Source organism: Monodon monoceros, unplaced genomic scaffold, assembly GCF_005190385.1.
Source record: "Monodon monoceros isolate NGI ecotype Baffin Bay Population unplaced genomic scaffold, NGI_Narwhal_1 Super_Scaffold_1, whole genome shotgun sequence".
Classification (NCBI taxonomy): domain Eukaryota; kingdom Metazoa; phylum Chordata; class Mammalia; order Artiodactyla; family Monodontidae; genus Monodon; species Monodon monoceros.
In genome coordinates, this window is record NW_021703765.1 from 68,771,340 (window position 1) to 68,842,707 (window position 71,368).

Below are 71,368 nucleotides of genomic sequence, written 5' to 3' on the forward strand. Positions count from 1 at the left end.
ATTAGGATCCAGTATACACGCACACAACTAAAGCAAAAGGTTCACAAAATCATACTCCTTACTGCATGTGAGTCAGGAATGATTCACTCTGTTCATTCCCTTCCATCCCATTCCTTCCCCTCCCTCCTTCCTTCTTCTCTGTTCTCTGCCACCTCCTGTAGGTCTGCCCCTGTAGGTAAACATTCTGCCTGGAACCAGTAGAGTCATCCATTATCTCCCCCAGACAATTAGCAGCCTATTAAGGACCTCTATGCAAATGTGCACTAATTGACCCACAAGACAGCATCTCCTGGAGGAGGAGGACTCCAGATGACTTAATGATAGGGATTTAGGGCCTTTCTTTAGAAGTCCCTGTTGGGGAGGAAAGTGATCTGGGCTCAGAGAAGGGCTGCCAGCTGCCTGACAGGGAAGACCAGTGGATCGGGTGACCCTTTCATCAAACCACTGGACAAGGGGAACTGTCATTTTATCATGACCTTTATCCCCTGCCCCACCCCTGTTCCTTCCTGCAACTCTTTCCCTTCTCCCCAGCTCAGAGTTTAGATGGCTCACTGACATCTACTCCAATGGGTCCATGCCTTTTCAAGTATATAATTGCCTCCCCTTTTTAAAAATTGACTTTACTTTTTAGAGCAGTTTTATGTTCACAGCAAAATTGATCAGCAAGTACAGAAATTTCCCGGACATCCTGCTGCCCCCCACCACAGACAGCCTCCCCCGCTATCAGCGTCCCCCAGCAGAGGGGACATTTGTTACAATTGATGAACCTACACTGACACATCATTATCACACAAAGTTGATAGTTTACATTAGGGTTCATTCTTGGTGTTGTACATTCTATAGATTTTGACAAATATATAATATGTATCTACCATTGTAGTATCATATAGAAGAGTTTCCCGACCCTAAAGATCATCTGTGCTCCACCCATTCACCCCTCCCCTCCTAACTCCCGGCGACCACTGATCTTTTCGCTGTCTCCATAGTTTTGCCTTTTCCAGTATGTCATATATTTGGAATCACACAGCATATAGCCTCTTCAGATTGGCTTCTTTCACTTAGGAATATGCATTGAAGTTTCCTTCATGTATTTTCATGGCTTGATAGCTCATTTCCTTCTAAAACTGAATAATATTCCATTGTCTGGATATACCACAGTTTATTTATCCATTCACCTACTGAAGGACATCTTTGTTGCTTGCAGGTTTTGTCAATTATGAGTAAAGCTGCTATAAACAGCTATGTGCAGATTTCTGTGTGGGCATAAGTTTTCGACTCCCTTGGATAAATACCAAGGAGCATGATTGCTGGATCATCTGGTTAGACGATGTCTAGTTTTTGTGTAGTGTACCTTTGAGGACTAACTGTAGCCAACTCTTATTGAGTCCCCTTGGTTAAGAGTGCAGGTTCTGGAGCCACATTGCCTGGGTTTGAACTCTGCTCCACCATTCCTAGCTGTGTGACCTTGCACAGGTGACTTAACCTCTCTGAACCTCAGTTTTCTCATCTGCAAAATGAGGCTAACCAATGAGACCTTTCGTATAGGATTGTTCTAAGGATTAAACAACGTAATATGTAGAACAGTGCCTGTCACATAGTAGGTGCTCAATAAATATTAGCACGTGCTATGTATTTTAAACACATTAGCTCATTTAACCCTTATACATTCCCAATGAGGCAGAGTAGATTGGTCCTGTTTTACAAGCGAGGAAACTGAGTCTCAGAGAGGCCACTTGCTGAAGATCACACAGCCACCATGTGGCTGAGGCAGGTTCAAGCCAGAAACGTCTGACACTAGATATGACCTCTTTCCATGTTTCTCACTATGGCTCAGCCTGATTTCCTGTAACAAGTGATGATGGCCATAAAGTTTGCCCATGGAGCAAGAGGCACTGAAGTCATTACCCAGGGAAACAAAATTTTAATACTTATTTATAATGGGCACCATATGTTCCCTCTGATTTTTTTATTTAATTACATCATGGCAGATGGCTGGTTGTTAAAGGACTTTAAGCTAATGGCACTTTGCCTTCTTATTTATTTTCTCGAGTTTTGGGAAAGACAGATGAAAATGGACATGGATGGTGAGCTGTGAGTGCTGGGTGGTGGCAGGTGAGTCTCTGCCCAGGAAACCAAGGGAAGGGAGTGTAGGGGTTCTGGAGACTCTTCCTGGGAGATAGGTGAGGATGCAGGAGGCAACACGTCCTGTGATCAGGAGCCCGGAGCAAGGTTCCCCCTGTGTGCACACACAAATATGTGGAATCTTGGATGAAAGCAATCCCCTTTTTTTTACCCAGGAAGTAAGTCTATACGTACAGAAGTGCCCATTGCAGCTTTGCACAGAGTGGCCAAAAACTGGAGAAAAGAACACAATATGTCCATCCTGGGCACGATGGGCTCTTTACACTATAGTGCACCCATGAGTGGGAGGGTGTGTCCTGGAGGGGGTTCACACACCAGGTAGGGGTGCGAAATTCTTCCCCAGCGTTTGTTGGGGTAATTAATTTCTGGATTCCTAAAGACCGTGAGTGAAAGCCACAAGACTCGCAATTATAATGGTATTTCTCAGACTATTTCATTACCTCTTTCACTGGCCAAGTGACTGGTCCAGGAGCAAGAAGGATGGGAAGGAACTTTGATTTAAAGGAGTGGGGGGTTCATTTACCTGGAGAAGAAGTGTTTGAGGGATGTCTCCAAGCTCAGGAAGCTTCCTTCCTTTGAGGCTGGGCTTCAACTGAGAGATGCAGAGTGTAAGAGAAAGGGCTAGCTCTCTTGGTGGTCTGCTCCATGCGTGCCATTACATCATGACGTTGAGACTTAGTTCTGCACTTGAATTCATGCCCCACTTCTTGCTCTCCGTATGTGTGGGCAAGTAACTTAATCTCTGTGAGCCTTAGCTTCCTCATCTGTAAGATGGGTATAATTATGCCTACACTTCACATTCATGAGAGGTCCTATATTGCCTTCCAGGAGTCTGGTTAAGATCTACATTTGGGAGGTTTAGCATAGCACGACTTATTTACAAGGAATGAAAACTGGAAATATTTTACACATCTAATGATAAGGAAAAGATTGGATAACTCAAGATATATTCCAAGTAATGGATTGCATGAGTAAGTAGTTTATTTAGGTGAAGAGCACGCTAACCCCTTTCCTTCCCTGAGTGGGCAAGGAAGACAGGGAAGGGAAAACACCAAATAGAGTGTGGTGCTGTCAACTCAGTTACCACTCAGGGTGACTGAGGCTGGGGAAACTCAAGGAGCCTGTGCAAACACAGCCTCAGAGTTATTCTATCAGTGGGGTTAGGGAGCTGGGGCATTTATACACCAACTCCCATCAGTCATTCATTGAGGCTGCTTCCAAATGGCATTTGGAAGTCAACTCTATAGGAAGGGCACATACAGTATCTATTACAGATCTACCAGACTGGCAGAAGTGAAAAAGGGTGACAACGTTAAGTGCTGACGGGAATTGTAGCCATAGGCATGTTCATACACTACTGGGGGGAGTTGTCACTACAGCCACCTTAGAAAACAAATCAGCATTTCTCAGGGTAGTCATAAGATGCTCTCACAGTAGGACCCAGCAATTTCACTCCTAGGTATATACACACCCTACATTAATTCTTGTACACATGTATCAGGAGATAAGGATGAGAGTGTTTGCAGCAACCAGGGAGGGGATTCCATTCTGCCCAAGCCATATGAGCTGAGAATTAATGATGAGGAAGCCCTGTGAAGGAAAATGGGATCCTTATACCAGGAAAAAAGGGGCATTGGGAGGCAAAACCACATATATTCTCTACAAATCATAATAAGAGGTAACAGGTGACACTTTTACCTAATAATTCAATTTAATATTTAGTCCTCACACCAACACTATGAGATAAGTACTATTATTTCCCTCATTTTATGGATGGGGAAAGTGAGATTAATAACCGTCTCAAAGGGTTCTAGTGAGGATCAAGTGGTGCAATGGAAATAAGATACTCAGCACAGTGCCTGGCACATAGTAAATGCTTAACAAATACCAGTGATTTCTGATATTGTTATTATTTGGCCTGGGCTCTCAGTTTCTTGGAGAAAAACTGAAGAAACTGAACTGTCACAAACCTGGTTTCTCAGCAGCTATTTCTTGGCAAGTTTGGATGGTCAAGGGGTCAGTTGGTGCCTGGGCTTATGCCCTCAAGTCAAGTTCAGGGAGTTGTGGAGGGAGAGCCGGCTCCTGCCCAGCCTCCTGGGCTTCTAGCCAGACTAACCTGCTCCCCAGAATCTACGGCCCCTCCCAGGGAGGGAGCCACGGGGCAGGTTGCACCTCCTGGTCTCCCTTCCCACAGGGCAGCTCTGCCCTGTCCATCATTCTCTTGGCAGCTCAGCACCCGAGGTTCATTCTGGTGCTAAAAATAGGCTGTGTTTAGACACTCCAGGGCTCCGGCTGGAAACACGAACTACAGTAACCAAATACTGTCATGGCCGCAAAAGGGGGCCTCTCAGCCTCACCCTCGTGGCAGCTCACACTACCCTGGAGGCAGGGTAGGGGGCATCCATCACTTTCAACAGATGGGGAAACTGAGGCTCAGAGGGCGGTCTCACGTAAAACACAGAGATATGAAGCAATGACAGCCAGCTTTTAGCGAGTGTCAACTCCGCCCCTATGGGTTATCTCCTCAAGGCCTCCCTAAACCCCGGGAGGGAGAGTCTATGGGCCGCCCACTCTGCAGAGAGAAATCGGCAGCTCAGAGAGGTGAAGACACCTTCCCGACTCTCACACCCATAGGTGACGGGAGAGGATGTTAATGTGATTCTGGCTTCCAGCATGTAATGAACAAACAGAAACTGAGAGGTGAAGGGGCTTTCTGGAGGCCAAGCCACGCCCCCTGCCCAGGGTTGGACAGACACAAGCTGTGGAGTACGGGGAACCATCACACCTGCCTTGCAGGTTGCCAGGAGGGAGGAGTTTGTGAGAAGATGTTTGTAAAACCTTTAAACACAGTGTTCAGCCTATGGTAGGTTTTCAGCCAATGGCAGTCAGCTTCATTCCCCAGTTCTGTCTGGACAGACAGAGGCAAAGAGAGATTGAGAGAGACTTGGAGAGAGAGAGAGAGAGGGAGAGACAGGAGAGAAAGGATGATGGATGGGCATGAGAGAGAAAGTTCCCTGGGGGAAGTGGGACTGTGGCTCAGTGGGGGCCCCTGCACCCCAGGACCACACAGAGCTGCCTCCACAGCGCCCTGAATTTACGGCTCCCTTAGGCTGTCACGCGGGGCGTTTGGCACATGGCATGGACCCATTGGTGTAGGTTTAAGCCACAGGGAGAGGTCAGTCCTCTGAGTCTTCTCACTCATTTTCTGCACTAGTGTTTCTTGGGGACCTACTGTGTCCCAGAGGCTGGGGCTGACACTGTGAGAGCACAGGTCGGGTCCCACTTACATAGGGCTCAGATTCCAGAGTGTTCTCCGTCCAGGTGACCCCCCCCCACCTCCTGGCACTGGCAGAATGGTGTGGGTGACTCGTCAGAACTCCCCTTCCCCCGCTCGCTCTTCCCACCACTGCTGCCTCAGTCTCTTTCTGTTCCCTGCCAGCTTCTAATGAGCTCATTATCCTCTTAAAACCCATTTGGCACCCACTTAGAGGAAAGATGTGTTGAAATATAAAAGAATGAGAAGGGAACAACAAAAAAGAACTACACCCAGAAATATCCTCAGAAAGACAAAAAGCCACAGGGAACAGAACAGCTGAAATCTTTGCTGTCTTCATGCCCGCAGCAAATGTGCTGCTGTAGCAAGTGGCTCTGATGGCAGCTCACATGTGCTCACGAGAGGGACAGTGGCCGGAGGCTTTTCTTGAGCACCTACTATGTGCCAGGCAGTCTTCCTACAATTTTTAATGCAATCCTGCCGGCAGTATTTGCGGGGCGGGGGTGGTGTCAAGCTTCTTACTGTCCACTCCCCAGGAAAGGAGCCTCAGTCAGTGAGAAGAGGTGTCTTGCCCCAATCACATAGGTGGCGGGCGGAAGAGGGAGGGTTTGACCCCAGGTCGGTCTGCCTCCAGAGTCCATGCTCTTGCTTGCCTGTCTCTGGAAGGGCTGGTGTCCCCTGCCCATTCCCTTGAGGGCTGCTGGCCTTTTTTCATCCTGTCCCAGCTGCAGAAATCTCTGCCATGTGTGTGATCTACACGAAATACCGTGGGGCACAACCCACTGCCTGGAGGTTTTCTAGCTGATAGGAGACTGGTGAAACTTCAGTTAGAGCACAGTCCAGACTTCTGAGCTTGGCATTCAAGGCTCCCCAGGGTCTGACCCCACCCAGCGCTTCCCTGCATTCTCACCATGCCCTAAGCTCCTTGGCTGCCTCCACCCCAGTGCCCTGCGGGCCGCGTGTGCTCTTCCTCCTCCCTAAGGTGTCCTTCTGCTGTTCCTTCACACAGAAAGCTGACTCCCCTTGCAAGACCTGCCAGCTTAAAGACCCCTCCTGGGAGAAGCCCTTCAGGGCAGCTACAGTCCCTCACTTCTCTGGGCTCCTGTATTCCAGGGCTTCTTACCCCGGGGTCCAGAAACCCCTTGACATTGTAAGCCAAAATCTAGGAGCTTATGTGCAAGGGCTCTTTTCTGGGCATATGTCTGTAGTTTTCGCCATATTCTCAAAGGGATATAAGTCCGGAATAGGCATGTGGTTAGGAATACAAGCTGTGAAATCAGATGGGCCTCGGTTCACAATCCAGCTGCAACTTCACAGCTGTGTGGCCCTGGACAAGTTGCTTAATAATTCTGAGCCTCATTCCTCGCCTCTGTAAAGTAGATACAGATCTCCCTTATTGAATTGTTATGAGGATTAAATCAGAGTATGTAAGCATTTAGAGCAGTATCTGGCACATAATAAGTGCTTGGTAAACATTAGCTGTTAATATTAATTGCTGCTCTATATCACATATACATCTACTATGGGATTTATCATTGTCTATGTAGTATAGTGATTTAGTATAGTGATTGTTTAAATTGCTGGCTCCCTCAGTAGATTCTGAATTCTCTGAAAGCAGCAACTCTGAATTATTTATTTCTGCATTCCAAGCACACATACAGTAGGCAAGTAACACATGTTGTTAAATGAATGGAAGAATGGGTGGATGAATGGATGGGTGGAGAGTTGGATGGATGAGTGGGCTGCTACAGTTCAGATGAATGGATAGATGGATGGATGGGTGGATGGATTAATGAATAGATTAATGATGAATGGATGGAGGGGTAGGTGAATTGATGGGTAGATTAAAGAATGGATGATGGATGGGTGAATAGATTGTGACTTGACAGATGGGTAGGTGGACTGCTGGATAGATTAAAGGATGATGGATGGATGGATGGATGGATGGATGGATGGATGAACACATAGTTTGACCCCGCGAGAGCATGGATTTGGGGCTGTTTTGTTCATTTAATTATTCCAAGTTCCTGCAACAGTAGCTGGTGCATGTAGGTGCTCAGTACTTAGTTCCTGAATTAATAGGATGGCATATGGAGGGACACTGGACTCTACCTTGAACCACAGTTAAACTCCCATGCTGCTGTCTGGATTGGTAGGGGCCGTTACCATTCAAATCACCCGCTGGCTGACAGCTGAATTCTTTGCACTGGCCAAGATTGTCATGAGGCCCCCTGCTGGTGGTAAAATGAAACAACATAGGCCAAGTGGAGTCTTCTATTTTCTAATTTAGATTCTATTTTCCTCCTGGCTGATGATTCTGAATGTTGACTCATAAAGCCGTGGTTCTCAAACCTTTGTGCTCATTACCATCACCTGAGGGCACCTTGTTACACCTGCAGGTGTCCTCTTCAGCCAGAGATTCTGGTTGGAGAGGTCAGGAAACTTCATGTTTAACCAGGCTGCCAAGTGTTTCTGAATCAGATGCTCCTCAGACCACACTCTGAGGGACCCTCAAAGGATGAGCCACTGCTGGTCATTGGGAGGCAGTGGAGATGGGCTGCTGCTTCAGGGGCTGTCTCTGGATTCCCAAGTGATGCCCAGACCATCACTTGGAGAAAGAGTGTCAAAAAGGCAGGGGTTCAGAGCTGCGGTTTTGTGTTTGGACCATCCTGGGTTCAAATCCCACCTCCACCACTCACCAGCTGTGTGTCCTCAGTTCCCTCATCTGTAAAATGGGAAATAGTTACTTCCCACAGGAACATGGGGAAGAATCATTAATACACATAAAAGGCTTGGCACAAAGCAGGGCATACCAGAGACACTCAATAAATACTGAGTGAATGCGTATGTTGCTAAATAATTCTGCTTTCCTTCCTTCTTTTCTTCCTTGGATAGAAGAGAGGGGCTATGGATTTGATCTCTCCCATTACAATGTGAGCCCTGTGAGGGATGGGACTGTGTCTCTCTGGTTTACAGCTTTATTTCCAGCACCTAGGACAGTGCCTGCTACACAGTAGGTGCTCACTAAACATTTGTTGGGAAAAAAAATGAATGAATTTGATCTGGTTCAGTACCAGCCAGGTCCAGCAGACAGTTCAGCAAGGACCTAGGAAGTACTTTTTGGCCTTGAAGTAACCCACGAATCAGTGTATATTTGACAAATATGCAGACGTGTGGGGCATAAGAACCTGTGCTTGTCCAAGATAAAGCTTGCCCTCAAACCAGGACCCAGTAGGATTCGCTTCTACCCAGCACTGCTGGGTGCTTTGAGCCGCTGGTTTCCTCCCCTCTCTGACTCTGCATCCCCCCTTGAGAATGTTCAAGAACGCTTCGAGTTCTGGCCTTTATGAGGAGATTTCTTATGCCTGTACCTGTGCTGTTTTGCAGGTGATGGCCCTGAGCCCGAATGCTTAACCGATGAAAGCCCGCTAGCTTCTGTTTCTGCCAGGTGGGCACACAGAGCGTGGTCCCCAGCTGGGGAAGAGGCCAGACACGGCCCTCAGTGAAATAATCCAGCCCCTACAGGCCTGAGCAACTGAGAAAGGGCAAGAAGCGAACTCCAGCTGCTGGTGAAGCCTCACAAAATCCTCCTCCGATTGCTATTTTCAAAGTTCTTTGGGAACGCTGAGGCAAAGAACAAGATGTAGAAAAATGGGACCAACTCCTGCGTGTCCCAAGCCTCAGAACCCCTTTCATGGCCCAAAGAAGCTCACCTTGGCTCCGGGAGGGCTGGTGAACTCTGTCCTCTATTCTCTTGGCTTCAGCCAGGCATTGGACTTGCCCTCCCGCTCTGATCTTGGCAGTCACCTTCGCAGACGGATTAAGACTGAAGACCCCCAGGGACTGCATCCCTAAGGGAAGCTTGAGAAGCAGAGCACTGCCTCCATTCCCTCCCTGGATCACACCCCCCAGCCCCCAGCGGAGCCGAAACGATCCAGTCCGGAATGATCCCGCTATGGCCAAGCTCTGGTTCAAATTCCAGCGGTACTTCCGCAGGAAACCTGTACGTTTCTTTACCTTCCTGGTGCTCTACCTGACAGCTGGGAGCCTCGTCTTCCTTCACTCTGGTTTTGTGGGTCAGCCTGCTGTCTCCCAGAACCAGGCCAACCCCGCTGCGGGGGCCCCAGCGGAGGGCGCTGAGCTGCCCTTTTTGGGTGACTTAAATCTGGGCAGAGCCTTCCGGGATACAGGTGAAACCTCGAACATCGCCCGCAGGTATGGGCCCTGGTTCAAGGGCAAGGACGGGAATGAGAGAGCCAAGCTGGTGGACTACGGGGGAGCCTGGAGCCGGGCCCTCAAGGGGAGGGTCATTCGGGAGAAGGAGGAGGAGCGAGGTAAGAGGGGTGAGCATCTGGGCTTGGAAGGTGGCTGAGGAGAAGGGAAGGGGGATGATGATGATAATAACGTAATAACAGCTGCCAGTGTTCAGTGTTTAAGAGGAACCAGTCATCATACATGCAAGAGGTTTCACAGAGGAGAAAATTGAAGCTCAGAGACATTAAGTAGCTTGCCCAAGGTCACACAGCTTGTAAACAGCCAAGCTTAGATTTGAACCCTGAATCTGTCAGAGTCCAAAGTCTGACCCTCCCCTGCAGGCTTTTTTAGCCCTTGTTACATACACTTGAAAATCAAAACACCTAGCATCTACTGAGCACTTACTAAGGGCCAAGTACTTTTCTAAGCACTTGACATGCATTGAATTATCACCACAATTCTATGTGATAGGTGCTGTTATTCCCATTTTAAAGGTGAGGAAACTGAGGCACCGGAGCCCAAGTTTACATAGCTAGCTAGTGACAGAGCTTCTGCTCCACTGCATTGCTTCTCAGTTCACTTTGCTGGATCTCTCAGTGATGGCACCTGGTGAACCTCATCGCCCTGGGCATATTTCGTTGCATTTTCTTAGCCTGTCACAGTCCAAAAGGGCTTTTCTTGGGCTTCCCTGGTGGCGCAGTGGTTGAGAGTCCGCCTGCCCGATGCAGGGGACACGGGTTCATGCCCCGGTCCGGGAAGATCCCACATGCCGCGGAGCGGCTGGGCCCGTGAGCCATGGCCGCTGAGCCTGCACGTCTGGAGCCTGTGCTCCGCAACGGGAGAGGCCACAACAGTGAGAGGCCCGCGTACTGCAAAAAAAAGAAAAAAAAAAGGGCTTTTCTTCGTAAGTGCATTACCTCATTTGATTTTTACTACACTCCACGGACTTAAACAAGGAATATGGACTTATGCCCAGTTAACAGACGTGGAAACAGGCTTGAAGAAGTGAAGACTCTTCTCCAGGGCCACATAACTGGTAAGTGGTAAGTTCAAATCAGACCCATCTGACCTGGATGCTGGCTCTATGACTACCTCCCAGAGCAGCCGACGTCTCCCCATCTAACTTGCATTCTGGGGAGGACCCCACAACCCCTGCAGTTCATGAGATTAACATGAATGGATGTTTCCAGAATCTGGGACAGATGGTTTGGGAGGATCTACGACCAATCAGGACAGAAGGAAAACCTCCCTAGCCCTTGTGTTCCCTGCCACGTGTCACGCTTCTGCTGTGATTCAACCTATGAAAAACCCCTTCTCCCACCGCGGAAAGAAGCAGGACTAATGGAGGGGACTCATCCCGGGGAGCACATTTCCCTGCTTCAGTCCCACCCTGCACCTGGCTCAGGAGCATCCAGAAGACCCTACCGTCTCACCCTCAGGAATTTCCTAGAATTCTGCCTCTTCGAAAACTTCACAGGGAGGTGAAGGGGATTGTGGGAGGTGGCAGAATGGATTGGAGGACTTGGATTCATAGTCCAGGTCCACTCCAACCAGCCGTGTGGTCCAGGCAAGTGACTTTACCTTCTCATGCCTCAGTCTTATCATCTGTAAAATGGGAATAATGACCCCCTCCCCGCCAGGTTTCTCCGGAGAGTTCAATGAGACATGGTTATGGAAACACTTAGCACACTGCCTGCACACAGTAAATTCTTAGGGATGATCAGGAAATTCTTGTGAATCTACCTGGGTAAGGGACCCCATCTTGTAGGCACAGTTGAGGTGTGAGGTGCTACACTGATGGAGAAATCATGATGTGGGTTCCCTCTCTACCTTCTCCAATCAGTAAGCTTCGTCTCACCCCAGCCACACCAAACTCCTTCTGCTACTTTGCAAACCCCAAAGTTTGCCACAAGCCTGTGCCTTAGGATATGCTCCCATCATACTTAGGATAAATTCCAGAGTCCCCACCGTGGCCCACCAATCCAGCCTCATGTTATAACGTTTCCTACCCCTCCTCACCACACACTCCTCCCCGTTGTCCTTCTTGCTGGTCATTGAACACACCAAGTCTTATCCTACCTCGGAATCTTTGTATAGATAGTCCTGTGCATCTGGGGTGTTCTTCCCCGTATCTTTGCATGGCTCCCTTCCTCCCTTCCTCCTGGACCTCAGTCAAACCTGGCCACCCTGTAGAGGCCTTCCTGGACTGTCCTAAAGCAGCCCCACTTTGTGCCTGGTCAGGACCAGATTCCCCAGCTCTATTTTTGTCACAGTACTTACCGCTATCTGAAAGTATCTCGTTTTTACTCAATTTCTTGTTTATAGTCTGTCTCTACTACTAGACCGTCAGCTCCAAGAAGGCAGGGATAGTGCCTGTCCTGTCACCTCATTCTATCAGCACCTGGGACAGCACCAGGAACAAAGATGGCGCTCAGTACCTACTGGTTGAATGAATGAGTGATTGGATGGACAAATGAATGAATGACCAGCCCTCTGCCTGGAGTGTCTCCACAGGCTTAGCTCTACTCTTCCTCCAGATCTCAGCTTAGCTCACCTCCAGGAAATTGTCCCTGACCCCACCTCCAGGCTTGATCGAAGGTTCCTCTTCTCTACTCCCTGTCATGGCCCTTATGTGAATGGTAATCGCCTGTGTTTATCGAGGTCCTTTGGTAGAATATGATTCCCTAGTGGCACGGTTGATTTATCCACCGACAATAACAACATCCCCCCATTTGTTATGAGAATGAAATCCCGCTGCCACGAGTAATTACTACCATTTCTTGAGCACCTGCTTCATGCCAGTCACTGTCCCACTTGCTTTTCATATGTTATTTGCGTGGAATGATATATGTAAAATGCTTATGACACCTCCTGGTTTATAATAATAGGTCACTTAATAGTTTCTGCTGTTGGTAGTAGAAGTAATAGCTAAACATCTATCGAATGGTCATTATTGGCTAGACCATGTTATAAGTGCTTCATTGCCTTATGTAATTATCACAACAACTCAAAAAGTTAGAGACTATTATCCTATTTTACAAATGGAAACATTTTAAACTCAGGGAGAGGTCACTTACCCCAGGTTACACAGGTAGTGAGTGGAAGAACTGAGGTTTGAAACAAGGTCCATTTAACTCCAAAGCTTGTGAGCCTTCTTCTCTACCACGCTATCCCCGCTGCCTCTGGAAATCTTATGTATTTTATAAAATATAAAGAGAGAAGGAAGAGAAAATAAGAAAGAAGCCTGGACCCCAGAGCTCTCATCAGGCAGCTTTAGAATCAGGTGGTCTTAGTAAGAAAACACAAATTCAGACTGTCCTTGATTAACTTATTCCGAGTTCAGCAAGGAAATACAACATATTAGATTAACGCTAATAAAAACGAGACGCTTCTTTGACCTGATGGTACACCCATTTGGCTTTTCTCTGAAGCTGGCAAGGGCTCTGCTTGATGCAGTGATGCAAGACTTAAGCTGTAAAGGATTCGGAGCCCATCACGGCGCAGTTGGTGAGGGTGGAGCTGCTCCCAGGCTGGGCTGGGGCTGGGCAGGAAGTCTGACTTCCTGGGTGGAGCTGGCGCCTACAATGTGCCAGTCACCTTGCTAGGCTTGCGAAATCCTGTGCTCTGAGCAGCCAAATGAGGGTTCAAATCCCAGTTCTGCAGCTTGCTGGCTGTGCACCTTTGGGCAGGTCACTTCACCTCTCTGAGCCTCAGTTTCCTTTGGGAGATAAAAAGTAATTAACATCAGATGACTGATGTGATGATTATATAAAATAAATCAATAGCATGCTCTCTGAATGCCAGGCACTGTTCTAAACCCTTTGCATCTATTCATGTAATCTTCGTAGCAACTCAATTAAGTAGACACTGTTATTAACTCCCGCATACAGGGAAGAAACTAAGGCACAGAGAGGCTAGGTAACCTGCCCAAGGTTATCCAGCTGGAGGAGGGGGTAAACCAGGATTTGAACCCAGGTGGTTTGAATCTTACACCTGAACCTTAAGCACTACATCGTCTCGCTTCTCAACACGTAAGTACTCAGCACACAGTAAGCAGTTAGTATGTGCCGGCTATTATTATTAATATTGTAATTCTGTAGGAGAAAACAGAGATGATTTGACTTACGTTAGGTGACCCAGTTGTTGGGACCAGAGCCAGGAGCCAAATCCAGTTTGATTTCAAAGTCTGTGCTGTTTCTGTTCCCCGCAGATTACAGAGCGGGTGGGCTGGGTGTAAAGAAGGACACGGGGATATTTAGTCAGCATTTTTGGAAGGGACAGCAGGGCACCCACTCCCCATCTCCTCCAGCCGAAGATGTGATCTCTGCAGATTATGGAGGGTCTGCTCTGTGTCGGAGACTGTGTGCTCATAGTCAGCCTCACATCAGGTAGGAAGTATTAAACTCTTTTCATACATTAAGAAACAGAGGCTCAGAGAGAGTAAATGACTTGCCCCCCCATGTCACACAGCTGCTAAGAGGCAGAGCAGACTCCAACCCGATTCTGTCTGAATCCAAAGCTCTTATTCTTAACCGCTGAGCTATAGACTCCCCAACGGCAATCATTCATTCATTCATTCATTCATTCCATATTTACTGCACGTCTGTATGCCCCGCCCTGTGCTGGGAGGTGGAGACACAAGAATGATTCAAGCAGTGGTTTTTTTTTTTCCTCTGAGGAATATTCACACCCTCCTGGGGGAAGACAGGCAAGTAAAAGGTAAATTATGTTTTCAAAAATAACTTTTTTCTTGATTATCAAAGTAGAAAAATTAGAATACATAGCAAAAAAGAGATGAAAATAAAAATAGCCCAGAGTCCCACCATCCAGCAACAGTCCCAGTCAACACTGTTGGTGTATCACCTTTACCTTCCTGTCTTTTTCCTCTATGTGTGTATTTCTAAAGAATAGAATGTTGTATATATAGCATCATATCCTGCTTTCCCCTACGATAGCACTTTTTCACTTTGTTAAAAATTCTTCCCCAATGGGCCTAAATTATTTCTAATTTGAAAAAATAATGGACAATACTTGGAAAATTGTTTCAGAAAAGTGTTAAGGTGGGGTAAGCCAGGGGACTCTGGGATCCCAAAGGAGGGATCCCATTCGGTCATGGGGCTGTATCATGGCTGCCTTCCTGGGGGAGGTGATAGTTGAGCTGAGCCTTCGAGATCCATGGACCTTGACCAAAGTGAAAGATGCATCCCTTCTACCCCAGGGAAGCCTAGATATGGGCAGGAAATTCCATTCTCTCTGCAAGGAAACCCAGACAGCACTGGAGTGATCCTCTTGAAGGACAACTTTCCAAGATGGCGGAGAATCCTCGGCAGGAATATACAGTTTCTCTTCTCCATGAAGAGATCAATCTTACAATCAATCTTAAAATTACCCCTGTATTAGAGTCTGAGGGCTGCTATAGCAAAATACCATGAACTGGGTGTCTTGAACAATGGAAATGTATTACCTTGAAGTTCTGGAGGCCAGAAGTCCAAAATGAAGATGGGCTCTCAAAGGCTCTAAGAGGAAATCTGTTCCAAGCCTTTCTCCAAGCTTCTAGCATCAGCAGGCGCCCTTGGCTTTCCTTGCAGCTGTATAACGCCAGTCATTACCTCTGTTTTCCCATGGCCTTCTCCTTGTGTCTCTGGGTCTTCAGAGAGCCACTTTCTTACAGGGACACCATTCACATTAGATTGGGACCCACCTGCTCCAGTATCACCTCATAGATTACATCACCAATGACCTTATTTCCAAATAAGGTCACATTCTGAGGTACTGGGCTTAGGACTTCAACCTATCTTTTTTCTTTTTTTTGATGAGGGGCACAATTCAACCCATAAATATTCCCACTTTTCAGGCAGGAGCTTGAGTAATACTACAAGGCTACTGCAGTGTCAGGATTAGAACCCCGATCTGGTGGACTCCAAAACTGTTCTTGCAGGACACTGTAGTGCCTCCTGTCTGTGAATCTACTCACAGACAGTAAATAAGAGGAATACAAATTAGCATATGTGTAGCTATCTTTTTAACAAACTACTTTCATTGAAGAGAGCAAAATTTCTTGAAAAGGAAGATTAATTGAAGCAAAAGAAAAAAAAAAGTAAAGGAAAGGGGAAGAAACACAGTCAGGAGAGCTCCTTTCCGGATGCCTGTGCTCTCCTGGGCTCACCCCTCACTGGTTTCTGTGCTTGAGATAAATAGGCAGACTGGGACAGGACTTGGCCATTTCAGCAATATTTAGATGGCTGCAGAGATAAACTGATAGATTATGTGAACTCGGCCATTAATTCACCCTCGAGTGACCTGTGATTTTTGTCCCTGTGTTACATACTCGATCTCCACCTCATCTCCGGGAGATTCTGCCACCACAGCAGAGCTTGAGGCGGGCCTTTGGAAAATGGTGGAAGTGGGTTGGACAGTACCCTTGCTGGTGAGCTCATTGCTAGCAGGGTGATAGAACTCCAGGGACAGGGTCACCGGTTACGTTGGCCACAGCCTGCACTGAAGGGTCAGTGGGGAAAGAGTCACCAGCACTTGCCCAGGACAAGGAGGAAACAGATTCAATATCCATTGCCTGACCCAAAGAGCTCAGCCCGTCCATCAGGTCACAGTATGTAACACGCCCATTCTTCTCCAGAGCATCAGTGAAGGTACCATGTATCTCTTTTTTCCTCCTGTTGACAGATGAGGAAATGGAAGGTCATCTGTTCACCCAACAAGTCTTTGAGCACCTATTAGGTAGGACATCTCAGTCTGTTGCCTGGCCTGTGGGAGGGTTAGGGAAGGGGTGGTATGACATTTAAAAGCCCAGGCTTAGGGGCAGTTGGACCTATGGTCAAATCTCAACTCTTCTCCCAAAAGACCCTCCCTCTCCCATCATCCCTCCAGGAAGGCCTCTCTTGGAGAATGGAGAAGCCCTTCTCCCAAGCTGAGACTGAATGTGGTACATGGGAAAAAGCAGCCTAGACATGGTGTAGTCTAGACTCTCCAAGCTGGGTGGACTTAAGCAACTTAGCTTGACAATCAGCATATTAGTCAGTGCACCTTTGGTGGCAAGGGACAAAAACCCATCTTGAATCAGCTTAAGCTAAAGAAGAAAATGTATTGTGTCTTGTCTCCAAACTACCAAAGGGGCTAGATTTTCAAATGAGTGATTTGTGCCCTTCTCTTCCTAACTCTCGTCTCTGCTCACCTCTGACTTAGTTTGGTTCTTCTCCTGTACAGACTGACTTTGATGCCAGGGATTGTGGCTGTCGGTAGCTCTGGGCTTAGAGGATGCCAGTGTCATAACCCAAGGGAAACAGATTTCTTTCTCGCAGCTTTAATCTATAAAAATCCAAAGAATGGGTCATGTGCCCTTCCCTGTAGCCATCAATCACTGGCTGGTGGCAGGTGCAACATGATTGGCTCTTTCAAGGTCAGTGCCTCCTCATGGTCAGGGCAGCTAAGATCTGTTAACAGAAAAATAGGAAGAGGGGGTGCTTTGAAGGTACAAACAGTACCATTACAGTCTATCCCTTAACCCCGCAGAGGACGTGTGTGTACATACACTCGCACTCCTATTAATCTGATTATAAAAATCTCATCTAACACAATCCACTATCCCATATATGGCCAAATGCACCTACCCTCACCCTAAGGTGAGACCACCCATGGTCATAGTACACCCAACTCCAAGCCTGGCATTTCTGGGCCACGAGTGTTACTCTCCATCAGAACTCAGTGTGGTGCCTTGTGATCCTGAAGTCTGTGGGCCAAATGGAAGTGAAGCCCCCCACCCCCAAATGTAAAATGGATGGAGGACAGATCAGGGCTTAAATTTTAAGTGAGACACTTCCAAACTGTAGTAACATAGGCAGACTACATAGTTTCGAATTCTACATAAAAACGAGTAACATGGAGTAACATGAGTGGTTACCAGTCAGAACATATACCATATGCCAAAAGGAAGGTTTGCATCTAAGACAGAGAGATGTAATAGTCATTAGGATCAGCCTCTTCACCTATAAAATGGGTTAATAAGAAGCGTGTGAGGACTGAATTTTTTTAAATAAGGCATGGCACTTAGTAAAGTAGATAGCACATAGTAGATACTCAATACATATTCTCTCCTCTCTCTCTCTCTCTCTCTCTCTCTCACTCTCACTCTCTCTCTCTCTCTCACACACACACACACACACACACACACACACACACACAGTTTTTGATCTGATGACAGTGACCTCATGCTGACAAAGTAAAACAACCATTTCCCCCCTTCCCCTCTCCCTCCCTCTCCTTCCTCCTTTTTTTCCTCCTCCTGCCCATCCTTGGACACTCTGTCCTCTAGTGACCTATTGAGCTAAAGTTGGTGTGAAGCTGTCACCACCATGGCCCGTGGAAGTCCTCACTCCCAGCCCAGATGTAAACAAGCATCCATGCCCCAGGGCCGTGGTTCCCTCTGTGACACAGGAGGGACATACATTGTTGAACAAGCACAGTGACAAGATGTAGGCTTTTCCAGAGCTGTCACCATCTGATGTGCCCGCTCCAGGGAGGCAATGTTTCTTTTAAAGATGGACGGACTGTTCTTAGTTGACCAAATCACCTCTGTCTTATGAAAGAAATTCAGGGTGATCAGGGGTGAGACGCATCTCCAGCGAGGCTAACAAATTCTGCACTTACCAGGGTGGTGTTGAGGGAAACAATTGCTCCATAATGAGCCTGTATCCTCTGCTAGACCCTGCTCTCCACCATGAGTGAGGGGGACAAGAAGCCCACAGTTTAAATAGACAGCAGCCCACCCATGAACGAGATCAAGTGGCATGTAATATTTCCCTCAGTCGTTCCCTATGAGGGCCGTTTAATTCCAAGGGCTGGCTGGGTCCTCGGTCTAACCTTCAGTTATTTCCAAGTGCAAGGGTGGAAAGAGCACTGGTTTGGGGTCCCATAGATCTAGATTTAAGTCTTTGTTCTACCATCAATTAGTTTCAGGTCTCAGACAGCTCACTTCACCTTTCTGGGCCTCTGTTCAATCATCTAAGAAAACAGTTTAAGCATGCCAAGGGTCCATTGCACCTGGGTCATTGCAAAGATCCTCGGATTCAAAGAGAAACAAGCAGTAGTTCAGCACATGGGCTCTGCAGCCAGATTGCTTGGGTCCAAACCTAACTCCACAGGTATAAGCTGTGTTTCCTTGGGCAGGTGACTTAGCCTCTCTGGGCCTCAGTTTCCTCTTCTACATTGAGTGGGAATATTAATACTTACCTCATAGGGTCATTCTAAGGATTCACTGAGACAATATGTGTAAAGCAGTTAGCAAAGTGCATGTCCAAATTAATGATTATAAGAACCTATGGGGAAAGTCTTTATAAACTGTAAAGTACCATCTTTGTGTACTATTTACCAGGAAGTACAGGAACACGTGTACTACTTTAAGAAAACTAAGTGAATGGTTTGTACTTAGATAGCTGTTTTACATTATTTAAAATTTTCCTTTCGGATGAAAGCATTCACCTTGGCCCACAAGGTGGGCAAACTATAAAGTACTTATACAGCACTGTGACTAGCTGGTTTTTTATTCCACTCACCTTAACTTTGTGCCTGTTATATTCAAGACACTGTGGTAGAGACGTTTACACAAATAAGTCCATGTTAACCTCATTGGGCTGATATTTTCATCCCCACAATGAAGAAAACTAGGCCTCAGGGAGGTAACTGGCCTAAATGCACTAGGTCAGCACGAGAATGTAACCAAAGTGATACGACAACCTAGATCTTGAGATATCCCAGGCCAGTGTTCCTTCCAAGGGAAAATAACACCTTAAGCCATCTTGCAGAAATGATAACAGGCTGTCAACTTATCAAGCTCTTCAGAGCTGTCCTAATACAGGTCTCACCTGCCTGGTGCTTAGGGAATGATGTTGGCTTGGGTTACTGGGTGCCCAGTTGTCACCAGTAGAGCCCAGGGGCATGACCTTAACCCTGGCCTTGGAAAGGTCCCTCCCTCCTCTCTGTTGACCTCCAGGGCCCACAGCCTCACCCATGGGACACCACTGCCCTTATAGATCATGTCCTGCCAATGCACATGAGTTTCAGTCTCTCTTGTTTCTACTTTACTGCTCAGAGGAAGGAATTGGTACCAAAAGGTCAACAAGGCCACATAGCCAGAGGCACACTGGGTACTCCTGAAACCCTTTCAGCTTTGTCCCCCCTGCCAAATCTGACTTTTCTCATCTCCCCAAAGCTAAGTACATCGGCTGCTACCTGGATGACACCCAGAGCCGGGCCCTTCGAGGCGTGTCCTTTTTCGACTACAAAAAGATGACCGTCTTCCGTTGCCAGGACAACTGTGCAGAACGGTAGGGCCCCACCAGTGTCCCAGGCATTCAGACCCCTTCCTTCTCAGATTCCTACCTGTGGTGGTCTTTCTTTTTCCGTGGGAGGGCATGATGGAGGATGAACATGTGGCTACAAGGAAAGGGTGATGGGTGTGTGTGTGTGCGCGCATGCGTGCGTGCGTGCATATGCATACGTGCGTGCAACTGAGCAGGGAGTTGGTCTGTGGGAATTTGTGAGGCTCTGCCTAGGAGTGAGTTTGCAGTGTACAGTGTGCAGGGTCATATGTCTGTAAGCTTAGTGCCAATACCTAACTGTCTTTAAATAACAGCAGCTGTGAGTGCAGGAGCCTCTGTGGATATGTTTGCAAGGGTCCCGAATTGTGGGGAAAGCACAAGTGGGTGTTTACACGCAGGCAGGTGTGAGTCTGTGAGCATGAGGCTTGTGTGATGCCCGTGGGAAGGGTGAGGTGGGAGCCCGGGATCAGGGCTATTTAATGGTTTACCAGCCAAGAAACTATTTGTTTCTCTACCAGGGAGAAACACTCACCTGTCCAGACAGTGTTTTCCAATCTAAGAATAAAATGATGTTCTTGATTAGAACATGCACTGGGGGGAGGGAGCTGACTTTCCAAGAGTGGATGAGGCCCCAGAGGACTGGCGAGTTGGCACCCTCAGTCCAGGCCTGGGAACCAGCACTGCTGCCCTAGAGGCACTGTGGAGTGAGCTGACCTTCTTCTCCCCTGTGCCCTGGGTCCCCTGACATGTGATGGCTTGTGAGAGGCCTCTAACATGCTCATCTTCAGGCTCTAGCCTGATCACAAGCTCTGAAGGAGCTCCACTGCATGGCTGGAGTGGAAATGGGCAAGTGGGTGGCCAAGGGACTCTTCCCTCAGTTCCTGACTAGGACACACTGTCCCCTTTATAATCAGCTTTCATAACAGTTCACCATTGAAATCCTGAGCCCAGGACCATCTCCAGCTTGGGAAAGACTCCAAGCTCTTGAGGATATTGATTCTTACATTTATTTATTGAACGGTGGGGAGACAGAAGTGAATTTCAGAGTCCATGCCCTTAGAGAGGTCTTGTGGGAGTTGAAGAGTTAATATTTGCAAAGCAAATATTTGAGTGCCTGGAAGAGAGCAAGTGTAAGCTATTGGCATTCTGTGGCCCAAACCTGTTCTTGCTTCTGCCTCCCCAAGTAGCTGGGGAGCCCCTTGGGGGCATGGCTGCAGCTGACTCATCTCTGCATCCATCTGGAAACCCATGTGGGCAGCCACAAGTATGCGCTGAACCAGAGTGAATTACGCGAGTTGATCTGACTCATCTTCTGAAGCTCCACCTTGGCTGTCACCTCCTCTGAGAAGTCTCTCCTGACACTCCAGGCAGGTTGGGGGCCTCTTCTGCATTTCCACAATCTGGGACTTACTCCATCTCAACCCTCATCTCACTACGCCGGCGTTTTCTGGTTAAGCGCTTGTCACTCCATCTAGGCTGTGAGCTCCAGGACGCACACGTCAGCATCACCTGGAATCTCTCAAGATTGCCGGGCCCCACCCGCAGCTTTTGATTTGGTGGGTTTGAGGTAGGGCCCAAGAATCTGCATTTTTAACAAGTTCCCAGGTGACACTGGATGCTGTTGGTCCTGGAACTATGGTTGGAGCACCACTGCTCTGATTTTCACACCAGCTGGGAAATTTTAGAAACTCCTGCTGTCCACTGTTCCTTCTATCAGTGGGTCCATTTATGTGAGACGGGCCCCAAGGGCACCTGAGAACCAAGGCTTGAGAGAGACAGCGACAGACAGGTGGAAGAAGGAGGCTGACCCAGCTCCAAGATGCCCAGATAGTTTAAGCTGCTCTTACTGCATCTGCCCAGGTGACCGTGTGACCACACGCTACCCGAGTAGTAGGGGTGTTTGGAGACATGAGTCTGGGTGGGTCTGTCCCTCCAGCCAGCCCCCAAAAGTCCCGAGTGTTGGCGTGAGCTGACACCTCCCATAGGTCCAGCCTCGCATGACCAGTGTTTTGCAGGCTGCTCCCCCAAGGAGCTTTCACGATTCTGGAAAGTGCCTCAGAGGCCACAGTGGGCAAGAGGACTGAGCAGGGGCCGTCCTACTCCCCTCTCCCCCACCACTTCATACCTACCCTGTGAGGCAGAGCAAGCACTTCCCTTTTCATCTGTTTACAGAACAGGTCCTCACTAAAAGTCCCTTTTAGGAAATGATTCCAGAGCTATGAAAAAAAATTGACAATCTTGCAGTGCCTGGATATTTTTTTTTTTGTTTTAAGGAAAGGAATTTTTTACTTGGCTGGATACGTGACCTTGGTTTTGCCACCTTCCAAAGACATACGAGAGTCCCTGCCCCCTCCCCTGGGTCCAGCTCCTCTCAGGGGACATAGAGGCATCATTCCTGGGGGATGTTTCCTGGAATAAAGAGGCTGGACTTTGCAGATATGATTGGCTTGTGGCTCTAGACAGGGAAGAGCAAGAGAGTGGATGGGGCAGAGGGACCACAGGACCAGAGGGGTGTGTGTGTCAAGTGTCCTGTGTGTTGAAGGTATATGTAGATGGGTGTGAATATGATGTTGTGTGTCTATGTGGGTAAGTGTATGGGGGTGTGAGACATGAGGCAGGGATGGAAGCAGGTGGTCCCTGGGGTGTTGTCCCTTCCAGAGTCTCCCTGTCCCCCAGGGACCTCTTTGTATTCCTTCTTGGCTTCCTGCCCATCCCACCTCCAAGACTTTCTAACCCCTTAGCCTCCCTGACCCTCTCAGGGTCTCCTTATTCTCAGTCCAGATCCCCCTGTCCCTTGGAGTATCCCTGTACCTCAGATCTCCTTGGGTCTCCCTGATGCCCAAAGTCTTCCTTGTTTCCCCTCTTCCAGGGAGATAGGGAGACCCCCACCCCAGTCTCCTTATTCCTCTGGGATCTCCCTGTCTCCTGGAAGCCTCTGTCTCCTGTCCCGTGAGGTCTCCCCTGTCCCCCTTCCATCGTCTGTCTCTCCATTTCCCCTGGGACCTCCTGGTCCCCGGAGCCCTCCCGTCCCCCAGGCCTCCTCACTAGGTGAGTCACCCTGTCCCTGGGGTCTCCATGGTGGCAGTTACCCTGGCCTGACAGCAGCCTCCCCCAGGGGTTACCTGTATGCTGGGCTGGAGTTCGGCGCCGAGTGCTACTGTGGCCACAAGATCCAGGCGACAAACGTGAGCGAGGCGGAGTGTGACATGGACTGCAAGGGCGAGCGGGGCAGCGTGTGCGGTGGCGCCAACCGCCTCTCCGTCTACCGGCTGCAGCTGGCCCAGGAGTCAGCCCGCAGGTGTACGTGAGTCAGCCCCTCCCCTCTCTGCCCTCACCCACCTGAGCGCTCACCTGTACCTTCCACGGCTCCCACTGCTCCTAAGCCCTCGGCTGCCCTCCAAGGCTGCCACCATCCTGCCCCAGCCTCACCTCCAGCCACGCCCCTCTTCCTCCTTAACAAACAGATAGAGCCCGAGCTGGCCTGTCCTTCCTCATTTTCTGAAAGCAGATTGTGTCTAACGATGGTGACAATGACAATGACAACAGCAAACACTTCATCGTTTTCCAAGTGCCTTCTATGGGAGAGCACATCTAATCCTCACGATGACCCTTGAAATCGCACTGTTATTCACCCACTCCCATTTTACAGATGAAGAGACAGAGGCTCAATGTCACACAAACAGCAGAGGATTTAAACCAACTCCAGAGCTTATGTCTTTAATGCTCCTGTAGAGAGAATTTATCCCTCGCCTGCCAGTGCTTCAGTCTTGTTGGAAAAACTCTCCAGTTTCCAAACTGAGGGAGGGAAGGGGATGAATAGCCGAGGACAAGAGCCACCCCTTCTTCTGTGGATATTGTCCCGTTGTCCCCTCTCTGGGTGTTTAATAGCAGTTAATGTCTATTTATCAAGCATCTTCCGTGTGCCAGGCACGTGCTGAGCCCACTGCAAGCCTGATTTTGTTTCCCTTCCCTACAGACTTTTCAGGCAGTTACCATGGTTAATTATCTCCATTTTACAGTGAGGAAACCGAGGCTTGATGAATTTAAGTAAGCCTGCCCAAGGTCACACAGTCTTGTGACCTCAAAGGTGACCTTCAGACCTATACGAAGAGCTAATGGCCTTGACGAAAGACAGAGGGCTGAGGTTTGTCCTGGTTACTCTTCTGATGCAGTCCTGAGGTAGGAATAGGAATCCAGAACTAAGAATCCCAAATTTGAATGCTCCAATGAACCCTAGGGAGATCTTGTTAAAATGCAGATTCTGATTCAGCCGGTGAGATTCTGCATTTCTAAGGAGTTCCCAGGTGATGCTAGGTTGCTGGTCCATGGACCACACCTTGAAAAATAAGGCCTTAGACCTCCATGGAGCTGACAAGTTCCACCCAGAATGTCAGCCTGCCCACCCAGGTGGATTTGGCAGAACCTTAATGCCTGTCTGCATGCAGAGAAAGGCCTCTTCCGTATGAATGTCATTGTTTATAAGAATTCATTGCTGGTGTGCTTGACACTGTGTTCTGTTTTCCAAACCCCGTGTTTCTGAAGCCCTGTTCAAGCTTTGCTTTACAACGGGGTCCCGCATGCCGCCAGTTTACAAAGTGGCTGATTTCTAGAAACAGAGGCACCATCTGCCTCCCCATCATTGCCTCAGTTCCTCCAGCTCTGCAGGTCTGGCTGGCAGAGGGCGGGGAGGGTGTGTGAAATCCAGGCTGGATGATGTCCATACAGCAAGTCTCTGGTTTGGCCATTAGTGTAATGAGGTTTTAATTTGATAGCAGATTTATCATCCCCAATACTGATTTCTTTATGCCAATGTTTACATTATTTTGATGGTGATGTTGACCATATGAAGAGATGGCCTTAAAGTTGTGTGTATTTAGAGGGAAAGCTGATGCCACTAGAACATTCTAGTGGATGATGCTGAGCTAGATAAATTGGGAGAATTGGGCTGTGTATGTCATCAGCCAGTATCAGCTACACCTCCTTTTGGTTAATGTTCAGATTGGCTGGGTAATACGAACATTCTCCTGTCTTTCTGTCTCTGTCTCTGTCTCTGTCTCTCTCTGTCTCTCTCTCTCTGTCTCTCTCTCTCTCTCTCTCTCTCACACACACACACACACACACACACACACACACACACACACACACACACTATTGAGATCACCTGGTATAATAACACTCTCATGGACCAACAAAGATTTTTCAGTCATCAGGTGAAATATATAAACCTCAACACACCGAGACCACTAGATCCCGCTACAATTGGGTGTGTTTTGCCCTGGTAGCAGTGGGAGGGCTGTCTGGGTGGTGGCTGGTGAGAAACCCCTGAGGCTGATGGGAATGCTGCTGTGGCCCTCAGCTTGCCCACCTCTGCAGTGGTGTTTTGTTCCATCTGAGAAAGGAATCTTTGTATTTATGTCGAAGACGGGGAACCCATTCATTTCTACTGAGAGGGGAGTCCTGGATTCTCTAAGTCCACCCCAGTTGTTCTGAATCGTCACTGTACAAGGTTGGAAGCTTGGGCACCTTCAGCTGGAAACTCCAGAAGGAAAGCTAAGCCTTACTAATCTCAAGGCTACTGTAGCTGAGATGAGAATGGAAGTGGCTTGGATAAGGAGACAGATGGTTTGTCAAATTGGGACTCCTGGTGGGCTCCCAGTTGGCAACATGGTATTTGGAGAGAGCATGGGGACTGTTCATTAAACACTTGATTGCTCCCATGTGTATTAGGCATGGAGAGGACAATGGGGAATAAAGCACAGTCCCTGCCCTCAAGGAGACCACTGTCTAGTGGAGAGACAGACCCAAGACGAGTGGGATCTGTTCAAGCATGGCAGGTATATATAGGAGCCACGGGAGCAACATTTGAGCTGAATCTCATTCTAAGATTTCCAGGTGAAAGGGAGAGTCGTGTATTCAGCCATGAACAAAAGGATCATCAAAGGTGATGTTTTGAATGACCTGTTGGAAGCACCTTCCTCACTGATGCTTCATTTTACGGCTTTAGAAACTGAGGCCCAGACAGCACAAGTGGCTAAATTGAACAGCCCTGCGGGAGGCTCCACAGAAGAGGGCTGACTGACTAAGGCCTTGAAAGATGCATAGGATTTTGCCTGGTGTAAAAGAGGAGGATATCCAGACTCAAGAAATTGCCAAAGGGTGGGGGAGAGATCTAGGCAGAGGGAATAGAGTGTGCAAAAGCTGAGAGGTAATTTCTAGACATGATGGGCAGGCATGATTTTTCCAAGGCCACAGCACTTCTTAGGGACTGAGCATAGGCTGGAACCCAGGTCTCTGACTCCTAGTTTGAGTGCTAACTCTATATAGTGCTGTAGACACCTTGACCTCTTGTATTGGATTTTGGACCCCATTGCCTCTCTTTTGGGAGTGTTCCTTGGATTTAACTTACCTCCTTTCTTCCTTGACCCCTGACCTCTCCTTCTGCCCTGCGTCCTGACTCTACACCATACAGAATATCCAGTGCCTTTGTTCTGACTCAGTGGCTTCCCATTCCTGAGATCTGATTTATACACAAATAAGTCAGAAAGGGAGGCCTTCCACTGGCACACGACACTAGCATGTATTACATTAGGGAGGGCAATGAGCAAACACTCCAGGAAACAGATATGGTGGAAACCAGATTCCATTTGTAGAGTCATTAGTTTGTATTAACACCGTGTCCTAATTGTGTTTCCCTGAGCAGTGGCACAGAACTCTTCATGATTGTGAAGATCCAAAGGAGGCTTATTATCGCCCAAGCATCACTCTGGTGGGGTGTCCACCTTGCGTGGGGAGCCAGCCTGCGTGTTTCCGAGGTGATGGAATGCTCCTATAGTAGTGAGAGCATTAAAAGGTTGGCAGAGCAAATGTCTGCAGGCATCCTGCTATTCTTTCTTGCCACAGACACTCGGGCACACGGACTCTTTGCCCTTGTTAGAAAAGAACTGAGAAATGGACTTCCTTCTTGGTTGGATTACATTTTTTCACAGCAGTTTGCTAAATGTGTCAGTAAGTGTAGCTTCTCCTCCCAGGGGCAGAGACCTGCTGGTGATTTGAGAGTATTATGGCTTTATAGGGTGTTGCAAGAGATTTCATTTGCCTGAAAGATCCTTGCAAGATTCGCATTGCAAGGTTCATTAGAATTACACAAAATATACAATATGTATGTGGGTCCCGTGGGTGGCTGTCCGTGGTGCTGACAATCCTTTAGTGCTGCCTAAAACCCCCATGACTGCAGACCAGCCTCTCCCAGGACTCGGCACTTTTCCCTCTTGTTTTTTCTTTTCTCTCTTGGTGAAAGTATTATGAAGCTCATGTTATCACTGAAACAGTAGATCTTGACTCGTGGGTCACACTGTACCTGGTGGCTCTTGTGTACTGTTGCTAGTTCTGGCGATTTTTTGTCTTTGAAGGTTCGAAGGGAAACGTTGTGCAATGCTTGTATTTTTTGTTCACTGATACTCCATTTTAACCAGTTCTGCTGAGAGGAGCCTCAGATGACCATGGAAAGTCATATTGGATGGATGGGCTATGTCTAGCTCCTTCTTTGCCGGGCCTGGAGGCCTCTCCTTTCCCTTGATATATGCCTGGGACCCCTGAATTTTATAATTCATATGGGTCTTCATGTGTTCTGCTGTGTAGGGCCAAGGAGATGTTAGCTAGAAAATTTTTTCTCCTTCTGCATCATGATGGGGGAGAATTGGTTTGCTCTTCTCCATGAACCGTAATCCAGGAAGGCTATGGGAGCAATGATTGTAGATTTTGAAATCAGGCAGACATTGTTTCTATCCCAACTCCTTCACTTACTTGCTGTGTTGATTTTGGTCAAGCCACTCATTCTGTCTGAGCCTCAAATGCCTCATCTGTAAAATGGAGACAATTCCAACCTTGAAAGATTGCTCTGGCCACCAAGTGAGATAAAATTGAGGAAGCACATAGCACAGTGCCTGTTATGAAGTAGTGGTGATGCACCCTCCTTCCTGAAATGAAAATTCCTCAACTCACTCCGAGTAGCACCCAACTCAAGCTATTTGAATTTCCAACAGCTCACAGGAGCCTCTGGTGATGCCTACAAATAGCTGGTTTGAATTCTCCTCGGACAGTTAGGCTCTTTGTGCAATTCAATCTCTCTCTGATTATAGGTAGCCATTAACAGCTCCCAGCTCACTGCCTTTCCCCCTCACCAGCATCTTTAATGCAGTAGAGCTTGGCCTAATTACCCAGGGGGTGATGGCCTCTTTCAAACCAAGGAGAACTCTTCCACGCCTGCCTTTAAGCTGATGCCTGGTGGGATTTACCTCATCTTTGTGAAGCCCCAGAACAAAGAGATGATGGACTTCAGAGATACTTGCAGCTGGTTCCAGGATGTTCTTCATCTGCCCCCAGTAAAGGGAGTTGATGAACAGTTGCTCTGCTCGCCTCTTGCTAGTAGAAACTCCAAGCTTCCGAGGTCATGCACCATCCCAGTTGGCCTGGCGACGAAGAGCTGACATTATCAGAATGTGGGGCATGGGCTTTTGTGATCCTTGGACCCCTACTGTGGAGCCTCAGAGGGTTTCTGGGAAATTCAGGTGGCTGGCATGGGGTCTCTGGAGCCCAACCATGTTGGAATTCAGCAGGCCTCCTGCAGAATAGCAGAGAGGTGGGAACCTAGGATGTGATGTCAAATAGGATCAGGGTCAAATCCCTACTCTGCTCCCCACTAGCTGTATGAGCTGGAAAAGTGACCAAATCTTATTACATCTCGGGGTCTCCACCTGCAAAACAGGATAATAGCATCCTCTACCTCTTAAGTTGTTGTGAGGATTAATTGAGGTGTGATATGTGTAACATACTTAGCACTAACGACATACAGTAAACAGCTGTTATTATTACCTTTGTTGCTATTCTTCAGCAAGGGTTGGTCGTTAGGAAGACACTACTCAGGGTTGCTGCTACTGCCCACGGACTCTGTACTGCACAACTCCAGGGAGTGCCATTCTCACAGGCTACAGGCTGTGAAGAGCAGTGGCTCTGAACTCTGTGCAGGATTTCCCTTGTGAATTAAGAATGCTCAAAGATCCAAGATATTTTAAGTTGGGTTCTCCCAGAGACAAGGATGTGAGCTCTGGTTTACTTGAATCATGACCCCAGGATGCACCTCCAGGGGAGTGGAGACGTGAGAAAGGGAAGGGAAGGAGCCAGTACTTGCCCTTTACAAAGCAGGTCATTGCTGAGGACAGCTGAGACTTAATCCCACCGGGGAGCTGTGGGAGGTGGTGGAGAGCGTGCTTCAGAGATGTCCCATTGGAGGAGCAGGAAGCTGCAGTATTTATCCTCCAACGTTCACCCATCATCGGCTGAGGGTGGCTCCCAGGGAGATTAACTCCCTGGCAAGTGCAGTCTGTCCCTCACATACCCTAGGTGTTTACAGTAGGTCACTGTCAGCCTGTACTGGGATGGTGAGTGCCAGGAGTGTATTAATGGGGCACTGATAGTGTCTCCTACCTGCGATCTAGCCACCCTTCACATATCATGAACGAGCAATGAAGAAGGAGCAGGAAGACACATTGACTGAATCCTGGTAGGTCTCAGGCACTGTGAATGTCACTGCGTCGCCTTCTGTCCCACCTGTGCAGGGTAGAGATACTCATCCCCATATACAGATGAGGAAACCGAGGCTCAGTCCAAGGACACACAGCTAAGTAAGTTGCTGACCCAGGTCTGTCTGAATTAAAAACCAAGGCCCTTTCTGCTGGGCACGAGAGCTTTTTTGCAAACAGGAAGGCATCTACCTACTGCTGTGGAAGTCCAAAATTCTTTGTATCACAGGAAGAGTGTTAGGAAGGTCAAGGGACCCAGGCTGGCCACTTCTCTTTTGTTTTCAGACGTAAGAGAAAAGAAAACCTCTCACCACTGGTGTGGAGAACCGGTGACGCAACCCATTTTACAGATGGAGGAAATGAGGGTAGCAGGAGGATTCAACGTGTTGGCCACTGTGCATGTTCTCAGTGTTCCAATCACCAAGCCATAATGGAGAGCAACCTGCAGAGAGAGGTGGCCTCCAAAGTGTTCCCCAGATCCCTGGGAGTCCGACCTTCCCGTTAGACATCACAGAATTCTCTGTGAATCCATGTGGTTTCCCTCCAAAAGCAGAATGGGCAAGACTGTAGGAAGACCCCACATCCAGCAGGTTTACTGCTCCTAGAACTAACTTCCCAAACCTGTTCCCCTCCCCCCACCACTCCAGTGCACACCTTGACCAAAGAGAGACTCACAGCAGCAGCTTCTGACCCCTCTCTGGCCCTTTAAGGCCTCTGGAAACGTCACCTTACTTGGTATTCAGGGCATTCAGCTCAGCTCTGCTTTCTAAGCTGGGAGGGTCAGGGACTCATTAGCGGATGCTTAAATGTCAAAGGGAGACCTGTCTCAGCAGAGCTGGGCTTACAGAGTCTTCCTTCCTCTTCCCACACTTGCAATCTGGCCTCCTGGCATCCAGGAAGGCAGGAGAAAATCATCTGGGGAGAAGCCAGGGTAGGAATTCTACTTCCTATAAGGAGACAGATTCACAGCCCTTTGCCTGTCCCTTCCACTGTACTGACAAATCTCATTCATGTCCGGCTCTGAATGATCCACCCAGTGTTTATGCCTCCATTTTAGAGATGAGAATACTGAGCCTCCAAAAGGAGAGGAAACATGCCAAGGTCAGTGAAGAAGGGTGGAGCTGCCTGTGTGCACTGTGTGGAGGAGAGCTGCCCGTTTGACAGGTGAAGATGCCACCTTTCAGGGACGAGAAGCAAAGTCAGGATTAGAACTCGTGTCTCTGAGCCACTGGTCTTCTGCTCCTTGGCCAGGGCAGCTCATCCAGAAAAGTACCATGGTCCTGGGAAGTACCATGGCCTTCTGGTGTGGTGCCAGGCCGGATGGCCTCTTCTGGAGCCCCTGGGTCAGAGTTGGGCCCTCGGGGCCATCTGGAGATGCGTGCTGATCTGGCCCAAGAGACAGGCATCCAGCTGGGGGTGATAGGAGGGCAGAACATTTGGCCAGAGGCCTAGATGAAGAGCCTGTGGGCTCACAGGGCCCTGAGTGATACCCCAGTGCCCTCAGTTACTCAAGGTCACATCTGCAAGAGGATCCAAGGGTGAGCCCCTAATAGTAGGTGACTCCAAAGACTACCATGGGTGGACTCCTGCTCTCACATGCCTACGGTCAGACACACACACTCCTGTACAGAGACCCATGTGCAAGTTGTTCTGTGATATGCAGGAACTGGACCGATACCAACAGTGCACCTGTCTGTGGGCTCCAGGTGGAAGGGTCTCTGTGGTCTTGACACCCTGGGGAGAGACTCAGTCTGGGCTGGACTCCAGCAGAGGGGCCCACCCTCCTGTTCTGCTCTCTCGTGTGGCTCAAGCATGAAGTGGCCTTGCACTGAGGAGACGAAAGTTTTTGTTCGAATCTGGGTGCTGGCTGTTCAGGGGTTGTTGGGAAATGCCCAACCCTGGTGGCATTGGGCCAGTCCAGTGGGAGGCTGGCTGAGGCTCAGCCAGGCCTTCTGGTAGAATAGGGGGAGCTCTTCTCTCTGGTACATGGTTGCCAGGCAACCCAGAGAGAGCCTCCAAGATTATGTCTCCTCCCCTCGATAAGACTCATCCCATAGAGGTCCAGTGCACAACCATACAGTCACAGCCCGAAGCACACAGCCACAGCCCAGTGCCCACTGTCAAGAGACCAGGCAGGCAGGTGGACATACACCTGCTCACACAGGGTCCTAGACTCCCACGTGGACAGACCCAAATGCGCTCAGATGAACCAGGTCCACGGGGGCACATTTGTAGTCTCAGAGCTCAGTATCCACGCACCCAAATAGGTAGATCTCTACTCACACCATCACAAACCCAGTCACACACACACGCACGCACACACACACAAGATGCACACACTGCCTCCCTGTCACACACACTGTGCACAAGTGTCCCACCTCCCAGACACACCCTCACTACAACCAGGCCCAAGCTACCCTCATGGTCTGCATCTCCTGCCCCATTGGTTCCCTCACACCCACACATACCCCCAAACCCCCAATGCCTTCTGATACAACTCTGTCTTCCCCTGCACAGTCCTGGGTTGGGGAGGGTCTCAGACCCCCCAGGGTGGTGGAAGAGGGCTCCAGGAAGGATCCACCCTATAGGATAAAAGGTGGTGGGCTTTGCACCCCTACAGGGTACCCAGGACCACACCAGTGCTGAAGGGGCCTCCCTTGGCCTCAACCCCAAAACCATTGCCCCAGCTGGGGCCCAGGAGGATTATAAGGTGGTCCCTTGAATAGGGTCCTGGTGGGGAAGGGGCAGGTTAACAACTTGAATATGGTTCTAGAGACTCAGTGTCAAGTTCTAGGCATTTTTAGGTGCTTAAAGAGAATCCAACTCCAGAGTTGAGAGACCCCAGAGTGACAGCCTTTGTGAATGATTAGTGGTCAAAGGGGAGTGAATAGATGTCACAGTGTTTTGAAAATGCTCAAACAGGGCCTGGGGGTGGTTCCTTAAAGAGGGACAGCCCAGAGTGTGAGGACTCTGAGCTCAGATGTTCCCAGGTTAGAATCCAGATGCTGCTAATTGTCAGCTGTGTGACCCTTAGGCAAGCCACTTACCCCCTGAGCCTCTGTTTCCCCTTCTGTATAATGGAGAGAGTGAGACTTTCTTTATAGGAATTAGGAGGATAAAGTATATCAAGTGCTTACACAGTGCCTGGTACGGCGAGAGCATTCGATAAGATCGTCAAGAATGGAAGCATCTCAGACTTAGACTCCAGTCTCAGCTCTGCCTCTTATAAGCTGGGTGACTTGTGTCAAGCGGTTTCAGTCCTCTGAGGCTTGAGTTTCTCCATCTGTAAAAATGGGGATCCTTATACCACCAGAATGATGCAAGGGTTCAACGGGGCCACATGTGTGAACAGTTGAACCTAGTTCCTGGCTGATAGCACGTGACCCATATACAGTGGCTGTGATGATAACAATGATATTATGATATGACTATAAGCATCTAATCATCATAGTAGCATTATTATTATTGGAAGAGGCATAGACTTGGGAGACAGAGCAACTTGGCTTTGATCTCACTCTGTCCTTAGACAGCTTTGTGACCCTGGAAGCCAGAGTGCCTCCTTGAGCCAGCCGTGGCAGCTACTGCTCGTGGCTGCTGCGAAGATTCAGTGGAGCCAAAGCACCCAGCTTGGAGCCTGGCATCCGTGCGGGCTCAGTAAACACTGGTGGAGTCTAAAGAGAAAAGGCGAGTCCCTTTATTTCTGAGAGTAAGGCCAGCGTCTCTGCCCTGGGACCTGATTGGCGTCCAGCTAACTAAGTTTTCTGGTTACGTGAGGTTTCGTCCACACTGCTTCCGGCTTCTCATCTCATTGCTGTAAATCTTTAGCTTAAACGCCTGACTCCCCTCCACATCCTCACCTCGTACGGCACATTCTCTGAGCATCGTTAACTCTTCCTCAGGGTGACCGATGAAATGGCGCGTCCCTCGGTGCATCCTGGGCCACGGGATGGGAGACTGTCCCGTGTTCCCCCACGGGACACTAGTGCCATTTGGGGTCTAGCAGTTCCTCATTTGGGGGATGGAGGGCTGTCCTGTACAGAAGAGACTGCATAGTCTAACCCCTTCCCTATCTTTTACATGTGGGGAAACTGAGGCCTGGACCACAGCGTCCACCACCATCACTTCTCACCAGCCTCTCGCAGCAGCCTAGAGTGAGAGGTGGGGAATGGAGGAGATGGTGCTGGGTGGCGGGAGCCTGCAGCATGCTCCGGAAATCAGTCATTTAACCCAATTCCAGATGTCTTCTCAGCTTGCTAGATTTGCCTCCACGATGAGCAGTTTCAGGCTACATGGTGCCAGGTGGTAGAGGTAATCACTAGGGTGCCTTTGACAGCTGAGATTTAAAATTTTCATTCCTAGACTCCCTCCCCCCTCCTCCACCATCCTTCTGCCCGGGGAGTAATTTCATATCCTTTTCTCTGCACTTAAATATAGATATATACGTATATGCTAAAAAAAAAAAAGAGGGCTCCTTCCTGGAGCCCTCTGCCACCACCCTGGGGGATCTGAGACCCTCCCCAACCCAGGACTGTGCAGGGGAAGACAGAGTTGTATCAGAGTTGTTGATTTTTGTAGCTTGCTTCACTTTTCCCCAAGGATTAGCATTGTCTTTCTTAGATAATCCTTAGCACGTTTTCGCTAACAGTGCGTCCCTGGTATTGTCACATAACCTCCCCTCTCTAAGCCCTGTGTCTCTCATCCGTAAAATGAGAGTTTACTATGGACCCTGCAGAGTTCCCAGGAAGGTAAAATGAGATGGCATTCACAAAGTTCTCAGAAGAGTGGATCACACATAGTAGGTGTTCAGTAAATGGCACCTACTTTTGTGCTCCTGATTTTGATTCACTGCATCAACAGTGTCCTTTATTTTATGTGAAAGCTGTGCTTCTAGAAAAGTGTATACAGCTCAGATTTGAGAACAGTGGAACCCAATTGAAAATGGGCACCATGAGTCTTTAGATAAATTTGACAGGGGCCACTTATAATTTTTTAAATTTGTCTTTATTACATTAAAAAATAACTATGCACTGTCGAAAAAGTTAGAAAAGAGTTTTACAAAAAGGTGGAAATAAAAATTGCCTATATCCTATCAGAGTTCTCCAGAGAAACAGAACCAGTAAGATATATGCAAATATATAAATCAAGAGATTGATTTAAGGAATTGGCTCATGCAGCTGTGGAGGCTGGCAAGCCTGACACCCAGAGGCTGAATTCCTTCTTCTCTGGGAAACCTCGTTTTTTTCCCCTCATCCCTTCAACTGATTGGATGTGGCCCACCGACGTTTTAGAGGGAAATCTCTGTTAAGTCTCCTTAAAGTCAACGAACTGTAGATATTAATCCTATCTTCAAAAAACCTTCACAGCAACACCTAGACCAGTGTCTGACCAAACAACTGGGCACCATAGCCTCACCAGGTTGACACAAAACTTAACCATCACGTCTGCTATTAAGAGATAACCGTGGTTGTTAACGTATTAGTCTATGTCCCTCCAGAGATTTACACTGAGAGAGAATTTGCGGACACAATTGATATTTTATAATATGTGGAGTTTCATGGTCTCAGTTTTTATTTAACATTCTATCTTGAACACATCTTCATCTCTTTAAAGTAACTTTTAACATCATTATTTTTGATGGGGCATAGAATCCCATTGTGTTGTCATTCCCTACTTTATTTGTCCAGTACTTCATTGTTGGACAGCAAGGTTGCTGCCAGTCTTTCACCTGTTAATTTAAATAAATGCTGCAATGAGCATCCTTATTGATGTCTTTGTGTACACCTGTAATGGATGCAAAGGGTACCCACCCAAATCCTCTTTACCACTAATGGCTCACATCTGCCCCCTTGTCTGAAAAATGACCCTTGCCCCAGCAGCCTTCCAAATGACAGACGTTGGGGAGGGGGGCACATAGGGCCAAGGTCGGCCCCTTTCCTTAAAGTGGGACCAACTCTGTGGTACAGTTTACCCTCCGGGCTGGAGGTGGGACCCAGCCAAGATCACATGCTTACTTAGCTCCTCCCCTGCCCTGTCCTGCTTCTCCTGAGAAGCCATAAAACATTGTCTCAGGTTCGGCTTCAAGTAAACCCAGCTGAAGACAACATCTCTGAGTATTGTTTTGAGGATGACTTCTATTAAAGAGATAGCAACGTCTTCTGAATTTTCTGTTGCGTAGCTGGGATGTTTCCAGATTAGGTTATCTGAAGGGGAATCTCTCCAACAAATCAGTCCCTTAGAGCACTGAGTGGGGCAGAGACTCCCGAGGCCCCGGTTTTTCCCCTAAAGCCCAGGACAATGGGAGGGAGAGGGGGCACCCCAGTGCTGGAAGGAGGGGCAGGAGAGCTCTGGACCCTTTTCTTCCCTCCGTCCTCAAATGCCCAACCCTCTCCTGATGAGATCACGAAAATCCTCCATGGCATCTGTCATTTCCCTAAATGAAAAGTTGCCACCACCAAGAATGAGAAAGCGAGACATAGGAGTGGTGACAAAGAAAAGGGGATTATAAGGCCCAGCAAGAACATCTCAGTGACCTGTGTTGTTGACAGAGATGCCAGGGTTGAGGACATTCTTTGAATTTTCTAGCTCATGAGTCTCCACTGTGGCTCACTGCGTGACCTTGGGCGAGACTCTTGCCTAGAAGGTGGCTCTCCCAGCCTACATCTGACTAGTTCTTTTCCCTCTGTCTCTCCAGATGGAAGTGCAGTCTTCCGAGGCTGCTTCCGCAGGCCCGACAACCTCTCCCTGGCCTTGCCCGTGACGGCTGCCATGCCCAACATGTCTGTGGACAAGTGTGTGGACCTTTGCACAGAGAAGGTAAGCCTGGTTCTGTGCACGGAGCTCTGGGGAGGGTGGTGTGGAGCAGCTGGAGGAACGGGATGCTTGTCTGGAGGAGCAGCAGCCCAGCTGGGATGAGAGAGGTCATTACTGTGATCTGTGACATGGGGGGAATTTGACTGTTTCATGTGGATCCAAAGGGTAGGAGTTACATGGGGCCCATTTCTTTCCCTCCAAAGAAGTGTGTTTGTTCTAATAGTGAGGACTGCTCAGGAATGAGGGCCACATGTGAACTGGGCCGAGAAGCGTGTGTAGAAGATTGCCAGGTAAAGGCAAGGACAATCCCACCTTGGGACAGAGTGAGTTCCCCATCACTGGAGGTATGCAAGCAGAGGCAGAGCAGCTGTGGCATACGGAACTTTGGACATTGGATATCAGTTGGACTGGATGATCCAACTGGCTGATCCTTTCTCAGCCTGAGATCCTTGATGGGTGACTGTTTATCCTTCCTCCCAAGCCAGACAGGGAACGCCACAAGAGCAGAGACTGTGGCCTAAAACATTTTGTGACCACTCCCAATACCCAGCACGGAGCTAGGCTCATCGCTGGCATTCAGTGATGTCTGAGGACCTCCCTCCTTCACTCAAGGTGAGCTAATTACACGAGGGTCCAAAGGAGAACCACCCTTCCCCAACCACAAGAAGGTGGTTGCCCATTTCATTCATTCACTCAGCTAATATTTGATGAGAACCTGCTTTGTGCCAGGCCCCTGTGCTCAGTGCTGGGGGTGCAAAGTCAACAAGATATGGTCTTTATCCTCCATGACGCTGACATTTGCTGGGGGCCAACTTTGTGGCTCTTGCTGGGTGCTCAGCGTGCGCCCCAACTGCTGAATGCCCCCACCTGCTCTGACTCATCCTGCTTGGCTTTTCTTTCATCAAGGCTCCTAATTCACAAAGCATGTCTCAGGAAGACTGAAAGGATCATCATAGAAACTGCCACTTACCGAGCACCTCCTCCATGCAGCCCTCTGCCCCACGGGTCACACAGTTTACCTCTCACAACAAAGCTAGGTGTTGGGAATTTTCATCCCCATTTCACAGATGACAAAACCAAGGCTCAGACAGATGAAGTCACTTGCCCAAGCTCACAGCGCAAGCAAGTGGCAGAACTGGGACTGACACCAAATCTATTCTCTTGACTTCTGAGCTACCCTAGAGACCCCGCAGAGAGGCTTCCAGGAACCATTCAAGGGCAGCCAGGCCACTTCAAGTCACCAAACATTTCCTGAGTGCTTGCTTTGCTCCCAAGAGGCATCCTGGAAGGTCAGGGGCGATGTTCATAAGAATGAAGAAGGTTCGACCATCTTTTTGTCCAGCTTTCTCTCTTGGGCAGGAATCCCCCTCCCATGGCATCCCCTCCAGGTGGACATTCCTCTGTCCTGAGGGCTCTGGAGGAACCTACAGATCAGCCAGAGGTGGAGGACAAACACAAGACAGTGAGGTCACAGGGCAAACCAGTATGGAAGAGGGTCCAGCTGCACATAGGACTGGAGGGAAGCAAAGGTGTGGGCAGGTTGCGTGGGCGGGGTGGGGGGCGACAGGAAGACCCCACTGCAAACCTCCCTCTTCTAGTTTCTTCTAATCTCCTTAGGGCGTCACAGGAGGAAAATTGAGGGGATTAAGTGGACAGGGGTCCAGAGCTGCTTGTGTCAAGTGGTGGAGGGTCTGAAAGACTTAGGGTGTCAGAGGAGGCTTCAACATGGGTCACCGGCTAGAAAATACCATCAGTCCCAGCCCAGGTCCACCCACCTGTATCAGCATCTCTCTGATCTTTGGCTACGTGCTGTAGCTCATATTTAACACCTGTGAGAAATAAACCAAACCTACCTACCATGGCAAAGCTCACCGGAACCAGCCACGGCGGTATGACCTTGGTTTGTTACCACATTATGCCTGGACCAGCTGCCAGGGAGAATTCAGCTTCATGCGTCTGAGCAGAAGCAAGTTGGACCAAGGACAGTCCATTGCCCTCCAGATCTCAGGCCCAGCCTGCTCCCACTTAGCTCTTTCATAGAACAAATAAAACAATTCGGAGCAGCTCTCCCAGCAAAGACTGTGGCTACAGGTAGGTATCAACATCCTCTTTGGCTTAAAAGAAAGAATTCAGACAGCTTTTCCCAAAGCATGGGCTTCATATCACTGTCAGACACAGAGGATTTACTCTGGCATAATGCATGGCCATAAGAAAAACTTTTCTTTTTCAGTTTTCTTTCAAGACCTCCAGGAGAAAGCTGCTTTTCAGTGCTAAAGTATCTTTAACACCTCTCTCCCCTCAACTAATCTCCCTTTTGCAGGAAAAACAGAGTCGACCCCAGGCTCAAGTTCTTGGCAGGCAGAGTGCCTAGTTAGAATTTAATCACGTGGTTTTGTTTCTGTAGTATTGGGGTTTACAGTATGGAAATGTATGGAAATGATACTTCTCAACCAGTGCTACTTTCAGGAGTAATAAATAGTTCCTTTGGATAGAGAAAGCCCGTGTGCAGCAACCCAACACAGCCAAAAATTATATATATATATATAAATTAATTTTAAAAAGTGACTTGACACATAAAGGAAACAAATAAATGAATAATAGTACAGGAAAGTAAAAAAGAAAATGGTAACTATGTGAGGTGACGGGTGTGTTGACTAGCTTGATTGTGGTGATTATTTTGCAATGTATACATACATTGAAACGTCAAGTCGCACATCTTAAATAGATGCAATTTTTTACTTAATTATACCTCAAAAAAGCTGGAAAATATAATAGTACAGGAGGTACGCAGATAGGCAAAATCTTGCTGCTGAAGCTTGGGGACCCTTGAGCTGGGGAGAGTGATGGAGAAGGGGACGATTGGAACGCAAATCCTGTTCTGCATCCAGAGTCCGGGCTGTCCAGGGATTTGGTGACTTTCTTCCCTTTCCTCTCCTGCTTCAACCCCAGGAGTACCCACTGGCAGCCCTTGCAGGCACCGCCTGCCACTGTGGCTTCCCCACTACGCGATTTCCCCTCCACGAGAGAGAGGACGAACAGCTCTGTGCCCAGAAGTGCAGCGCGGAGGAGTTTGAGAGCTGCGGGACACCCAGTTACTTCATTGTGTATCAGACGCAGGTCCAAGGTAAGCCAGGTCTGCCCCGACCCAGCAGACCCCCAGAAGCTCTCCCAGCGGCCTCCCTCCCAGAGATGCTCCAGCCAGTCCATTCCAGCCAGTCTTTCAGCAAGAGAACTGTGCAGGCCAGAGAGCAGAGGGCAGAGGGCAGAGGCAGGGCTGGTGAGCATAGCCAGGCTTAGAGATCCTGCATGGGCAATGGAGGGAGGGCCCCTGGCAAGGGGGATGGCTCTGAAAACCTTCATCTCTATCCCTTATACTGAAGACCCCCTTGGTGGCTCTTCCTGTAATGGGGGCTGTGAGATTGAATGGGAAAACATCTGATCTGGGAGTAGGAGACTTGGGTCTTCAACACAGACCCACTGCATGATCCTGGGCGAGTCGTGTCCCCTTTCTGAGCCTCAGTTTCTCCATCTGTAAAATGAAGCTGTAGATTGTTAGCCTTCCAATTCTAGGATTCTGCAGATTTACCTATAACTTTTTCTTCTCTTTCTCTGTCTCACTCATCCTTTCCACTTTTATCCTTCTTCCTTTGCTAGTGGAACCCACACTCAATGTTTATCTCCTCTTTCATCTATTGGGGTACCAGACTGTGGTGACGATGGTGGTGGTGGTGGTGATGGTGGCACTTAGGGACTTTCTTTGTGCCAGACTCAGTCTTGAGTCCTTCGTATGCATTTTCTCACTGATTCCCCTCAGCTTTCCTGTGAGGCAGGAATAGTCATTATGCCTACCTTATAGGTAGGGAAACTGAGACTCAGCACAGGTGAAGGACTTGCCTGAGGTCATGGTGTTTGTAATATTACTAGATGAAAATCTTTTCTCCTGATGGAGGCATCATGAAGGGTGGTGGCACTTGGAAAGGTGCCTTGCTGGGATGCTCAGCCCAAAGGAAACCCGTGAAGGATTACCCCAATATCTGAAAAAACTGTCCACCTGCGATGTGCAGTCCTATGCCAAGCTTCATCTCATTTAATGATGGGAAGCCCACAGTAAGCCTGTGATCAGGATGATACCATCCCCATTTTACAGATGGGAGAACCAAGACTCAGAGAGATTGAGAACTGGCCATAATCAGACATCTACAAGAGTGATTTGCTTTCAGGTCTCTGACTCCAAAGTCCCTGCTAGAAACCTCTGCCCACAGTGCCAAGGACACTCCCCGCACCCTCTGAAGCCTGGAGAGCTAACAAAACACCACTGGGCTAGACCTCCTCTTCATCTCCCAGGAACTAGGCTGCCATATATGGTCGGGCAGGTTGAGCACTGCACAGGCATAACCTAGAAGAAAAGTAATGCCTGAAAGCCAGCCTGCGCTCTGCCTGTCATGCCGTGCTCTCTGGATGGCAGCACATCTGCCCAGAGGAAGGGGAGGGAACCTTTATCTGATTTTTACAAAGGTGCTGTAAGAGCTAGTGGCAGCTTCACCAACAGCCTGCGCCCTGTTTGGCCTGATGGGGGTACCGGTGGTGGCCAACTGCGGCTGCTTCCATGGCAGCTGAATATTGCTAAGAGCCCAGTGAGCAGAAATGTTTTTAGCCAGTGTGGCCCTTGGCTTTATTTACACTCTGGTGAGGAAGGATGAGTGTTTGTTAGTTTCCAGGAAGTGTTGATTACTCTGTGCAGAACTGTGTTACCCCAGCTTGGGGGAAGGGTCATACACAGCTTAATTATCCCATGACCATGAACAGCTTTGATGTGGACAGAACCTACACTGGAGCCTTTTCAATAGCCCCTGATTGATGGGTTTGCTCATTCCCAGTGCCTGGCCCCAGGCCATTACTGGTGTTCAATTTCCCATGTCACACTTGCAGGCCCTACACACTGGGGTGGCTTGAGAGTCATGTGGTTCATGAGGCTGCCAAGAGTCTGGTCCACGATGGCTGCCATTTATTGAGTACCTACTGTGTGCCGGGTACTAAGCTCTTTAGACTGAATTAACTCATCTAATCCTCATAACAGTCCAATGACATAGGTGCTGTTATTATTACCATTTTACAAATATGGCAACCCGGCACAGAGAGGTTGAGGAGCTTGGCCAGAGTCACACAGCTAGGACAGAACAGAGTTGGGATTCAGACCAAGGCAGTCTGGGTCCTGAGCCTGCACTCTTAATCTCAGCTTCTCAACATACACTGCAAATACTTCACATGCATTATCCATCTAATCCTGTAAGGTTTATTAGCCCCACTTTACAGGTGAGGAAACTGAGGCTCAGAGAGGTGAAGAGCCTTGTTCAGTGTCACACAACTAGGCCATGATCATCCTAGATCGAAACACAGGTCTGTCTGATTCCAAAGCTATATACAACACTGCCTCCAGCATCTGTTTCGATTTGTGGTGCTTAAGAACCAAATAAACTTCCTTTTTAGTGCTGAAAATAACCAGCTTTATCCTCGCCGCCCAGGCAGTATTTGAATGGAGAATTCTGTTTTCAGGGGAAATTGAGGGGCCAGGTTCTTTCTCTCTCCCAACATTTTATTATGAAAAAATGTCAAACCTCCAGAAAAAAATGGAAAGAATTACACAATGAACCTGCTAGACTTATCCTACAGATTTTACATCTGTCAACATTTTGTTCTGTTTACTTTATCATACATCTCTCCATTACTCCATCCCTCAATTTTTATTTTTGGATGCATTTCGGAGTAAGTTGCAAACATCATTACACTTCAGTCTGCATATCACTAATTATAATTCAATATTTACTTATGATTTTTTTTTTTTTTTTGCGGTACGCGGGCCTCTCACTACTGTGGCCTCTCCCGTTGCGGAGCACAGGCTCCGGACACGCAGGCTCAGCGGCCATGGCTCACGGGCCCAGCCGCTCCGCGGCATGTGGGATCTTCCTGGACCGGGGCACGAACCCGTGTCCCCTGCATCAGCAGGCGGACTCTCAACCACTGCGCCACCAGGGAAGCCCCACTTATGATTTTTTGAAGTAGCATTTACATAGAGTGAAATGCACAACTTTTAAGTGTAGTATTTGATGCCAACTGGGTCCTATGAAATCCACACCTCTGTCAAAATATAAAACATAACCACTCTCCAGAAAGTTTTGCATCTAGGCTCCTTTTTGCAATGTGTTCCCATGAAAACCATTCCCAGACACCTACTTGGCTTGATAAAGATGCTTTTTGGTTTGTTTTTTTCCAAAATCTGCTCTCCTCTGAACAAACAGATTAAATGTGCATGGTGGGGAAGAGACCTGGTCTCTGGTTAGCAGCATCAATACTAAGAGCTCACAGCATGTGAACCCTGTGTTAACATTCAACACCCATTCTCTCTTCTAACCCTCCTAACCAACCCCCAGGATGTCATCATTATCAGCATTCCCATTTTACAGGTGAGGAAACTGAGGTTTATTCAGATCCATCATTTTTCCAAGGTTACCCAGCAAGGAGATGGCAGAATTGGAATTTAAATTTAGGACTTCAAACTTTTCCCTCGAAGGGCTATTGTGAGAAAGCAAGTAAGGATAATAAATGTTTCTTGGATGAATGGATGGATGGATGGATGGGTAGATGGATGGTTAGGTGGATGCCAGATAGTATGGAAAGTGCCAGGGAATCAGCAAAGGACAATATGGGAAGGGTTTCTGACTAAACGAATAATTATTTGAATTACAGTAGCAGAAAGTAATACGAGAGATGGACATAGTACACTAATGATAGCCCAGGGAGTCAGAGAAGGAAGGGAGGGAGGGAAGGAAGGAAGGAAGGAAGGGAGGGAGGGAGGGAGGGAGGGAGGGAGGGAGGGAGGAAAGAAGGAAGGAAGGGAGGAAGGAAGGGTCCAGTTCAGCAGAGAGCAGGATAATAAGCAGTCAAAGGCAGGTAGGAGGCAGTGAAGGCTGAGGGACCAGTGCACCTGAAGCTGCCAAGTCAGCTTGGAGAAGAGGAGCAGAGCACGGATGAGACAGTGAAAGAACCAAGTGGCTGGCAGGTGGGGGAGTTTGAGGAGAGAGCATGTGGGTGGCGTGAGCCTGGGAGGATGCAAGGGCCAGGCCACACGGGGCTTGAAGGTCAAGATAAAAACCTTGGACTCAGTCCCATGCAGATGGACGGCATTTGTGAGTTTTAATCTGGAGGCAGGTGTGGGGGTGATAAGAGACTCAGTGGGACAGGGGAGAAACTGAGGCTGGAGAGAAGGCTCATCCTCCTGGCTGACTTTTATTGAATCCCTACCATGTGCTTATCCTTTTTCATATATTATCTCATATAACCATTTTCCCATTTCCAAATGAGGAAACAGGCCCAGAAAGCACCGGGTCGCACAGCTGGGAAGTGGCAGGGACGGGACTCACACCCTGGTCCCTTCTAAACAGGCTCCTTCTGATGTGCCCCTGCCACTGACCCCTGTCTGTGCCCTGCCCTTTGCAGACAACCGCTGCATGGACAGAAGGTTCCTTCCAGCCAAGTCCAAGCAGCTCATCGCTCTGGCCAGCTTCCCAGGTGCCGGCAACACGTGGGCTCGCCACCTCATCGAGCTGGCCACCGGCTTCTACACCGGCAGCTACTACTTCGACGGTTCTCTCTACAACAAAGGTGAGGAGGCGGAGGGGAACAGGGAACGGGGGCAGGAGCTCGGGAAGGACCCCCTGGGAGGGCATGGGAATACCCCTTCCTGAGCACCTACTATGTGCTGCTCAGCTCGCCTGGGCATGTTTATCGAGACCTACTATGTGCTTGGTACCTTCCCTTCACTTACATCCCACAAACATTTCCTGAGTATCATGTCCTGGGTACCTCACCTGCTTCTGTCAACATTAGACACTTATTAAGCATCTACTATGTGCCTGGGACCTTCCCTCCATTTAAGTCATTCCTTCAGCACTTACTGTATGCTGGGCACATCATACAGGAAACTGAAGCCCAAAGAGGTGACACGATGTCCCAGATCACTCATTTGAGTTGGAAACACAGCCAGTGTCTTGAAGGTCTAGTATGGATACATTAGCATTCTAACTGGCTTCGAAGAGCCCATCCAAATGCCTTAACTCTCATGGGCATGGGAGGCCAAGATGGAGAAGAGCACAGTCTTGGGCGGCAGGATGGCTTAGCTTTGAACCTTATTCGCAACCCCTACAAGGCCCTCATGGCGGAGTTCAACCGCAAGTATGGCGGACACATCGGCTTTGCTGCCCATGCCCATTGGAAGGGCCTCTCGCTAGCTCTGTAACTTGGGCAAGTTATTTGCTCTCCCTGGGACTCAGTTTCATCATCTATCAAATAAAACCCACAAAGGATTATTGAAAGGATCAGTTGTCTACTACATGAAAAGGGCTCAGGGCAGTGTTCAGCATGGAGTCAGTGCTATAGAAGCATCCTCCAGCTACCCAGAATGGCTTTCAGTTCCTCAGCTTTTGAAATGAGAACCTGATCCGGTCCCTCCTTCCTTTTGCTTAATTCCTTTTAAGGGCTGTGTAGTCTTTCTGGTCCAGTACTAAAACTCTTCATCACATCCCCCTCTTGCCCTCTGCTCTCCTGTACCAGTCGCTCATGTGTGACACGTTTCTTCCCACCCACCACAGGACCTTTGCACCTGCTGTTCCCACCACCTTTCCCTCCTCACTTGGGTTGGTAAATTTTTCCTCGTCCTTCAGCTCTCAGCCTAAGCACCCCTTCTCCCAGGAAGTCTTTCTGGATGCTGCCTGACTAGGTCAGTGATCTTGGCCAGGCTGGCGGGGCTGCTCAGCTGCAGACTGCAGGTTGGACCCGTGTCTGTTCCATGGGTCTCTCACCATCTGGGACCAACAGGCTTCCAGGGCATGTCCTTCTCACAGTGACAGCAGAAACACACAGAGTGAACAGAAACGTGATGCATCCTGAGACTTTGGCAGAGACCCATTTCCGCCCTCGATCCGCTGGCCAAAGCCAGTCGTACGGCGTGCCCAGCATCAGTGGGGTAGAGATGTAGACTCCACCCAAAGAGGAGTCCTCCAGCACATCACTGTCAGGCCCCTCTCGTGGCACGTAGGCATGATTACTCCTCTTCTGAAGCTCTAACCACGGCAGTGACTTTACATGATTTGTGTCACTATTCAAATTATCTGGCTCTCAAAAACTAAGACCCATGGATGTTTTCGTAAATCATTTTCTCCCTGCACAGTGCCTGGCATGTAGTAGGTGCTCTATCAGTACGTGAGTAAATGAATGAGTAGACAAATGAACGTCTGAGGATTCCTGAAGGGGTCCAGGAGGGGGTGGGGTGGACCTCTTGTCTCCCTCAGCTCAGTGCCACGTTCCCTATTCCCCTGGTTGTGGGAAGGGTTTAAAGGTGAGCGGGACCACTGGCGCAGCGGGAGGACCATCTGCATCAAGACGCACGAGAGTGGCCAGAAGGAGATCGAGGCCTTCGACGCAGCCATCCTGCTCATCCGTAACCCCTACAAGGCCCTCATGGCGGAGTTCAACCGCAAGTACGGCGGACACATCGGCTTTGCTGCCCATGCCCATTGGAAGGGCAAAGGTACTGCTTTGGAGGGGGGGGGGGGGGGTGGAGCCCTAGGGTGTAGAGGGCAGTGCGAGGGGCTAGTGCTGTCTCCTGCCAGGAATCCAGGAGGGCATCCTTGAGGGCATGTGTGTAAGTGTCCAGGTCCTGCTTACAGATGAGGAGGTATGCTTTGCACATCCCACCATACCCACCAGCATCACCCTCTGTGAGCTAGGTTGTTACCATGGCACAGTGGTTAAGGGCATGGGCTCTGGACCAAGACTCCCTGAGTTCAGATCCCAACTCCACCACTTCCTAGAAAAGCGCCTTCACCTCCATGAACTTAGATTGTCCTGTTTATAAAGTGGAGGTAGTAAAACCCAAGAATTTAACCCTTTAAAAACACTCAGTGGACCCTCGTATTCAAGAGCCCTTTCCTGGGATCTGAATCCAGCCCAAGGTCAGTGGCTGAGTGGCCATGAGGTCACCTATGAGCTCCTAAGATCATCATTCTATGAACCCCCTCCACTACTCTGGATTGGAAAACTCAGAGAGGTTAAGTGACTTGCCCCAGGTATAGCTGGGAAGTGACAGTGTCAGTCTCCGAGCGCTAAACTTCATTAAGATGATCTGAATTTGATGTTCACCTCTGGTGCTTAGTAGATTCCAGAATGGAAGAACGTCTCAGTACAGAGCAGCAGCCCACAGTAGTGGGGAGAGCTCCGAAGTCAGACCCAACCTCCTCAAAATCCCATGTCAGTTATCACCCATATCTCCATTACCATAATGAAAGTCACCTCCATGCGTGACCAGAATGTCAGCAACACCCCAAGGTGAGAGACAGCCTGGTAGCTAATGCCTGGGTTAGGTTCACACAGTTCACCCTGTGTCATGGATGGGGCAAGCTAGTTTCAGGGAGGTGAAGGCACTTTTCCAGGAAGTGGTGGGGCAGGGGTTTGAACCCAGGGAGTCTTGCTCCTGAGCCCATACCCTTAACCACTGAGCTATGATAATGAGTTAGACTGAACGTCAGTGGCTACAGATCCCCCCCACTCAGAGCTCCTGATGCCAAGTAAGTACTCTGTGAACGTGAGCCCAGCCGACCTCATCCAGCTTCAAGGAACCAGGCTGCTGCAGCCTCTAGGCCCAGGGGTGCTTCCCACTCCTCCAAACCCTCCCCCTGGCCCCCAGCTGCTCCACGCTCCAGCCCCTCCCCAGAGAGAACCGGAGCAGGCAGGACAACGTTAACTCAGCCAATCACATTCTCAGCACTGATGTCATTGATGAAAACTCTTGGGCCTGCCTGACCAACTGTGCCCTGGGTTCCCAGTTTGCTCAAGGGGCCTGTCTGTCCCTTCCCCTGCTTCACCCCCTCTCTCAGTGAGGGGGTGGAAGCTTGGACAGGTGATGACATCTGTTCCCAGGGGTAAAGAGACCTCTGAATTATTTATTTGTAGAACAATCAAAAATGACCACTGTTTGGGGCCAGGCTGAGAAGTCTGCAGGTGCCAACGGCAGGATCCTGTCCCAGGAGCAGATGTTCTGCTTGTCAAGCTGGAAAGGACCTGGGAGATCGCTGAACCCAGGCGTCCTCAGCCCCAGCAGCACATCAGAATCCCAGGATGTGGGGAAGTCCCAGTTCCAAGGCTGCACCCCAGACGATTACTGGAGTGGAGCCTGGGCACTGGTATTTTTTAAAGCAGTGTGCAGGCAGGCCTGAGAACCACGGATTCATTCTCTATTAATGGGGAAAATAAGGCCCAAGAGAGGCAGGGCCTGCCAGAGTCACTCGGGCACATAATGGCAGGACTAGAGTCCAGCTCTCCACCTCCCAAGCATCCTACTGCCCCAAGTAAAAAGGGAGGGAATTCACTTGGGAAGCTAGCTCATATGGGACCAGGCACTTAGCAATAATTATCTCATTTAAATCTTCTAATTACCCGAGGAGGTAAGAAGGGCTGCCACAATCACCATCCCAGGAAGGGAGCGAGTCGTGTGGCGGAGGCCCCAGGAGTTGAGCGAGCTGAGATCCAAAGCCAGGCATTAGCTACCAGGCTGTCTCTCACCTCGGGGTGTTGCTGACATTCTGGTACATTCAGAGGCTCCCCGCTCCTGGCATAACCCCTCGTCTCAGGTTTAGGCAATTTCCTAATTCCCAGGAGCCACCTTGCCTCTTCCTTATTCAAGACAGTTGGGAGCTTTAAAACCAAAGATAAGGGAGGTGTCAGGACAGGCTGAGCCCAGAGGCTGCAGGGGATGGGAAAGAGGAGATTTCAGGACACACACCTCCTATGGGGGGCCTGGGGCCCCCTCATTAGTCTGGGCTGGGAGGGACCTTCTCCCAGTGCTTCCTCCCAGGCCTGACCCAGGTCTTCAAGTGCTCTGCCTGAGAGCCTTCCCCAAAGAACCCCATCCCCACGGAGCCCACCCACTCATTCCTCTCATTTGCATTAACATCTGACCCTGTAGGCACTTGAGTTTGAGACCCTTGCCTGCTCCAGCAGCGTCAGTATCACTTGGGAATTAGTTTGAAATGCAGATTCTCAGGTCCCACCTCACGCTTACTGGATCAGAATTCTCATTTTAACAAGATTCCTTCCAGAAGCTTCTTGTGAGCTTTCAAATTTGAGAATCACTGCTTTGGGACACCCTCGGCCAGGAATGTGAGGGTTACTCCCACCTAAGAGCAGAGGTCACTCACCTGCTGAGAGGTCACTCACCCGTGTCCCCCTCCCAGTTATAGCTGGGTCGAGGCTCGTGTCACCACCACCCACCCACCCCCGGCTTTTGTTTCCATAACGTTGATTTTATGATATCCCTGGAGTGGGCCCAAAGCAAAGTTTTATGTGATATGATTACACAAGGTGAATTGTCCTGGATCTGTTTAATGAAACAGAGACCGTGTTTAATGATTCCGTGGAGAATTAAATACAGTTAAGCTATTAATCAGACCCCGGTTCCTCCCTTTGACAAGAAGATGAAGCAGAGAGTGGCCAGCGCGTGTCCCGCCGGGCCCTTGTGGGGGACAGTTCTGGCAGAACCAGCACTCATCACCTGTGGTCCATAGCATAGTGTGCCTTTATTACCCAATTTGAAGGCAGCCATCAATTACCGGGAATCCTGAGCTAAATGAGGGCTTTTGTTTTTCATTTTCATTTTTGTTCTTCTTCATTCCAGCGAAGTCATTCAGGAGCTTCAAGTGAGGGATCTTTGCTCTAGGAAGGGGTGGGGAGGGGGCGAGTATCTGCTGCCCCAAAATGATGGGCCACTTGGGGCATCTCAGAGATGCTGGGGACCAACATCAAGAATAGTTGTAGCCAACATTTATCCAGCGCCTGCTATGTCCCAGGCCTGGTGCCAGGGTCTGCAAATCTTATTCCATTCCATCTGTATGGCATGTCTAGGATGGAGTTCTTAGCACAGTTGCCATTGTGCAGATGGGTAAACTGAGGCTCAAGGAGACCTCCTGACGTCCCCAAGGTCACACAGCCAATATGGAGAGGAGCTGGGTTTTGAACCCTGGCAGTCTGACTCCAAAGTCTTCTGTGAACAGACCCGTGTCTTAGATGACACCTGAAGGTGAGGTAAGCGGATGTAGACTAGGATCTGGGGCGAGAAGAGTGCTGGAGATGATCAGATCAGGTGCTCTTAAAGGGTTTGCCAGGAGGGCAGGAGCCAGGCTCATTCCCGTGTGTAAGATGGAGCTAGAGTAATTCCTACTCTCCAGGGGCACTGGAGAGGTAGTGCGTGCAAAGTGCCCAGCACAGCCCTGGCACACAGTAGGTGCTCGGGCAACATACATTCCCACCCCAGGGAAGTTTGCAGTCACAGGGATGCCATGTCATCTCCCCCTCACCTGTGTCCAAGGCCAGGGGCACCACCTGGGGGATCCAGGCCATCATGCAGACAGGCCCTTCCTTTTTCTTGAGGACCACCCTCCAGGAACCTCTTGAGATGGTCACAAGTGGCTAAGCCTGGAAGTCCATCCAGATGGACTGAGTAACTGAGTGCCTTCTGCATCCATCTGGGTTTCTGCCATGGGAGCGGCAGTTGTCCTGAATCACCAGGGATGCTGTGAGATGACTCAGGAATGGGGACATTCTTTCTCAAAAAGTAAAGCAGAGTATACACATGCTAGATTTTTTCCTAATCACACAGATACATCTGGTCTTATAACAGTACGGGCCCAGTTAGCTAGATACATTGTAAATAATCTATTTGAAGGATAAAAATTATCTTTGTCAGGGACTTCCCTGGTGGCGCAGTGGTTGAGAGTCTGCCTGCTGATGCAGGGTTCGTGTCCCGGTCCGGGAGGATCCCACATGCCGCGGAGCGTCTGGGCCCATGAGCCATGGCCGCTGAGCCTGTGCGTCCGGAGCCTGTGCTTCGCAACGGGAGAGGCCACAACAGTGAGAGGCCCGCGTACCGCAAAAAAAAATATATCTTTGTCATCAGCATAAATATTTCCCAAGCAGCTGTGGTGTTCCAGGGGGTCACTGGGGGAGCAGGAGCCTCACCACAGATTCTGATGTGCTCTGCAAAGAAAGAGGAGCCCTTTATCACATCACAGCTTGGCGGCTGGGAATTTCAATTTAGTTCAACAACCATTTATTAAGCCCCTGCTGGGTGTGAGGCAGTGGGAGGGAGTGGGGGTGAGGCTGCTGGTGCCTAGGAAAGATGGGGGCCTGGAATCAGGCAGGGCTGGTCTGGATTATGCTTCCTGGCTGTGTGACCTTGGGCAAATTACTTCACGTCTCTGAGCCTCAGTTTCCTCACTGGTGACAAATGAACAGTAGTCTTTTCCTTTCAGGGTAGTTACTATGATTAAATGAGATAAGGGGTATCCATCATCCAGCAAAGCATGAGGATTTAGTTATTAAGAACCAGCTGGGCTCCCCAACGCAGCTTGGGAGACTCACTGAGCCTCGTTCAGTAAACATATCTGTCTGGAGGGTGCAGAGTGGTGCTGCCCCTGTGAGAAGCAGGGGGTATGGCTTCAGGGTTCCGGAGTACAGGCCCTGTGATTCTCCAGCTGGGGCTCAGAATTGAGGCTGCAAATCCCTCTCTCTGTTCCCAACATCCTCCGAGACCCCCCTCCTGGGTTTCCCTTTATCAGAGTTTCAACAGCTCCTGGGGCTGGCTGGCTGGCTGTCTCTCTGAGGTCTTCTCCAGGGCTCTCTGGTGAATTTCCCACATTCTGTTGTAGCCTGTCTCTTTCTTGAGTCAGGGGATCCCAAACACACACTCCCAATCTGGGTGACAATCCATCCTGTCCTTTTACCATGGCAAGGGAACAAACAGCACAAAGAAACAGTGTGTGGTACTTCAATAAAAAGCAAAGAAAGAAAGATAGGATAGAAAGGTGTCAAAATGACAGTGTAAATAATCTGATTTAAACTGCCCTCAGCCCAGAGGAGGTACCTGCCTGAGCCTGGGGAGTCAGGGAAGATGACATCTCACCTGAGAACAGAATAATCACAGTAATAATAGCCAACATTTACTGAGCACCTACTGGGTACAGGGCACCATGCTGAAAATTTTGTATGCTTTTTCCACTTCTCTGTACAAAGGCCCTATTGCTATCCTGGGAGAAGATACTGTTACTACACAGGATAACTTGGTAGTGGAAAGCCCAGACTTTGCTGCCAGACTGTTTGGTTTCAAATCCTGGCTCTGCCAGTTATTAGCTGCGTGACCTTGGGCAAGTTACTTAACCTCTCTGTGCCTGAGTTCCCCCTTCTGTAAATGAAGAAAACGATGATGCCTGCCTCACAGTGTTCTTGTGAGGAATAAGTGAACTGATAGCTCTATTAGTATATTTATTACACTCTATATTAAGATCAATATATATTAAAATATAAAAATAGAGTAACAAGGATTTATATATGTCTGTGCCTGGCATGGAGTAAGCACCAGACAGATGTCATTCTCCCCAGAGAGAAGGAAGGGCTAAGATGATTCCAGGCAGAAGCAGCAGCCCCGAGGTGGGAGGAGGGAGGCAAGTTTGGTGATCTAAGGGTTAACAGTGGTGGCGCTGTTGTGAATAGCCAACGCCATCTGACCTGTGTCCTCCCGCTGACCTGGGCCTCCTTGCTCTGTCCACAGAGTGGCCAGAGTTCGTAAGGAACTACGCCCCGTGGTGGGCCACGCACACACTGGACTGGCTCAAGTTCGGCAAGAAGGTGCTGGTGGTGCACTTTGAGGACCTGAAGCAGGACCTCTTCGTCCAGCTGGGCCGGATGGTCGGCCTGCTGGGTGTGGCTGTCAGGGAGGACCGACTGCTGTGTGTGGAGAGCCAGAAGGACGGCAACTTCAAGCGCTCGGGGCTCCGGAAGCTGGAGTACGACCCCTACACGGTGGACATGCAGAAGACCATCTCTGCCTACATCAAGACGGTGGATGCGGCCCTTAAAGGGAGGAACCTCACGGGCGTTCCCGATGACTACTACCCCAGATGATGGGTCAGAGCGGGGCGGGGAGCTGGCAGTCCAGACCAAGCAGGCCCTGGGGACTCCAGACCCCTGGGGGCCCACACCCATCAGTCCCCTCTTCGATTTGGGGACAATCCCCATGGCTGCTGTTGCCTTTCGCTGAGTTTCCTGCATGACAAAGGAGGCTCAAGCGAAGAGATTGTACAGGCACGCCCCACCTACTCACACCGCGCCCCCAGAGATGGAGGGGGCAACTGGGTTAGGGAGCTCTAGCCACATGGACCCTTCTCTGTCTCCCGTGTCCCTGTGCCCACCACTCTGGGCTCCACTTGTGGGAAGGAGGGCTCATGGGTGTCCCAGAGACAAGGGTGCCCCACTGCAGGTTTTGAGAACCCTGGTGCAAGAGCTAAAGAGAATGACATGGAAAAACGTGGCCCCAGACTCTCCTCCGTGCTGAGCTGAGCACTCATAGCTTCCCCGTCTCTGCCCCACCCAGGAAGCACTGACGCCAGGGTTTATCCTAGCCACTTCTGTTTGAAGAAAGATTGCTGGGAGGTTTCTCTGCGGCCTTAGGTTTCTGACGTTCTGGGTGGATCAGGGAAGCAATGGTGCTCAGAGCAGGTTAACTGGGGCCACCGCGTGGGGTCACTGACATCCCAATCCACCCCCCTACCAGGTCACAGCGCTCCTGAGAAATGACCCGGTTCCTGTCCACCTCGAGGGCTGGAATTCTTCCCTTTCTTCCCCAGCTGTATCCAGGTGGTGACCCACTTCCAGGGTCCTCAGGCATCAACCATTATCTCACCAGGATGGCCACAAGCCACATGCAGAATCTGAGTGAGAATGAGAGCTCTGGTAACACACCTCCCCACCGTGGGGTCCAACACGTTGATCTGACACTGCCCTTCTGACCCCTACCAGTAGGTCCCTTGCTATCCAGGAGAGAGAACAAGAGTGCTCCAAATCAGGTGGAACCATGAGCGAAAGTGACCCCCACTACCTTCCCAGACCATAGACCTTCCTTTGGTCATAGGCCAGCTTCTCTTAGGGGGTTAAGGAACGGGGTGAGTGGGGTGGTTGTTCATGTCCATACAAACGCTGCTCTTTTGATGCTGAGACATCAAACCAAAGGATTCCCGAGGACCTGAATCACTGATCATCTATCTCAGAAAGCATTGAGATCCAGGATCCCATCTCTCCCCCCCACCTTGGGTACCAGTGATTTCGCATCCAGCCCACATTTGTGCACCTACACCATCCCCCCACCGTGTAGGTGCAAAAGCCATAGGTCACAGCTCTTTGCTATTCTGTCTGGAGCAGCCCCCCAAGCAGCCACCTCTGAAGCCTTGGGGTGCAGATAAATGCTCATTCCCAAATAGCCAAGAGACTGTGGAGAAGGCGAGTGTAAAGAGATATATTTTTTTAAGAGGAATATGACTAATACATTCTACCCCTTCGAACGTGGCCATGCAAAGAGAAGGGCCAGGGGATTGGACCTGTGGTTCTCTTCCCTGAGCCCCTCATCTGTAGGATTCGGGCCACCCCGGGGCCCAGCCAGGGGGCTCTGAATGTATTTTGTACCGTGTTTCTTTCCCCCAGGCAAATTTCTAGTCTTCTTTCACGAAGCAGTTAGAGGGCTTGGCCTCCCTTCCCTCTTAGAGGTCAGCTCTCTCTGGGAGACTCTGGGTCCAAGACCTGGGCCAGTTCTTTGCTGGTGGTCACCTCAGACCACCAGCCTCTGTCTGAAGATTCCTCAGGTCAACACCATCATTAAAAACAAGTTTTGTTGATAATTCTACCACGTGATAGACTGTCATGTAAGGCGAGGTCACAGATGGAATGTTTTTCTGGTGTGTGTGTGTGTGTGTGTGTGTGTAAGAGACAGAGACAGAGAATGTTCTGGGAGCATAATTGCTTTGATGTCTGTGCAACTTTAACTGCCTGTGAAGAACTGTTTATCTTGGTGTGTAACATTGTCTCTGCCTCTGTGTTCAACTGCCCTTCTGTGTGGTGATGCTGCATCCCCCGGGCTGGTGTGATGACCGCCCAGTGTCTGATGTGTCTGTGTGCCCTCTCCAAAAAGTGCCACCCAAACCCTGGCACTTGAGGAGGAAGGAAAGCTTTGCATTCCAGTGGTCCCCAGGGCAGGGGACATGCCTGGCCTGCAAGCCGGGACACGTAGGCTCTCATCTTGCTGTCACCTCCGGTACACCTCCAGAACTCAAGGAGAACAAACAGGGCCCAGCATCTGCTGACGGCTGGGATTTCCTCCTGATTTCTCCAGGAACCCTGGAGGCCGCTGCAAACGTATCCCTGGTAGACAATGTGGGTGGGAGAAAAGGATGGGGAGGCAAAGGGGATGGTGGGGGGCAAGGTCCTACAGGGACCCAGCTCCTCCTAGAGGCTTTCTTCCCTTCCCCCCATCTCTCTTGCATTGGTTTGTTTTCTGGCCATCCCGACCCCCGTCACTGTTTTTCTTTACACTGCCTCCTGCTCTCAATTTCTCTCTTTGTGGTCTCTTTCATTTCTTCCAGCTGCTCATTAAACCTCTTTTCTTTCTTGTCTTTCTCCTCTCTCTCTCCCTCCCCCCATCCCTGAATCTCTCTCTCTCTTCCATCGTAATCTCTTTCTTGATTTCTGCTTCTCTTTGTGCAAGCAACTCTCTCCCTGTCTCTCTTAATCTCTGTGTCTCTGCCTGTCTCTTGCTCCCTGTCTCCCTTCCTCCCCACCCCTGTTGTTCTCTCCCACCTCTTCCTCCTCATCTTCCTGGAGAGTGGGGGCGACTCAGTGGGATCCAGACCCAGTGAGACAAATGCTACCCAGGCCGGTAACCAAGGAAGTGGTTTCCTTAGCAACAGAATCTGCAGGCACGTGCTCCACTGCCCCATCCCTTAGCTATTACAGTAAGTACTGAGAGGGCGGGGGGCAAGCCTGGAGATGGGGCAGTTGCTATAGAGGCTGCTGTATTGGTCCTCTTGAGAGGGGACAGCGGTCAGAGACCAGCTCAGTTCCTGGCACTTTGGGGACACTCAAAAAAAAATAGAGGGGCTGTGGGGTCAGAAAGAGGCAGAGAGAGTGGAGACAGCTGGGGAAGGAGTCCACAGGACCTGGTGACAGGCTGGATTCAGGGAAGGGGAGGTGGCCAGGAAGGTAAAGGGGCACCAAGATTCTGTCTGTGCATCTCCAGAAGGAGGTCCTTTGACTGAGATGGAGAACGGGGGGGGGGGGGGGGGGGGGGGGGGGGGGGGGGGGGGGTATGGTAAACTGACATAGCTCCCTGTCCCCAAGAGTTCACCATCTAGTTGGGGTGACGTTGTGGGAGGGAAGGTGGCAACAGACAGAAATATCTCACTCAGTTCTCCCTACAAATTGGCAACAAGGAGCCCCGGAGAAAAAAGCACGGCCCCGAGGGTGGTGAGAGACTCAGGGACGGTAAGTAATTTGATCGTGTGGCCCAAACGCTGGTGGTGACACTTGGATTCGAAGGATCCAGAACCTGTCCCGAAGATGGAGGACAGAAGAGGGTAGACTATAAAGAGACAGGCAGGAAGGAGACAGGAAGAGAGAGAGATTTAAATCATCCATCTGGCACTTTTTCCTACAGGGAAAACAAAAATATGTTCAGTTTTAGAGAAATGACAAAGGGGGAGGGAGGAAACAAAAGCACCCTACAGGATGATAGCTTCTGCAGCTATAACTATCCCCAAAGAAAACACCTGTCAAGATGCATTCACTCCCAGGGAAACGGATTGTGTCCCTGGTCTAGGTTGATATTTAAATGACTCAGAGCGGGTTACGGGGGCGAAGGGCAGAAAGTTGATCAATGTAACATGAAAACCTCGCTCTGCTTTTCCCCAAATGCAATAAAGCATGCAGGCGAGGAGAGCTGTAAATCTGGATGATAATAATATCCGTCCCCACAAAACCAACATGTTTATTTATCACGTTTGCACATTTACTATTTCCCCTCAAATTTACAGTCTGCAATCTGCCGGCGTGCAGGGGGAGAAGCATGGAAATGAGAACAAACTGGCAGAACATCAAGAAGGGAAGAAATGATGAAATATTTATCCCCTCTGTCCACTCGTCCCCCCACCCCCCACCCCTGCTGTCTTAAATCCACTTTCAAACCAAGGTGGTGATTTATCCGAGCAGTACCATGCATCTCTATTTCAGGCCTCTGCCAGCTAATTGAAATGATGTCATTATAGAATGGAATGTGTTGCAACAAAATGATTTTTGTGTATTCTGGAATCATTTGCTAAACAATTATGGGGAATGAACAATCCTCCAGAAGTGAGAGAGGGGGGTCGATCTTGGGGGGGACAAGACTTGTGTGTGTCCTAATGTCGGGGTTGAGAGGGAACAGGAAGCAACTTAGAGGCCAGATTCTCTTCCAAGACCTGAGTTAGGCGCCCAACCCATAGTCAGAGTTCCCCGGGCTTCCAAAACGTGGAATGCCCATGCCTTATCCTAGACCTTCTGGATCAGATTTCCCAAAAGATGGAGTCCAGGTGTGGATGTGAAGGATCTGGTGGGCTTGCTGGGAGGCAAAGTCGTATTTACAATTGCCTTGTTGATAATTACTGGCTCCGATCTATGCTCCATGGTAGAAGCATTCAAAGGATTGTTATTACCATCCCTACATCCATGGCTTTTCACGCATCGAGATCTACGTATCCCTAGAACTAGCACAGTGCTTGGCACACAGCAGGTGTGACCAGAATACTTGTTGATTTTCTGAATGAGTCTATCACGGACTCTTAAAGGATATTCAGAGAAAAACCACAAGTCATCAGCCAAAGCAGGCCCTTAGCTGCCCTGAATTTTCTCTCCAGTAATACTGAATTGTTTTTCTATTCTCTCACCCCCAGCCTGAGCCCCTAAAGCCGATGGTGTGGTGCAGCCCACTTATACTAGCTCTCAAAAGCCCATTGTGCACATCTCTTCTCAAATTCACATTCAGTGACATCACATCGGTAGCTTGAAATTGGCCATGGTGAGAATATTTACACCATGGAAATTGGCAACTGCTACAAATCAGGTGAGTGGTTTTTTCGTTTTGTTTGGCGAGCCAGTTGTTAAGTATCTGCCAGCATACCACTGCCCAAAGCACACAGGCACATATGTGCTATTTCTAGTCTTTTCCATGCCTTTATTCATGCTGCCCCCTCTACCTGGAAAGCCTCCTTAAGACTCAGCTCAGGATCTTCCTCCTCCAGGCAGCTTCCCCGATCACAAAGACGAAATTCAACTCCTCCTCTAACAACTCTGGACGTGGCCATTGTTGTGATCTCTTCAGTAAGCTGGTGCATGTCTCTCTCTCTCAGTGCTCAGGGCATGAGCTCTGTTAGGGCAGGAACCTTGTCTTCGCCTCTGGATTTCCACGTGCTTCCTGGCCCAGATGAGCAAACGTTGACCCAGTGAAAGAATGAATACGTCGATTACATTTAACACCATCCACCAGCCTCTCAGCTATCACAGACTTTATGGTGAGTGGATAGAAGGATCCACCTGCCCAGACAATGGTCAGGAAGGCAGGAGAATGAAAAACTATTCAGAGTGATGACAGTAGCTAATATTTATTTAGTACTAATTGTATGCTGGGCGCTGTGCTAGGAGCTTCATAGGTATGAATCATCGCCAGAACTCTGGGAGACAGGGACATTTAGTCTCCCCACTTTACAGTGAGGGAAATCCAGGTTCAGAGAGGTTGAGTACTTTGCCCAGTGTCACACAGCTGGGAAATGATAGATCTGGGCTTTGAATTTAGGCAGTCTAGCTTCAGAGTCCATATGTTTAGCCACAATGCTGCCTTGCAGGGGGAGAAATGAGCGCAGAGCCGAGAAGGAAGGGGTGGTTTTCAGGTCAACACAGAGAAGATTGCTGCAATGGGAGATGAGGGAAGAAAACACATCATGCAGAGGATTGGCCTTTCTGGGGTTGAGGAACCACCGGGTGAAGAGGAGATAGAGACAAGGCTGGAAGCTGGTGCTCCAGACAAGTCTGGGTTCTCAGCAGCAAGGTTGGTTTATAGGTTCCCATGGCAACTGCCAAGCAATAATCTCTTACTCCACAGCTCAGTGATTCTCTGGAAAGTCCTTCCTACTCTCTGTCACTACCACTCCTCCCAGCCGACAGAGGCAGGGTGATGGCTTCTTCCCCAGGACAGACTGTGCTGGAGGAGAAGAAGTGGCCTCAGACCCTTTCATGATGGTGATGGAGGAGAAATTTGAGTGGGGGGACCAAAGAAAGAACAAAGAGGGGCATAAAACCTCACAGGTCTAATCATCAGACTGGGAAGGGGGTGTCACATCAGCTTATAAATCTCATGAAAACCATGAACTGTCTCTCCAGAAAAATGTGAGCATACACATATACCCATGCATACCGAGTTTTGCATAGAGTTTCAAGGAGCATTTAGGCTCTTTGGGACCTAAAGTAGGAAATTAAAAATCATGTAATCCAGTGGTTTCCAAATTAGGGCAGTGGAACCCTATCTTCAATCAAAACCAAATGTGAAATCCTAATCTCTAATACAGTGGTTCTCAATCAAGGGGGATTTAAACCTGGGGATACCTAGCAATATCTGGAGATATTTTTGGTTTGGGTGGAGGACAAGGATGTAGCTCAAAATCCTACAAAGCACAGAACAGCCACCACAACCAAGAATGATCTGTCCCAAAATATCCATAGTGCCAATGCTGGCAAACCCTGGTGTAATACAATAAAAGGGGAGCTGTTCATTCATTCATTCACTCATTCAGTGAAATGGGCGGGGAGCGGGGTATGGAGCTCCTCCAGCATCAGACTAAACTGACTTACCTTTGGAATCAGCTGTGTGACTTGGGACCAGCTGCCAAAGATCTCTTAGCTTTAGTTTCCTCATCTCTAAAATGGAGATTATCATGGAATATAACTACTGGACTTCTTGTACTGGGCACAGTACTCTATACACAGAGGGAATAAAAAGTGCAAACGTATTCTCTTTATTATCATTACTATGATTATTCATGGTGTTGTGGAAGATTCTTGCAAATGAGGAATTAATTCAGTTTGTAATAACCGGGAAAATTGTCTGCCATTGGCTAACTTGAGGGATCAAGAACAGCTATAAACTATCTGTTTGTGTCCTCCTGAAACTCATATTTTGAAGCCCCAGTCTCCAGTGTGATGGTACCAGGAGGTGAGGCCTTTGAGAGGTGATTAGGATTAGGTTAGGTCATGAGGGTGGGGCCCTCGTGATGGGATTAGTGCCCTCATAAAAAGAAGAAGAGGCACTAGATCACTTTCTCTGTGCCATGAGAGGACACAGCAACATGGCAGCCATCTGCAGACCAGGAATTGGGTTCTCAACAGACACCAAATCTGCTGATACCTTGCTCTTGGACTTCCCAGTCTCCTGCCCCTCTGTAAAACCAGAGCACTGAACTGGGCGATCCCCTAACGATCCAATCATCCCTAGGATAGGACAACTAGGGGCATATGTACAACTTAGAATCACACATGCCAACCCACTGGGAACAAGGTCTGGAGGGGGAAAGAGGTTTGCTCAAACTGTATTTCACACCTACGTTCCCTTTTGTCAAAACTATGGTTCGGAGAACAGTCACCCACCACGTGCCCTTTCTCTGTGCGTTGATGGGCTAAGTGGACTAAGGCCACTGGGTCTTGATGGGAGGCTGGCAGGAGCCCGACCTGGGGAAAATCACACCCTCTTCCTCCTCTTGGTTGCTGCCCTGGAAAGCCAGCCATCCACTCTTCTCTTGCCTCCCAGGGCTATGGAAAGTGTTTAATTAATAAACACACCTTCGAAGCAAGCTAATGTTTAAAAGCAATGTTTCAGTGCTAAATATTGTTATCAGAGGCTGCTTTCCACCTCATTGGCGGCATGGATTTGGTAATTGTTAGCTAATCCCCAAGGAGAAACCAGCGCCCCCTCAGGTGTTAGGATTGCATCTTTCCCTAGCAAATGGCCTGATTCCCAAGCAACAGGATGGCCATTTCTTTGGTCTTGGAGCCTGGATGAGGTGCCTTCACCTTCCCAGGTTCAAGTCCCAGCTCTGCCACTTCCCAGGTGTGTGGCCTTAGAAATGTTGTTTCATGTTCTTGAGCTTCAGTTTTCTGGTCTAGAAAGTGAGACGTGTATGTGGAGAGCCTGACCCACTGAAGGGATTTAATTATTATTGTTGTCAATATCAGTATGTCTTCCACTGTGGGCTCAATGTTTCCTTTTGCTTTTTGATCAGCTTTATTGAAGTATATTTTGCATATAACAAAATTTGCCCATTTCAGCTATACTATTTGATGAATTTTAACCATCACCATATACAATCACGTCACCACCATCACCATCATGCTATGGAACATTACCATTTCCCCCCAGAAAGTTCTTTGATGCCCTTTGCAGCCGATTCCTTCCCTCCACCCCCCACCCCATAGCCTCTAGCAACCACTAGTCTGCTTTCTATCATTATAATTTTCCAGAATTTCATGTAAATGGAGTCATACAAGCCTTGCTTCTTTTAGCTAACATAAGGCTTTTGAGATTTATACTCAATGTTGCATATGTAAATAGTTCATTCCTTTTCACTCCTGAGTAGTACTCCGAGTACTCTTTTTTTTTTAACCCATTCACCAATTTATAGCAATTTGACTTCTTCCCAGTTTTTGGTTATTATCAATAAAGCTACTACAAATGTTCACATGTGGGTCTTTGTGTGAACATAATGTTTTCAATCTCTTGAGTAGATACCTAGGAATGGAATTGCTGCCAGATCACAAGGTAAACAGATGTTTAACTTTAATAAAAGAGACTGCCAAACTTTTCCAAAGAGGCTGCACTGTTTTATATCCCCTCCAGGAAGGAGTGTATGAGAATTTAGTTGTCTGCATATTTAAATTTTGTGCAGGGATTCACATGACAAAACAACCCCCTGCCCCATCAGTTGGGGATGTTTTGGACAATAAGTATTAGAATATCTGGCTCACAGATATGTGAGCCCCCATGAGAATAGGGACTTTGATCCCTCCCCCGCTATTAGTGGCTGCCATTTTCCTGGACCTATTCAGAAGCAGGCAGCTTCCCAGCATGTAATTCTCACACTAACCGTACAGTTCAGAGAACACCACCAACCCCTTTCACAGCAAACTGAGGCTTAGAGGATTAAATGAATTGCTCAAGAGAAGCATGGAATAGTCAGGACTTTGGTGGGTCTGAGACCAAAGGCAGAGGGTTGAACCACTTGTCACATGGCGTATAGCAGCAGGTGGGGAACGATGGTGGGGGAAAGATGCTGCCATCTCACGTAGGAAGTAAGACATGGACACAAATACACCAGAACGCAGTTTATTAGAAAGAAACCAGAGCCTTGTGCAGGGTGCTTTGGAGGTCCAAGGAAGCAGAAAGTCTGAAATCTCCAGGAGCCCTTTTTTTCTCCAGCTCCTTTGTGGTTTGCAGTCCCCAAGCAAAGCTTTCCCTTAATCCAATTAAAACGCACTTGTTTATGCTTATCAGCTCTTTATTTGGTTTGTTAAAAATGTGCAAATTACCCAGAGGCCTCTTCGTCCTCTGAACCAAAAGGCATCTATAAAACTATTAAGTTAAATCCAATTAAGCGCAACTGCTGGAACTTGAGTGTGGTAGAGCAGAACAGAAGGGAAGGAGGGAGGGGAAGGGATTTTGCTGCAGAGAGAAGAGATTCTTCTTCCTCCTTTCAAACATTCCGTGAGTGTGGGCAGGAAAAGGACAGAAAGATCCACGTCTACCACATGCTGGATGGTGGATTTATATGTAGTGTATCGTTCAATTATGTCAGTAACTCCAACAGGTGGACACGATGGACCCATTTTGCAGATGAAGGAACCGAGTCTCAGAGAGGTGAAGCTGGTAGTCCAGAATGTCCCACGACTGGGAAGTGGCAAGGGCAGGATTTGAGTCCTGATCTGTCTAAACCCTCTGCCTAGAATCTTGGAATGTCAGAGCTTAAAGGGTCCTTAGAGGTCGTCTGGCCAAGAGCAAGCCTCTGGAAACACACAAACGTGAGTTTCCACATCCATAAAATGTGTATAGCCATGCTAGCCTCCCCGGGTTTGGGGAGGATTCGATGAAGTGATGTGTGTCTTAAGTACCTGGTACATAGTAGGTACCTGTTATAGGCTAATTTCTGATAACTGCATTCCTGTCAAAACCCATCTCCTTCCCCTTCCCTATTTTTTCAGAAAGAAAGGCTGAGATCCAGAAAGGGAACACGACCACCTCAAAGTTACAGAGACCCGGTGACAGAGGTAGGACTCAAACACAAGTGTCTTGCCTTCTGATTTAGCACCTCATTTCAGAACCTGCACTGCTTCTCCATTTTTGCAGATGAAAAAAAAAAAAGAAAGAAAGAAATTGAGGCACAAAGTGTAGAAGACACTTGGTGGCCGGGTCATCAAGTTCAATACTGAGCCCAAGAACTTGGCAGCTGCCATGTCCTAAACTCTAGTCTTGGCACCGCTATTCCTTAGCTGGGTTGCTTGGGCACATGTCTTGACCTCTCTGAGCACCTGGTTCCTCCTCATTAAAATTGGGGCTCATCCCCCTTGTCCCAGTAAACTTTTAGGGTGCAGTGAGGTCAGGCAGGTGAAAGCCTCTTGTAAGCCAGAATGGCTGCAAACAGCACTGCACATGGAACGTTTGGGGAATGGCTTGAGCATCTGTTCTTGTAGTCTCCAAAGATCCAGGATAGGTCTCTAATTCCCGGCAACCCTCTGACCCAGGGGACGCAGAGAGCTCAGGAAGGGAGAGAGGATGCCCAGGATTCCAGGCAACATTAATCCTATTACAGATGCATTAGGAGACTAACGCTGGCTGAGTCCCAGGCCTCAGAAATCTGGGAAGCAGCTCACCTAAGTGGGCAGAAAATCACATGCGGCTGTGCACAGGACCCTGATTACAGCAACACCATTCCTGGGCTGCAATGATGCACTCTTCCTAGTGCAAGGATAAACAGCTTGAAGTCAGACAAAGGTGGGTTCAACTCCCATCGCCATACTATCTCCCCAACCCAGTCACCTTGGTCAAGTGACTTCACCTCTCCAAGCCTCCATTCCTCCTCTGAATGTGAAATGTAGAATATTTGTCAATAATGGTTGAAAGTTCTTAATAATGATCTTAATAGTGATCATTATGACTTTTTCATTCCACTTTTTAAGACTCAAACCCTGTTGGGAGCAGCAGAAAGTCAAGAAGTAATGGTAACAGGTGGCTCTTCCGGAAATGATAATAAAAGGAAGCTTTTATTATTAGTGTTCCAAATGCAACATCTTTGTCCAATTGGCCTCAAGAGGCTGTGCGCGTGGGAAGAGAGTTGGACCTGTTGTATAATAGGAAGAATGATGGGATATTCTGCTCTGACACACGCAATGGGATTTGCAGCAAAGCTGTGGACTAAAGGCGGGCTGTTGTCTTGAGGAAGGATTTTCCAACTTCCTTTATTCTCTTCTTTTAACACACAAAAGAAAGCCTAGCTCCTGGATTCTGCCAGGGTGCAGAGCAGACCCCCTTCCTGCTACAACTCCGAGGCTTACCACCAGATGATAGGGGAATACAACATAGGGAGATGAAAAGAAAAGATGCTTCTTTTTCCAGAACCAGGAGTCGTAGAAGGAGAAGGGGAGAAGGATTCAGGAGAGAGGACTGCCGAGACATTTGCTTGGCCTTCCTTCTTGCAGCTTTGCCCCAGGTACAGTGAGGACAGGGGGGCTCTCTAGATCACAGCCTCATCTCACTGGCTTTCTCAGCACCCTCAGTTCTCATGTGGTATGGATGTGGGGCAGAACCAGGTAACCTTCACACAAGCTGGGATGCCTCACCTCAGTCCAAACTGGGAGGAGGGCAGAGGAGGGGTGCTGGGGTTCATATTCAGGGGAGCCACGGGAAAGCTAACCAGCCAAGCCCAGGGCAAGATCCTCTTTCCCTGGTCTTATAATCACACACACAGGACCAGGGAGAATGGAGACATTTCTCCACACGCACTGGGTCAGGGAGCCCTCAGGAGCTCTGGACTCCTCCACAATCCCCTGGGACCATGAGACCAAGCCCCGCCCTCCACATGCCCAAAACCACCCCAGGAGAAAAGCAGGAGGATACTTAACCTCAGGAACCTGTATAACTATCACCTGGACTAAAATGTCAAAACGGGGTTAGACTCGTTTGCTAGAGCTGCTGTAACAAACTACCACACATCGGGCGGTTTAAACGTCAGAAACACGTTGTCTCGCAATTGGAGGCTGCAAGTCCAGGATCAAAGTGTCAGCAGGGTTGGTTCCTGCTGAGAGCCTAGAAGGGAAGATCTTCTCCACATCTCTCTCCTTGGCTTGTACATGGCTGTTTCCCCCTCTGTCTCTTTATGTCGTCTTTTCTCTGTATGTGTCTGTGTTCAAATTTCCCCTTTTCATAAGGACACCAGTCATATTGGATTAGGACCCACCCTAATGACCGATTTCAACTTTATTACCTCTGTGAAAACTCTATCTCCAAAGCAGGTCACATTTTGAGGTACTGGGGGTCAGGAGTTCAACACATGAACTTGGGGGACACACTTCAACCCACAACATGGGTAAAGCTTAATTGTTTGTTTTTTGTTTTGTTTTCTGCCAATGCAGGGGGGTGGGAGAAGTTGGGACAGATGTCATAAGGAAGACCAGATCAGCTGCAGACAAAGAAATCACATTTTCTTCACACACCAACACTGCAGCAAGCATTCGAGGTGCAACCCCAATACGTAATTTAAGCAGATTTGCGCAGCCTCCTGAAACAATGGTCTGAATTAGGCACGGCCCCCAGAGATAACAAAGCAAGTGCAGTCTGGTAGCTCCAGTAAAAGGGAAAAAATGGAATAAAACATTACAACAGCGAGAGCTAGCAACTTTGGGGGCGTGTAATATTGTCCAGATGCTGTGATAAGCTCTTGACATGGATTATGTTATTGAATCCTCATGCAACCCTGCAAGACATTTTCCCCCACACTCCGAATCGTATGGATGGGGAAACTGAGGCTCAGAGAGGAAAAGTTATTTGCCCAATCAACCTGGCCTCATTCCAGAGGCTATGCGTGTGATCACTGCCTACTGCACCCGCCTCTCTTTCCTGAGCTGGCTGAGCTCCTCTTAAGGCCTCCAAAGAGCGTGTCCCTCTCCTCCAAGGGAGAAGGTGGGGTCCAGACCTGAGGTGGGGCTGGTGTGCGGAAAGCTCAGATTAGTCAGATCTGCAGATTTCCCCCGGGCTTGAGGGTCAGGCTTCAGAAGCTCAGCTATACCTAGCTTCTCAGGGGAGAATCCATCAGGGAGTTACAAAAACAATAATGGCCAACAATGACACTTCTAAAAAGGAAACAATCTACATGTCCCTCAATAGGGCGTTGCCTAAATAAGTTGTGGTTCTTTTACTAGGTTTGCTAGGAAATCAACTGAGCAATTAATGCTCTATAAAGGAATATGTGGTTGACACAGATTGATGTGTCTGAACCAAAATGTGAGAAAAAGATGGAGCTGTTGAAGGGGATGGACAACCACGCTGAAGAGCAGAGGACAGTGGAGCCGGCTGTGGGGATATCTGGGTTCTTGCCCTGGCCCACCTCCGATGAACTGTGGAGTCCCATCAGGGATCCAGTGGAGCGGCTCCGCTAGACTGACCATAAGAGTCTTGTCAGCTTTGACGTGTTCAGCTTGAGCAAGCCGTTTCCATAGAACTGTCTGCATCCTTGAAGATGCTGTGGCCAGGGGACCAGGATGAGGTTTATAAGCAGGTGACACACCTGGGAAATCCAGGAACAAGAAAGGGGTGACGTTTAAGATTCCAACAAGCTGAAAACCCATTGTCCCTATGGTGAGCTTGCAAGGGGAGCAGGGAAGCCCCCGCTCCATTCCCAGTTTCTGGTTCCTTCAACCTTCTCGGTTCCTGCAATTCCACCTTTAGCATGCCATTCGTTTGGGCTAAGCAATGCCAGCTCCCTGATGCTCTTTCAAAGGAGGGAAGGAATATTGGATCAAATCACTCTTCTATTTTGAGGAGTCAGAGATGGGGGAGCAGTCGCTGACAGATGTATCCTGGCCCCCAGAATCAATCCCAGTTCAGCAACTCCCAGGCAAGATGTGAGTCTTCTCTAACTCCTGGGAGGTTCAAGGCTTTATAACAGAAAGCCTTTCTCTCCCTTCTGTACTAATTTCTTCGTACCTCATTTATTGAACACAAGCAGCAGCATATCTAGTGAAAGGGTATGAGCCACCAAGCAATACAGGCGTGGGATCAAATCTCAACTCTTCTCCATACTAATATGTTGTAAGATTCAGGAAAGTGAGGATAGTAATTGCTGTCATATCCCCAGAGCCCAGCACAGTGTAGGTACTCAATAAAAATCAATGAAACTTCCCAAGTTTCATCAATATAGAAAAAAAGGTGAAAACAATTTGGAAATGGTGAATTGTCATAGCCATTGTCATAAACTCGATGATGGTGATGATGATAAAAGTAACATCAGCTGTGCTTATTTCTTCATTCGTTCCACAAAAATACTGTGAGCACTTTTTGTGTACTAAGCACAGCTCTGGGTGCTGGGGGTACAGAGGTGGGCAAGATATACACCAATCCCTGCCTTCATGGAGCTCACCGCCCAGTAGGGGAACAGCCTTAAGGCAGTTAAACACAGAAATAAACGAAATTATTCCAGATGGCAATAAGTACCCTAATGGATATCTGTGTGGTTCTAGGAAACTGGAGCTCTTGAGTTTCAGCTTCTTCATCTCCAAAGTTAAGACGCTTTTATGCTTCAGGCTTCTAATGAGGATGAAATGGGATGATGGATGTGGAATTGCCTAAAATCCCATCATGAGTCAAACCTTCCCAGTAAAGCGCTGGACCCTGAGCATCGTAAACTGCCTGCCGTGAACCAGGGGCTCATAGGCTGTTAGCAGCCACAAGCCAAGGCTGAGAGCCCCCTTTCCCACCTCCCTGTGTGTGTCCCTGCTCTGTGGCACCAGCATCTGGGAGCCAACCAGAAACTCATTCTATTATCCAGATGTTTACTCTATAGGTGTGTCAAACATCTGTATGATGGAAGCCAGGGAGAAGATAATCCAGATCCGCCCCTTCCAAAGCTAGGCATCTGGGCTCCAGGGACACTTGGGCATCAGGGAATCATTATCTGGCTGTGCTTCCTGCTGTAGTATCACCCAGTGCCCAACACAGACCTGGGGCCCAGTTGATTGCTCTATCCATGATTTCTAAGTGGAAGCTTGTGGTCATGGTTGTACCAGCCAAATCCTTAACAGAGTCCTGGTCCGGAAAAGAACTACAAAACAGTAGGAGGAGGAGAAAGAGGAGGAGGGAGGCATCTGGTTCCTTTAGTTTCAGGCTGCAATTAATCAGACAAAAGGGAAGGGAAAAAACCAAGGGAGGTAGAAGCACTCGATGGAAGCCTCCTTCATTTGTGACCGCTCCTAATGGTACAAGGGAAAGAACCGTGGCTTCTCCACTTCCAAACTAGGTGACCTGGGGCCTCAGTTTCCATGTCTGTGAAATGGGGGATAGTCCTACCCTTTCCAAGTTCCATCAATATGGGAAAAAATGTGGAAGTACTTTGGAAATGATGTAATGATGATCGTCATGAAATTAGATGATGATAATGATGATAAAAATAACATCAGCTTATGTTATTTTTTCATCTGTTCAACAAAATACTGTGAGCACTTTTTCTGTGCTAAGCACCACTCTGGGCGCTGGGGATACACAGGTGGGCAAGATGGGTACGGTCCTTGCCCTGATGGAGCTCACTGTCCAGTAGGGGGACAGTCTTAAGGCAGCTAAACAAATAAATCAAATCAATCCGGATGGCAGGAGGTACCATGATGAAAATGAAACAAGAGATCTGATAGACAGTGAATGGGGATGGAGGCTACTTTAAGTGGGGGAAGGGGTCAGGAAGGACCTCTCTCAGGAGGTGACACTGGAGCTGAGATCTGGAGGAGGTGGAGGAACCAGTCATGCAAACAGAGGTCCCAGGATAGCAGACACGAAGGCCAGAAGTGGGAACAGCCTTGGATGTGTTAGCGTTGTTGCCGTTGTTAACCTGCCTCTTTTGTTTTGGGGACGCAGAGAGGAATGCGTGACTGGGGAGCATCACGAGATAAAGATGGAGGAGGTGATGTCAGTCCTCTAGGGCCTTGTAAGCCACAGTAAAAGGTTTGGATTATTGTACTCTGTGACGGATGGATGCTAACTCTGGCTGCTTTGTGGTGAGTGGTTGTCGGGGGGCAAGGCTGGAAGTGGGGAGACCAGTGATGGGGTGGATGCATGTCTAGATGAAAGAGGGCAGTGAGTGTGAGCCCAACACCTGCTAAATGCTTACATGCCACATCTCCTTTAATCCCCATAGCAACCCCGTGAGCTGCAAGTTCCTATTATACCCGTTGTACAGATGAGAAAACTGAGGCTTTGGAGATGTTGAGTAGCTTGCCCAAGGTCATAGAGCCTTAACCTTAGCCCTGACCCTAGCTGATGTAAATGGTGGAGCTGAGGTTCCAACCCACTCAGTCTGACTCCTGAGCCCATGTGATCCTGGACCTTAACCATCAGAAGCCCTTTGAGTCAGGGGACAGAGCTGGGCAGGGTGTGCTCAGTCTTTCCTAAGGTCCTGCCTCTTTGGATAGACCCTGCAGGGATTACCCCCCTCTGAGTTGCTCCCTTGAATCAGAGGGAAGCCCCCAAACCTGGGTCTGTCTATGCTGCCAATGCAAGTGGGAAGTCATTCCCGCAGACGCCATGAATTATTTTATTTTTAAAAATACTTCTAATTGAGGCATAACTTAATTACTGTGAAGTGCATTAGTCTTATATGTACAGATAAATGGGTTTTTACATATGAAGACAGCCATGGAACCACCATCTACATCAAGATAGAGATCATCTCTCACCCATACCCAGGACAATTTTGAAGGGTAAAGTTTATGCCCCAAACACAGCATGTCTCTGCCCTGTACCAGGTTTTTCCAAGATCTCCTGTTTCCCCTGGAAGGAAGACTCTGCTGGAAACTCCCAGTGACTCCCAGGTCTTAGGCAGGGGTCCTGCAGGGCAGACCAGCACCAAAGCCCTTGTCAACAAACTAAGAAGTGAAGAGGGTAGCTTGGTGAATGTCCAGGTCTGTAGAATAATGGTATTTAAAAATGATCCACATGAGCATTTCCACACACATCTCATTTCACAGCAGTCAGTGAGGTAGGAAGGAGGTCCCAATATTATTACAAAAAAGCCTCAGTTTCACCATCTGCAAAATGGGGGGATGGGAAGGGATGAACTTGATGAAGCAGAGTTCCTTCCAAACTCAACAACCCTAAGATTCTCAGGCTCAGGAGGAAGTGACAAAGCCACCCAGACACCACTTCCTCCCTCCAAACGAAAAACCTATCTCTCAGATTCCCCCACTCTCACCGCCTCAAAATCTGACACTGGAGAGAGAGCACATGCTTGCCATCGTTCTCCAGGGAGGAGTCTCTTCAGAGGACAGTTTATGTTTGCAAGTTGCTTTAGGGTCCAAAGAGACTGGGGTTTGAATTCTAGCTCTACCACTTACTAGCTGTGTGACACTGGGCAAGTCACTTCACCTCTCTGAACCTCAGTTTCCTCATCTGTACAGGCAGATGGTAATGGTCCTTACCACAAAGATCGCTGTAAGGATTCAATGGGTTAATGACAGGAAAGTGCTTGCAGGGTGTCTGGAGGATCCCCCAGGGCAGAACTCGGTGACCTCCAAGGTTAAACCCCAAGTTCAAGCACTTGGAGTGTCGTCTGCTTAAATTCCCCTCAGCCACCACCCACAACTGCGGCATTAATATGCTTCCATTCCTCTTAGGTTAATATAGGTATTATTTATAGGGCTTTATTAACTGCTCAGAGGGCTCCCCTGAGAAATATAAGTGTGCATTGGGAGGTACATTTGAATAATATTTACAATTAATTTCCGTCAATAAAGCAATGCACCGAGGTCTCTGTGCAGCTGAAACGAGCCCTGGGTTGGTTTCCCGCTAACCGGTCCCTGGAGAAAGCTTGGGTAGCTTTTAACTAGCTTTGGAATAGTCCGTTTCTCTCAAGCTCCACCTTGGCTCCCAAAGTCCAGGCACCAGGGCATTCACCTGGATGCCGCAGCAGCCTCCCGCTTCCCCTCTCGCCCCTCTCCATCTTGTCCCCCAGAGCAGCGCTGGGCATCGGGCATCCTTTTAATAGGCAGGTCTGAGCACATTACTCCCTTAAACGTGGCTTCCCCTTCACCCCCATCCCACCGTCTGGCCCTGTCTCCTCTCCATCCTATCTGGTCCCTATTCATTCTACTTGCTCTGCTGCAGCCTCCACCCACTTTCAGTCGCTCAGAGCCATTCTGCTCCCTCCCACATCAATGCCATTGCCCATGCTGTTTCCTCCACCTGAAACACCCTCTCCAGCACCTACCCACTGAATCAGTGCCTACCCATCCTTCACATCTCAGGCGTCGCTTCCCCCAGGAAATTTCCTTGGCCTTTGGACAGGGTCACATCCCTCTATAATATGTGGGTAGCATTTACTATGGTTGTTTTCCATTTGGGGTATGTTTTTTTTTTTAATTGGCTGTCACCACTGCCCAATGAATGTGCTCAGGAGGACAGAGATGGTGTATGTACTGATCATCCCCGCATTCCCAGTGCCTGCAGGGCCTGGCAAAGAGGACGTATTAAATAGATGTTTGTGGAGTGGATGAATGGGTGGATTTATAAACAGATGGTTACGGAAATGGTTGGGTGTTTGAAAGGATGGCTAGATGAATGTGTGAATGGCAGCATCTGTCCTTGGGTGGCCCGATGCATGGACTTAGGAGTAAGGAGTCCTGGGTTTCAGTCCCTTCTCTGCCATGGCTTGCTATTTTGTCTTGGGTAAGTCACTACCTGTCTCATATCCTTGGTTTCTAGGAAAATTACATGAGTTGGAGGGAAT

At 48.8% G+C, this 71,368-nt stretch overlaps 2 protein-coding genes across 3 annotated transcripts in view; one reads left to right on the forward strand and one right to left on the reverse strand.

The window, feature by feature from the left end:
* Positions 1-9,092: 9,092 nt before the first annotated feature.
* Positions 9,093-52,787, forward strand: WSCD2 (WSC domain containing 2). The gene is made up of 8 exons (XM_029231759.1): positions 9,093-9,750; positions 19,893-20,007; positions 23,117-23,301; positions 36,271-36,392; positions 39,339-39,513; positions 43,884-44,048; positions 45,772-45,972; positions 52,042-52,787. Exons 1-8 carry the CDS (start codon positions 9,372-9,374, stop codon positions 52,392-52,394), a joined length of 1,695 nt encoding a protein of 564 aa, XP_029087592.1. The 5' UTR covers positions 9,093-9,371; the 3' UTR covers positions 52,395-52,787.
* A 16,259-nt stretch (positions 52,788-69,046) lies between these two features.
* The window catches only part of CMKLR1 (chemerin chemokine-like receptor 1), a 43,837-nt gene continuing 41,515 nt past the window's right edge, over positions 69,047-71,368 (reverse strand). For both annotated transcript variants that reach the window (XR_003794467.1, XR_003794457.1), the window contains one exon: positions 69,047-71,368. This exon is cut by the window's right edge and continues 480 nt beyond it. The gene's annotated coding sequence lies outside the window, so the exon portion shown is untranslated.

Bases quoted from the DNA above. Each gene is read 5' to 3' on its own strand.
- WSCD2 (XM_029231759.1), top strand. From the start codon at position 9,372: ATGGCCAAGCTCTGGTTCAAATTCCAGCGGTACTTCCGCAGGAAACCT. The intron at 23,302-36,270 runs GTACGTGAGTCA...CTGTCTCTCCAG, and splicing joins CCAGGAGTCAGCCCGCAGGT to ATGGAAGTGCAGTCTTCCGA. The intron at 36,393-39,338 runs GTAAGCCTGGTT...CTTCAACCCCAG, and splicing joins TGGACCTTTGCACAGAGAAG to GAGTACCCACTGGCAGCCCT.